This window comes from Amblyomma mixtum, chromosome 3 (assembly GCF_055824585.1).
Source record: "Amblyomma mixtum isolate Tamu chromosome 3, ASM5582458v1, whole genome shotgun sequence".
Classification (NCBI taxonomy): Eukaryota; Metazoa; Arthropoda; class Arachnida; order Ixodida; family Ixodidae; genus Amblyomma; species Amblyomma mixtum.
The window spans coordinates 156,265,593-156,337,681 of NC_143014.1; the positions used below are offsets into that span (position 1 = coordinate 156,265,593).

General features: G+C 44.5%; 1 protein-coding gene and 1 long non-coding RNA gene across 4 annotated transcripts; both read left to right on the plus strand.

The window, feature by feature from the left end:
* The first annotated feature begins 254 nt into the window (after nt 1-254).
* LOC149352458 (NCK-interacting protein with SH3 domain) lies at nt 255-35,665 on the plus strand. Of its 3 annotated transcripts, none has more exons than XM_089581621.1 (12): nt 255-462; nt 746-882; nt 1,346-1,389; nt 12,316-12,551; nt 17,122-17,256; nt 17,522-17,683; nt 17,956-18,042; nt 21,607-21,745; nt 24,724-24,804; nt 30,719-30,931; nt 32,858-33,033; nt 35,334-35,665. In XM_089581621.1, the coding sequence occupies exons 1-12, from the start codon at nt 274-276 to the stop codon at nt 35,517-35,519; spliced, it is 1,785 nt and encodes a 594-aa protein (XP_089437747.1). In that variant the 5' UTR covers nt 255-273; the 3' UTR covers nt 35,520-35,665. The 3 variants fall into 3 exon arrangements, with proteins under 3 accessions (XP_089437747.1, XP_089437748.1, XP_089437749.1); XM_089581622.1 differs by having other exon boundaries at nt 746-864; XM_089581623.1 differs by having other exon boundaries at nt 255-405.
* LOC149352459 (uncharacterized) lies at nt 5,038-10,921 on the plus strand. Its single transcript, XR_016290796.1, has 2 exons — nt 5,038-6,568; nt 8,309-10,921. It is a non-coding gene; the product is annotated as an uncharacterized LOC149352459 (long non-coding RNA).
* Nucleotides 35,666-72,089: the final 36,424 nt, after the last annotated feature.

Consider the following 72,089-nt stretch of genomic DNA (forward strand, 5'->3'; position numbering starts at 1 on the left):
TTTGTAAAGTGCGGTATGTAAAGTTCACTTTCGCTGCTTTAGCTTCACTTGGTAGATTCGCGCGCGTCTGAACCAAATCCGAAACTGAAGTAATGTAGTAAAAAAAAAAACATTTCTGCAATTTTTTATCACAATTGTTAAAAACTGAATAGACAAACATAAAAAGATTTATTTTTGTTTTAATAACTTCACTACATCGAAGTCCCACAATCCTTGGTCTAAAGTGGGCGGGCCATCACCGGCGCGGTGCTCAACACTGTCACAACAAATGCAATGGCGTCTGCCTATCAAGCAAAATCTTTGTACGATTTTGACAGCAAAGACAAGAGGCTGTTGAGCTTCAAACAGGATGAAAAATTTATAGTTATTGAGCAGCTATGCAAGGATCCAAACTGGTATTACGCTGTAAGCGAGAAAGGAATTGCCGGATTCGTCCCGGTCACCTACATCCTCCGGGAAGAGGCGAGCCTTACTTTTTTTTAGTTTTTTTTTTTTCGTTTGGCGGCTTCTTTTTGCGAACTGACACAGTGTTTGTCACTGCAGGTCTTCATTTGAAGCACACTGAATTGTTTTTCGCTTTGGTCTTGCATCATGTGAATGTTATTTAGAGCTCTAGGAGTAGTCCCAGTTAAATTCAGAAGTCGCCCCATAGGAAAAGAGAGTTCATTATGTCTGTTCGTTGCTTGTGGTTATCGGTTTGATGATCACCCATGTTTCTGCAACTTTTGCCCCGTTCGCTGTGCAGAGCGAACGAGAGGAGTTTCTGGAGCTTGTGGAAAAGGCACTGGAAGCGCTTCAAAACAGCACTTCCAGCCTAGATGAAGGAAACACCAGTTTCATGAGCTTGCAGAGGAAAGCCCTTAGGTACAGTAACGCTCTTTTGTAAGTCCCCTCTTCACTCATCTTCCTCATATCTTGTCTCTTTTGTTTCTTTGTTGATTCTGCCCTTTGATCTTAAGCGTGTAAACTTTTCGCGTCAGGAGTTTTATGCATTATAGCTGTATGTGGCGTTGAGGTGAACGCTTGTTTTACTGATAAACAGTGAAACCGCTGCCTGCCTGTTGGGGCGCCAAGCTCATAATTGTAACCTTGCTGGCTGACAAAAGCAACGGGAAATTTCTGTAGGGAATATATTTCATTGATGAGTAAAGAATATTCATACATCGAAGGTTGTGTCAGTTGGTGTTGGAAACAGGCGGCATTACAACTTCCGAGGCCAAAACAAATAACGCCGATTGCTTGCTGCATTGTGAGCAGCCTGCGCAGCTTGCAGTGCAGCAGCTTGTGGTTAGTGAAAATCAAAAGGGTGCTTTTGCTTACTTTAAAAATTGTTGCTCTTTTCCAGACGACTCCATCATCTCAAAGAGAGCTTACGAAGCACATGTGAAGGTTAGTTTTTTGCTTTGGCTTGAACCTCACAGGAAAGTTCAAGGTGTGTCGTTGTGACTTATGTTGTGATGTGAAAGCACCATGCCTTGCACCCACAGACAGACAGGCATTGTAATGTAGGCCATATGCATGACACCGTTATAATGAAAAGGCAGTTGAGCTTTCCAGCTTGGGTTCTTTGTGCAGTTGAGATTTAATGCAGATTATGACGAATGACATGTCATTCAGAAGCTTTAAAGGGACACTGAGGAGAAATTGAAGTTGGCTTGTATCGACAGAATACCAGCTCCTGATTACAAAAACGGCACTCATACTGACAACAAAGGTCTTGTAACGTAGAAAAGAGCAAGAACCAAAATACAGGTATCGCCGCCACAGGCCAAACTCGCAAGTACAAGTGTGATGACGTCATAGGACAAAACAGTGTTGCTAGAACCAATGGTTCTAGTAACACTGGGACACGAGAAGCCACGAATCACTGAGGCGCAGCCAATGCATGCGCAAATTTTCTTGACGTCGCCAGATGGCACCACGTACCTGGCAGCTATGCGCGCGCGCCTGCAGCATCGGGACCAATCAGCGCCTGCTCACCGGCGGTAGGTGGGCTCCCGGTATTCCGCTTACGGTAACAATGTACATGGTATGCTAAAGGTGTCTATTTGCGAGAACTTCTTTGACGACTTCAAGAACGGGATCCATCGTAACGCTGGCAAAACGCCGGTGCAAATGTAAGCGAAGTGACGGTAGCGACGGCCACAATAGCCGGTAGATGCCTTCAACGTGCGGCCGGCGGTAGCTTTCGTTTCGGCTGCTGCTAGGCCGCTCTGCTGGCCGTCAGAAATCATGGAGTCTGCGTCACGTCATGTGCACGTCATGTTTCACGTCACTTAGTCCTGTGTCGTCATAAGAGAGTCCCAAGTTTGAATCAGAGTGGCGGGAAAACTTTTTCAACTTCGAATCCAAATTTCTTAGAAATAAATGCATCTTTCGCTGCCGGCCAAGTGACAACAAAGCCATAAAATGCTGAACTATAGGATTTTTCTATAAAAAAAAATATTAATAGAGCTCTCCTCACTGTCCCTTTAAGAGCTCACCTTTTGTGCTTTGTAACAGTTGTGTACTGAAACTTTTTATTCCCTTCACATGCTGTTTACACCCATGCTTCTACTTGACAACCCACCATAAGTAAGCGCAGCTGGTTAGAGAAAAGAAGCACCTCAAATTATAGCTTCCTGGTTGAGTATTTATGTTCGTTACTGGCTGAGTACCTGTAACCACTTACTTACTCCAGCCTCAAGATAACTCATCAGTCAGGAGGTGCACTTTGCAGGATACATTGCAGTCTTGGCACGGTTTTTACATTTGTTGTACCATGAGGCACAGATTTGTGTCATAGGGTCCCCTGTATGATTCTTTCTTGTAGAGGCTGCATAGCTGATATCTTGAGAAAGAACCTATGTGGAGAAAACTTGCAAGAACTGGCAAGAATAAAAATATATTTTTAAAATTCTATCTTAAACTGATGGCAGCTGAAGCTGTGAGGCTGCTTTTATCACTGCCATGTAGGTTACACATATGTGAGCATATTTTGTGTTTAATCTTGTCCTAGTTATGAATGCTCTGTTTTTAAGAAATAGACCTTCAACAACTTGCTCAGTGGGATCATCTTGTAGGCTTGAAAGTGTGGTGTACTTTGGTGATGCTAGTGGTAATGGAAATGTCATAGACTGTGCCAGTATTTGGCTGGAAAAATAGCAATTGCACTTGAAGGTTAGAAAGACATGAAGTTAACGCTTTTTGAATGCTTTTAAACTGAAGGGGATATATGGATTGCTGATCCACCTGTACATGTAGTTTTTTTTGCTTTTTTTTTTCACCTGTATTCACACTAATGGCATTACAGTTGCCACTGAAACCTGCATGACAATTTCCTTTTACTTTAAACGGCAAAGATGTTACCTTTGAGCTTTGATAAGTGTTGCTTTTACTCTCCTTTTGGAAAAGACATAGTTTTTATGTTTACTTTTACAACAGTGTTTTGTGGGACGATCAAGTTAATTTTGTCGCTCAAAAAAATTAGGCGCACTGTAGGCCTGTGAGCAGGAATAGATACACTTTTCCTGTGTTAGTAAAGCTTTTAATTTATAATGCATTATTTGCCTCTCACGTACAGTATTGCCATTTGTTATGGGGCTCAACAATGGAATCCAATATTCACAAACCTCTATTGTTGCAAAACAAGTCTTGCTAATTATTGAAAGCCTACCCTATATAGAGCACACTAAACCTCTCTTTGAAAAATGTAATCTTTTTTAAATTCAAAAAATATATAACCAAGGGCTATTACAACAATTTTATTTCAGTTCGCGAAACAGTGCATGACGTCCACTGAAATAGCAAACTTGGAACAGTCAGCACCAGTACGACTAACTCATCATACAGATATGTGGAAAGGTCCCAGGTCCCAAATTAATTATGGTAATCAAATGCTTCGGTGTCGCCTACCCAAATTTCTGAATAGTTTTCTCAATAGAGTCAGAGAAATTCTCAACCTAACTCCATCAGAATTCAAATTGCTCATGAAATGTTACTCCTAATCCATATGTTCCGCCTATTGTTATACATTTTAAGCTGCGTTATTATTATTTTTCTTCTTTTTTTTTTTAAGCAGTCACGTCGTTTTGATCTTTACATTATATACATTTTTGCTTTAATTGTATTGTAGCCATTATGATGTGTCATCCTGTGAAAGTGCTCCAGAAAATGTGTGCATGCTTTCCACGTCTGTGTCTTGTACGGGGGTCAAGGGCTGCTGAAGCTGCTTGAACGGGTACTTACTTGCACGAAGAAGACGGGACACAACAAAGGAACACACACGACAGGTACATGTCGTGTGTGTTTCTTTGTTGTGTCCCGTCTTCTTCGCGTTAGTAAGTACCTGTTCAGAGATGAACCAACTCGCCCAAACAAGAGTTATTACTTGATCAAACTAATTGCATGCAGCTTTTACCTCGTCTTCCTCCATCCATGATAATGGGTGATAAAGAATGAAGGAATGAATCAATGAAAGACTGGATTTGGTGTGCGACCTGAGCCTTCCAATATTGTTGTCAGATTTACCATGCACAGCTGCATCTGAAAACTTCCTTGCAATTTCCCTCCAGGCTCTAGGGTCCCCAACATTGAACTTTCAGTAAATGTGCAGTATTCCCTGCTGCAACTTGTAAATAAGACATTCACTGCCTTTCACCATATGTATGTATTCATGTGGACTTGAGGAGGCAAGTAAAACACAGTACTGCTTGCATCAAGAACAATTTTTGAGAATGTTAACGATATATAGACCTTTGCATGATTACACAAAAAAATGAAAACACGTGTTCTTTGGACTGTTGCTAACGCAAGCAAAGCATTCGCACTACCACTTGTTCTGTGCCTGCAGCCACATACAACAGTGCACCAAGAAATATGGCAGCATGCAGAGTGTGCATTTTGCAGATGTGTGATGTTAAGTGCTCCTTGCTGTTTTGTATCTTCAATGACACATCACTGCTGCAGTTTTAGTTTCTTGGGCTAATTTAAATATCAAAGTAAGACTGACTCTAATGGCCTTGCCATATCTATTCTACACAAAACAGTGAGCAATATGCATATGCCAGTGATGGGAATGCTGCGCCAATTGCGCCAATCTGCGCCATTTCGATAAAGCTGCTACATGCTGCTCCAAAAAGGGGCCTTTTTGCAAAATTGCGCCAAAGCTGCGCCAAAACGAGCCGTCGCCAACGTCAGGTACTGCCCTGTGAGGGAACTATGCTTGCGACTGTTGTCCGCCATTGAAGTCTGAGAGTAGCCGGTAAAATCCAATACGATCCAGTTCTCAGTCTTCGTCTAGAGTGCTCCGCATGGTGCTCCGTCTACTTCGTCTCTGATGGGAGAGTGTGACTGAGTGAGGGTGTCGTGAACGCGTCACGCTTTCCACCGCGTCCGAGCTCCGAGCGTTTCCGGTGGGCCGGCACCGGAGGCGAGTAGTTGGTGGAGTGGGCCGTGGCAGGGTTGCCAGGTTTGGCTACTTTGCGCCAAATTGGCTACTTTTGAGAGGTCTTGGCGACAAAAATTTGAGCTTGGCTACTTGGCTACTTTTTGGCTACTTTTGAAGTGCTATTTATGAACAACATTATCCTGTTGTACCTGCCTTGTTGTCGATAAATGGGGAACAATTTAGCGGGGTTAGGACAAATGCGAATTAGTTGTGCAGGCACTTCGGTTTTCACTTCGGTTTCGGTTCGAGGCTCGGTTTTACACGTCAAGCAGGCTTCAGACAAAGATCGGTGTCTTAATCAGACTTGAGCTCCGTCTTAAGGGCATGACGAGATATCATTAATGGGCTAATGTCCAGATATGTGGAATTGGTCATTCTCTACATTTACTGATCGCTGAGAGTCCTACCACTCCTGGCGCCGTGGTGCAGTGGTTAAGCAATACGCTACTGCCCTGCGATGGCAGGTGCTGCCATTGGTGGGGCTTGTGCCCAGGTTGCTCTTCCCAAGCAACCAGTCTCAACCAACCAGTAATTTAACTTCCACAAGCCATGGTGGGGAGAGTACTCATAATCTGGTAGGCAGTGCTTCACTCCTAGAGTTCCACGTACGCCTTCACGTAGGACTCACAAGGGCTTCACGTAGGGCTTCACTTTGTTTACCCATCACGAAATCGCGACATGTCCCCTCTAATGCTCATGCATAAATAACTATGACTGCGTCAAAAGAACACAAAGTATTTGCTCTGCCGAAGAGAAAATGATTTATTCTGGTCACTTTTCAAGTCACGTCATAAATACCTCTCATGCTTCCAAGTTATTTACAAGCATTGTTGCCCCATAGGTTGCCCACTGTCTTTAAACTGTAAATTTCCTGCCTCTGGTGACGTTTTCTTGGTGTCTTGGCGCCAATTCTGGCTACTTTTTAGACCGTGGCCGTAGATTGGCTACTTTTTGGCTACTTTTATCATTTTCTTGGCTATTTTTTGAGATTAAGACCTGGCAACCCTGGGCCGTGGCTAGGCCTTGGCGCGTCGGTGCGCGCTCTTGCACTTTCCCGCCGCTCGTTCGCCTCGACTGCGTGGTTTCAGCGGTTTCAGCGGCGTCGTGGCGGCGTCACGATGGCGCTCTCGAAACTGAAAGGTAAGCTTTTTCTCGTTTTTTGCGCCTTTTAGTTTATTCAAATGAGTCTTTCTGGACATAAGAGCTGATGAGTCAGTGTGGCGGGGTTCAAATTTAGAAACTGAACATGACTTAACAGTAGCAAATTGAGCGAATGGCGGTGGATGCACGTTGCAGAACCGCGGTAGTTTGAGCCTGCAAGAGAGGGTGCTGTTAATTCCCGGTTTGTTTACTTTTTATGAAAGAGTACTTGTAGTTTTGTGGCGTTCGTCTTACGCTAGTATCAGCTTCGAAAGCCCTGGAGCACGTGGCGTGCTGGGCAGCCGTGTAACGTCGCTCAGTAATTTCATATTGCCATCCGCAGTTCTACGAATTCCGTGGTTGAAATAAAGCTACAGTGACGTCCGGGCTGCCCATAACAATCTTGCGGCACGAAATGCATAAAACTCGCCGGCGACCGGGCCATTCACGCGCTCCTTTATTCACTCGGCATGCGAGGTCGCTTGGTAGTTTCGGATTGTCCGGCTGCGGAGCCTACGGAATGCGTTTTCCTGACATCACTTGGCTGATTTTAAAGCGGTGCCTTTGCAGCTTGAGCTGAAAGTGTTATATGGATATGAGCACTGAACTCATGCTAAGGAGTTTTATGTAGCGGCTTCTGAAATAAAGTGTATACCGCGGACGTATATGACGCCGTACATTTCTCACGGAGTTGGTGGGCCTTCTGGCCTTCGTGCTCGTGTTGCTGCCGTAATTAAAAAAACTTCCGAGGCGAAAATGAAAGAAAGTTCCACGGAACGCGGTATTTTGCAGCCTTCCGGCTATACGATGAAGCAACAAGCGTCTTCTGGCGCGCCCGCTACGTTCGTACGATTTTGGCGCTGCGCTGACGGCCCTGTCTGTTGTCGAAGCTTGGCAGGCTTCGCGAATTTACGGCGGAAGCTTTCAAAAAGTAAGGGGAAACAAGGTCGTTTTTCAGGGCAGCAATTAACGGGCGGGTAAGGGATACGTGGGAGAAAGCCTCCACCCTTCCTCGGCGGTCGAGGACTGCATGATAGCGCGATCGCGCGCTCAAAGCAGGTGCGCTCTTTGTCGGCGAAAGTGGTACTGCTTTTATAATTACACGTGTCCGGTTTTTAGAATGAAGCTTGCTCTGCCAAACATCTAGACAGAAGCCTTCAATACTTTGCAATTAGTGAGCTGCAAATTTTTGGCACTTTGCTTATTCTGGATTTATAACAAACTGCTCTTTTGTTTTTACGTGTTCAAATTAACGTTTATCCAAATTAACGTTTATTCATCAAATTAGTGCAGGAAAGATTGCCGGTATGTGCAGCTCAGGTGCTCTGAAAGCCCTGAAAAAGCTACTTTTGCAGCTATTAGTGCAACAGCTACAACCTAAGGACGCTGCAGTGAAGGGCTCTGGAAATTTCGACCACCTAGGTATCTTTAACGTGCACTGACATCGCACGGCCCTCTGGAATTTTGCCTCCATTGAAATTTTGTTAAAGTTAATTTTTAATATTCAGTTCTGTATCGAGGAACGTGTTTCTATAACTTGTACTGCCACGTTTGAATGAAGTGTATAATTGTTAACCATGACTGTTGTGGGAAAAGAACCGTAGTGTTTCCTGGGTCTTTATTTTTTTTTTTTAGAATATGTTTAAGCACTCTACAATTATTCTCTAATTTACAGGATCATATTGCTTGCATAACAGCTTTTTATTTCATCAAACTAACATTATTATTTATCGTTTGCAGGACGCAACAGCAAATTTAACTCTGGCATATTGAAAGATGTCGACTGCAATGGAGATTGCTTCGAGGTGTGGTGCAGACCAGGAAAAAGGGAAGAAAATGCTTATTGCATTATTTGTAACCAGACAATCAACTGCTCACAGCATGGTGTCACAGCAGTGAAACGGCATTCACAGAGTAAAAAGCACTTGGAGCTGACCAGCAAGCTTCGGGGCCCTGACGGGAGGCTGAAGAGGCCAGCTGCTGTTCAAGCATCGTTGGATTTTTCATCGACAGGCACGATGACCCATGCAGACCGTGTCACAGCTAGCGAAGCACTTTTTGTTTTGGCATTGACGATAAAAGGTCTCCCATACTCATGGGCGGATACGGCTACACCCCTTCATCGCTTGATGTTTCCCGACTCAAAGGTGGCTAAAGACTTCTCCTGTAGTAGGAAAAAAGTGTCTTACGTTGTGTCAGATGGGCTTGGGCCTTATTTCAAGGGACTTGTGCATGAGGAACTGAATCGTCCTGGTGTGTTTTACAGTATCAGTGTAGATGAAACACCACTGCCAGAACAGCGGTGCCAGCAGTTTGATGTTCTCGTGCGCTACTTTTCTGGTGCTGAAAAAGGAGTAGTGGTCGAGCACCTGCAGTCGTTTCGTTTGGGGAGGGCAACGGCTGATATCCTTTTGAAATGTGTAAATGAAGCCACTGAAAATATTCCTCGAGCAGGGTTTTTTTCATTTTTCAGTGATGGTCCAAATGTAATGAAGTGTTTAAAGAAAAAATTGACCCAGGAAAACGGCCCCTTAATGGAAATCGGAGAGTGCTCGCTGCACAAGGTGCACAACGCGTTTTCATGTGCTCTTGATTCATTTGGTAGTGAAGTTGAAACTGTAGTCAGTGACGTGTATTACTTTTTCAAGACATCTTCGGTGCAAAGTGCCCAGCTCCAAGAAAAACAAGAGGCTCTTGGATTGCCTGAAACTGTGTTTTTGCGTCATGTCAACTGTCGCTGGTTGTCTCTTGTACCAGCCGTGGAAAGACTAGTCGAGCAGTTTTCTGCCCTAAAGAGCATCCTAGACTCCCAGAAACCAGTGCGTGCTGCAGGTAGCATGAGGGCGAGACTAAACAGAAACCTGAATGACAAAAGTTTCTACGCAAAGGCTCTGTTTGTGAAGAATGCAGGTGACCTAGTTGTGGGATTTCTGACGCTGTTTCAAAAGAGTGAACCTTTGCTGCATGTTCTTTATGATGAAATGGTGATGATGTTGAAGAAAATTTTGGGCAGATTTCTGAGGCCTCAGGTGTTCATGTTGAAACAGGGACATGAGCTCGCTTCCATTGATGTCGAAAGTTCGCAGAATTGGAAGGAAAGCATAGTAGTTGGGGCAGATACTGAGGAAGCTATGAAATCTTGGTCTGCTTCAGAGAAAGCTGAATTTCGACTAGGAGCTAGGTCATTTTACATAGCGTGCTCAAAGTACCTTCTGACAAGGCTTCCTCTTCAGAATTTGACACTTCAGCACCTCAGGTGCTTGCACCCAAACACCCACTCCCAGGAGTCTTCAGCAGAATCGTTCAGATATCTTGCAAAATGTGCGCCTCAAGTGATACAACCTAGCCAAGTTTCATCTCTCCTTGATGAGGTGACACTCTTAAGCTCTGAAGCGCTGAATGTGGGCACTGATGGGCCACTTGACAAATACTGGCATAATATATTTATCATCAAGGGCGCTCAAGGTGAGAGAAAATATCCGCTTTTGACTAAGCTTGTCAAGGCCCTTCTTTCGCTTCCGCATGGGAACGCTGATGTTGAGCGAGGCTTCAGCCAGAATACAAGGGTTTTGAATGAGAGGTCGAACCTTTGTCTGGCAAGCGTGAATGGTATTCGCCAGATTATGTCATTTGCCAGAAGGTACAACAGTGACCCATGCCAGCTTTCAATTTGTCCAAATGTCATTAGGGCCGTTCGAGGCGCATCGAAACGGTATGCAGAGCGCATTGCCTGCGAACAAGAGAAGTCGAAAAGGCCACGTGCAGGTGCGGATCCAGTGCTAGCAAGTGCCAGCTTGTCTAAAGCACAAGCGAAACAGAAGGTAGATGAAGCGCAGCACATGTTCAGAAATGCTGAATTGCTGATTGAGCGGGGCATGAAGCTGAAGAACTTCAGTGACATTGCGAGTGGCCAGGCAATATTGAGCCAAGCTAGGGAAAAAATGAATGATAGTGTCTCTCATCTGGCTGCCTTTAATAAGGGCTCAAAGAAAGGAACATAGGCCTGTCCATCTGATATCAGTATTTTTAAAGCACATGCCTAATTCCCTTTCATTTCTCTTGATTCTTGTGCGAAGGGTTGTCATACATGCTTACTGCAATCCAAGATGGTCAGTTCCTTTTTTTCTCGAAAGCAGGTTTAGTTCAGTGGCTGCTCCTGTTTACACTCATAATTTATTTTAATATTTTGAGTACTTCGGTCTCAGTTCTTTGTTGCTGGTGAAGACAATGTTTCTTTGTCTTGCGGTACAATTACCATGGTAATGATTACCAGTGCTAGTCAATATACACTTTGTGTGTTTCTGTATTGCATTGCATTGATGTATGCTGTTACAAATAAACTATAAATTTGTCTTCTAAGCTTTTTTTTTCGGAAATGCCGGCTCTTGCTACAAAACAAGTGACGCTTGCTACAAAGCGAATATTTTCCTGCTACAAGGCCTGCTACAAAATGGTTTTGGCCATTCCCATCACTGATATGCTCAGTTGGTGTTACAGGATCTCTAGTATGTCAAGTGGAGTTGGATTGGAATGTGATGGTGAATGTAGAAATTTTTTTGGAATTCAAGTACCCACCTGGCTGGATGTGTGGAGAAAACAAAGGAGTTATTTAAAAGGTTCTAAATTTAGCTAGGTGTGGATCTGAGCAAATAAATGCCGTGATACCTGTAGGACTGAGCATGAAAGTTTAAGGACTAAGCACATTGTACCGTTATTCATGAGAGCTTACTTGCGTGTTGTGTATTTATTTATTTTATTCATTTATTCATTTGTTTGTTTGTTTATCTTTATTTATATATTTATTTATTTTTCGTACCCTCTGATGCCATGACATTTTGAAGGGGAGCTGGGAAAAAACAAAAAACAAATAAAACTGCAAAACTACTTAGCTAAAGGCCAGGTGGTTAGAAAAAAAAAATGTAAACACGTGTGAGAAAATAAAATAATGCAAAAGATAGTGCATTGGAGTGTACTGATATATTTCTGAACCTTTGGCTTCAGTTTTGTCTGAAAACGATGTGCACTAAAGTTGTGAACCCAGTGTAAAAAAAAAAAAATTTGGACTTAGTGGCACATTCTGGGTTTGTGAAGGGAATTTAGAAAATATACCAAGCCAGCACTTTCAAATATTTGGCAGCATTTCTAAAATAAATGAAAATTGCAATTATCAGGGCTAGGGCATATGTCACCCAAGTCTGTGTCTTCTTTTGTGCACAGTCCTGCAGGTATCCCTGACATGCATCATGTATTTTTCACATCTTAAGGTTGGATAATGAGGCGTTTTGTAGCACTTGGCCTCCGGTGGGGGGATGGTAGAAATGTGCCTATCTTAGGATCATTGAGCAGCTTTAGTGCATAAAAAATAAGTGCTCACAAATACTTGTACTACTGGCACAAATACTATAAAAGTTATGATTCTTGTTAATATAGTGGAACCTTAAAAAGCTAAAAATATATATTTTTATATTTGCAAAATGTCATAATTTGCCTCCATCTTGAATTTTAGGCTTAAATCTCCCTTTTCTTTTTTTACGTAAAAGAAATAGGAAGGCACTAGAAATGAGAAAGCTACAGCGCAGCCGTTCACGGTGCTGCAGGGAATCAAAGTTGGGGGTGTGTTTATTATGCGAGTGCGTTCATTACGCGAGTGAATACAGTACTAGGTCTTTCCGCATTTGGAAGCCATAACTCATAGGATGTCTAAATGACATTTTTTGAAGTAGTGCCGGCCTTTCTCTTGTCCATAGGTCCTCTGCGGGACACACCTCGAGAGACCGCCTTGGGCCACCAGTCGCCCAGTGACTTTCTACAGGAAGAATACTCACGCATCAACTCTGACTGGATCTCGGAGAATCTCGCTGGTGCTGACCTTTGCTCCTTGGAGCCAAGCTCACCTGCCCAGGCTAGCAAGCGGTCTGCTTCCTTGACTGCTGCTGTAGATGATGCCCACCTGCCGACACTTGCTGCAGAACTAATTGAACAGGTTATTATGTCTGCTTTTATTTATATTTGGGGGTGTTCCAATCTGGCCCCTGTGATGTTGCATTCGTTACTGATGCCAATCAGAGAATCTTATGTTGCCTTAGCTAGATGCAGCTAGCAGAATAATGAAGTGCATGTAATAGAAATTTAATGCTAGTCTGTGCCGTTTATTTCTGAACTACAGTTTAGAGCTGATATTGCAAACAACTAATACCCCTGTCACACTAGCAAATTTAATGTCATTCGAATCGAATGACATTAGCACCTAATGTCATTAATCGACTGCTACACGGGAACATGTAATGTCATTAGGTTCGAATGACATTCGCCATCGAATGAGTTAGGGGAACTCATTCGCATTCGATCTCGAACCGAATGCGTACTCTGGACACCAGATGCGCAACAGGAACAAGCGACGCGAAAAAAATAATGTGCACACTGCCAAACTTAGAAAGTGCATTTATTTAGTTCTGCTAAAAAAAAGTTATTGTTTGTGTGAATCTGTTCACACTAGAGGCTGTCGTGGATAGCTGTTACTCTCGGTCTCAGCTGTCTACCGCAGCGGCCGAGCGTGAAGCAGCGCCTTTCCCGCGACCGTCGGTCATTTTGGGATGCGTGATTCTTGTTGGTTGGCGTGCCATGTTCGTTAAGCTCAAAGGTACTTAAAAGACGTAACTGAGCAGTTCACCTTTTGGAAGTCGTTTCCAAGCTCCGCGCGTGTCCGTGCACCGCCATGTCAGCCATTTTGTTTGTTTACATTTATCGGATTTGTGGTTGACTTTGTACTTGGCTTGGCTTTTGATGGCTAAAGTGGTGCAGAATGGCCGCAAATAATATTTTAAGCTTATAATACGCCACACAAATGTTCTCAGCCGCTTTTGAAACACTGCACAACAATTTCAAACATATTTTATGCGCGCTGATGTCGTTCAGTTGGACTATTTTTTTTTCACTGATCGCCGATGCCATCATTTTCGAATGACATTATTTTTTTGCGTGTAGCACCGACAGAGACCGAATGACATTCGATGCATCGAATGCCATTAGGTTCGAATGACATTAAATTTGCTAGTGTGACAGGGGTATAAGAAGGGTCCTAGCCTTAGGCTGTCAACCTTTGAGCAACTTGCGTGTTTAAATTAAATTTGGACAGATAGCTTTTGTCAGTAGAACAGAAGCCCTTGTGGTGAATATTGCTGTAGATTAATGTTTAGAGCAGTTACAGTTCCTGAATCATCAGGTAAGTGTGCTCACTTAGGAAAACTATAGTTTGGAAATGAGAGTGGGAAATTTATATACATATGCATTCTCTTTTAATGGTTTGGCTATGTAAATGCAAAGCCTTTGTCATGTATTTTAACTCTTACAATTTTTTTTTAGAAAAAATTTTGGAAGCAACACTACCACATTCCTGCTTGCATTTTCCGTAATATTTCAGTTTTTGGGTAAAGAATGCTAGAATTGTAAAAAATCTGAGTCCACAGTCACTTTACCCGTAAAATACTTCTTCAGAAAACTTCATGAAATCTTGTCTTTTGTATAAAGTGGAAATTATTACCTTGGGCTGTACTGTTACAATGTGAAGTGGGGAGGTTGTTTCAGAAGGGCCCCTTTAATTTCTGGTACGTGTGCATTGCTGAAAAGCCACAGGGAAAATTTGTTACGCCACCTTAGATTTTTTGCTGTTTTCGGACAACAGCTTGGAGCTTCGATTTTTTTGCCACTTCGGAGCTGTCAGGTGTGCATGCTTATTCTTGTGGCACATTTCTTCGGGGCTCAGATGGCGCTGGCTTGTTAATAAATGCATATTCTTAATATTTGTTCAACTAGATACTTTGTACATTTTCCTTACACATTTCTGAATAGCCAAGGAATCCAAAACTTCGGTATATTAAAACAGAGTTTTGGCAGAAAGCTTCAATTTTTTGTACAGCGTCTCTCCTGAGCATCTGCTTAGCCTGTGATTTGGAATAAAAAATTGCTTTAATTATTCAGATGAGGAAGAATTCTTTGTGTTTTTCCTTACCCAGGCCCTTTTTAGTTGCTTAGTGATCTTGAACACATTTATTAAGATAAATGAAGAGAGTAGAGTTCCTGCAATTATTTGCTTGAACCTAGCATTAATAAGGGGTGAAACTGTAATTAGACGTTGTTTCTTAACCTGCGAACTTTTGCGATCTTCTGAAATGTGCCACGCCCTGAACAGGTATTTAGTTTGTGCACGTCGTTCTTTTTTATGTTTCCCAAAAATTAGAGGGCATCATTTGAAGTCAAAACCCTCCAGGACTGTAAAACTGTCTTGAGGACCTCATGAACCACTAGTTTAACTTATTTCATGTGCTTATCAACTGTCCAACTGTGCTGTAAAAGTGCAGTGGGAAATGTTCCTATTAAGTAGCTGCTATACAGGCTCCCACTGTTGTAGCATGTAGGGATTATACAAAATGCAAGTTAACCTGCAATTTGCCTTATTCACAAGATGTGGCACTTTTTGGGGAGTGGGCAGAAACTGGTTGAAAACAAATGCATGTGGTACACACAGGTGCGATCCGATTCCACAAGGATTGTACTGCGCCTGCAAGGTGACAAGTGTGTGCTTGAAGGACTATAGACACCAATTTTTTGCTTGCTTGTTTTCTTCTTTCAAACGATGCGTTAGACATTGGTATACATTGAGCACATTGTGGTATTCATCTGCGACCGCTAAATACTTCATAATTGAATTTTTTCTTGACGCTGTTTCGGTTTCAACTCTCAAACGATGGCTGTGATGTGTAGTTGACGTTTAGGTCACGTGAGGAATGAAAAATCAGCTGTATAATTGCTGATAGGTCGTTTTTTGTCATTCCAAGTCTTGAAAGAGGCTGTCCTAAGTGTTGCAGTGAATTAAAACTACGTATCCGCGATTATATTAGCGTTTTTCTAGTGCATCACGTGACCTAAACATCAACTACACATCACAGCCATCATTCAGTTGCTGAAACCGAAGCCGAAATAGCACTTGAGAAGAAATTATCTTTTAAATTAATTAATGATCATAAATGAATACCGTGCGGTAATCCATGTATGCTAATGCCTAAGGCATCATTTGAAAAAAGAAAACACACAATAAAATTAGGTGTCTATATAGTCCTTTAACAGCTACCGCCATCTGTCACTTGCACCTGTCGCTAACCTGAGCTGCGCATGTACAGTAGGAGCTGGTGGTTTGGTTCAACCAATGGAACTGGAGGAGGAGTGATGTGCATGCGCAGAGCGGCGGTGTGAGTGAGACGGGATTCTGCATTGGTCATTGCTAGGTTGTCTAGTCTCGGATATGTCACAAGCTGCAGTGTGGAAGGTAATTGCTATAACCACATACTTTGTATGTCTTGTACTTATCTGAAACACAACTTTTTTTCTATTTCCATTGGCGCTTGCCCTGAAACTACCCACTTTTTATTTTTCTGCATTCACGTGACTTTTTCCGAGTTCTGCCTGATGTGGTACATATGATGTTGTGAGTTTTTAGAACTGGTTCAAGCCAGTTGTTAGTGTTCACGGTGTGTTATTAGGCCCAGGGTTTCTTTCAGCTACAGTTTTATTACATTTCTGTATATGTGTTAGTCCTTTTCCAATATTGAGGTCTTTTGCATGCCCTTTAATGTAATATACTGTAGAAACCTTTGTATTGTACAATTCAGAGTATAATTGAGGAGGTTATTTGTCGATATTAAAGAAAGAAAAGGTTTCGTCTGTGGCTAAAGGAACCATAAACACCTACTTCACAATATCGTTTATATCAGCTACACTTTGTACTTACTAACGGTTGTCAGTTTGGCTGTCCTCAAGAAAAAAAAAAAATTCTTGGCTGCCTGTGCCAAAAGTAGACACCTTCCTACCAGCCACTGCACTGCAAATTCTGCTCTCAAATCGCTGAGAAATGCACATTTATAACACAAAGCCCAAGTTTCAGATTCTCATGCCAAACTGAAAAATTCCCCTCTTGGTATTATTATGGTTTATGTGTATTGAACTGTACTGAAAGTATTTAATACTCTCAGGTCACATTTCTGAGGCAGTTTTATTGCTTGCATGTTAGTGCATTCGGAAGAACCATCTGTTGTCGTCTGTTTTATTGCATAGGTATTATTCTAATAAATATTTTTTTTGTACTGGCTTAACAGAATTTATGGAATTTCACGATTGATTCCTTTAAATGCACATTTCACGATTGATTCCTTTAAATGCACAATCCTCTGCTTACACTTCCAATATAGGCATTTTCAATGTATTTTGACAATGGAAACTAGGTCAACCTATTCCGTCTTTTTTGTCTGACTGTATGTATTAATAGATATAGCAGAAAACTGACTTAAAATTACACATCATCCTGTTTACTTCTGTTTTTGGCTGTAACCATAAGGTCTTGTAACTCGTAAGCACTTGCTTAAGAGATGAAAGGTTATGAAGGGTAATGAAACTTTCCTATTTAATGCTATTGTGTCTGTACCACTTTGTAGCACTTAATCATGTACATTCGTTTCTAATGGTAGGATGACCTGTATGCCTTTGTGTTGGTCGGCTTGCAGGTTCGGAGCCAGACACAGCTGAGCCACAGCCTGTCAAGAGTTGCCGTATTAGCTGTGCTCCGTTGCCTTTCTACGTCCTTGCCAAACTCTGCCTGCCCTTGGGAGGGCCTTTTGGACAGCGTGCTCAAAGCTGAGGTCTCTGCACTTGCTCCTGCAGCTGCTCATGCAACTGCTGAAGTCAATAAGCCTGTAGTACTAAAAATATGAAAAGAAAATCTTGACCTGTTTTCTCGCATCCTTTCTTTGCATGTGGTTGAGTATGACAGTTAAGGGACATGTACCCTGGCTTTTTGCAGGGACTCTAGGCATAGGTGTGTTTTGACTCTTATCAAAGCCCTTTTTTTTTGTTCTTTTCTCTCGGAGCATGCGTGAAACTAATCCTGTTGTAATGGTCTTGCAGGAGTGCGAGAAGCCTCTGGTGGCCAGTCAGGATGGCGACCGACTACAGTTGATTTTCCGGAGGCTATGGAACTGCAAAAATGATGACCAGCAACGTAGCTGGCCAATTCATGAGGATGAAGGGCTCATCTTGGGTCTTCTGGAAGAACTCTACACCATCCTGGTAGGTTTGGCAAAATAACAGCAAATGATTTTCCTCAAGCTTCATTTTTCTATCTTTTATAATACATTGGAAAGTACTTTGGGGCAGGCACATATTCAGGGTCGCTCTTGTTGGGCATGTACCGCCCCGTTCTCCCCCTCCCCCCTCCCGCCCATCTGCTCGATATGTGAAGGCACCTTGGACCCCTCCCAAAAATGATTCCTGGCTATGTGCCTGCTTAGAGGCAGTGGCAAGGTGTTGTTTTGGTGTTTATGCTTTTTCTTTAAACGCAGGTTGATGCTGATCCTCGAGTGTCCCGTTCAGTTGTACAAGCTGATGAATATGACTGTGTCTCAACTTTAGCCCTCTACTATCAAATGGTAAGTGTGTTTTAATCTAAATTTCTAGCCTTGAAAAGAGTATGTGGAAGTTTAGTTACTACACTAAAAGCTCGTTAATTTGAAAATCTGAATAATTTGAACTGCCAGCATGGTCGCGGCCTACGCCTTTGTAAGCCTATGGCGTCAAACACTCGCTAATTCGGATGCTAGGAGTCTTGCACTGATTAATTCGTGCAGGTTTCTGAAGGGAGGCCGCGTCCAGGAATGGCCAGCATGGCAAGCAGTCATCAAAATAGCCCTACTCAAAGCTTAATAGCATGCTGTAGAGTCACCCACACACCTCTGATGTGCACGCAACTGCAGGTGTGATGAAAAACGTACGGCCCCGTCTCTATGAATGAAACCCCCTAGCTTCAGTTTTGCTTTTCTGAGCTTTGCACCAGCCATGATAACAGCGGCTATCCGCCACTCATCAGTCAGCCAACCAAGCTCAACTGCATGCAGTTTCAAATGCTGATTGGTGCCGCTGTGCATTTCCATCTCTTCCATCTATGTGGTTTTTCTATTGTGCCCAAACTACACGCTCGTCACATGCCATTCGTTCTTTGTGTGGGGAAGCCTCCTATCATGCGACGCAGATGCTTGTGAGAAAGTGCCACCACGCCCGTGTTGTACCCTAAAGGATGCCAGGGAGGCTGTTACCATTTTGCAGCAGTTCTGCTTCAATGTTTCCGCCAGTGTGCACGCAGTAAGGCATTTGTGGATATGTGAAAGATAGTCATTGTCACACAGTTCTCCCCGTGAAAGCCGGCAACCATTGCCTAGTGTTTTACCAAATAAATTTACTGTGATATATACGGTTCTTTTCAGTTTATTTGGGGTAATTCAATAATTTCAACATTTTTTCCAGTTCCTTGCAAATAGAATTAACGAGCTTTTATTGTAGCATATACTTCTAAGTCCCACTGGACCATGATAGTTGCGTTTAAAAGTCAACTGGCATACATTTCCAATTGGTATATGATTTATAATATAGTGGCGAGATGATAATACAAAATATCCTAAAAATGTGATAGAAACTTCTAAATTTAGGAGCTAGCTTGGTTTTGGATCATTTGGCATGCACCATTGAGGCAACAGGCAGCTGTGCAACAGGCAGGTCTTGGCGTTAGCAATTTTTACAGCAGATTAGCTTTTAAGAATACTCCACACACACACGCACCGCACACGCACCACACGCCGCGCCGTGCCATGCCGTGCCATACTGTGTTGTACCATACTAAACCATACGATGCCATGCCATACTGTACCACACCACACCACACCACACCACACCACACCACACCAGAGCATACCATACGCATTATAAAAAAAATTTATTGGTTAGTATTTGCAATAGGCAGCAGCATATCCAGTTGCATTCTTGCCTTTTACTTTCGTCTAACAGTGAGATACAAAGTAGGGTAATAGTTTAAGGAAAAGTTACTAGTATATATCTTCTATGAGGTTTTTTAAAATGGTTATTTAATGCATGCTTTGAAAAGATGGGGACATCATGCTTGAATGCATTATGTTTATTGTTGCTGGGCAGAATGTGACAATTAGTAGTTACTATGCAGTAAATTGTACTGGATTATTTTGTAGTCTTTGCACTGCATTTGTACAGTTTTCAAACTGACAAAACTAATTTCACCTTCTCAGTTTCACCTGCCTTTTTTCTTGCCAATCAGTGCACTCTGATTCCCTCTGATTCACTCTAACGAGGGATGACCTTCGTAGTTCCAAAATGGCGCACAACACTGCACACCCACCATGTCAGCTTCCACTGAAGCAGCTCTGCCAACGTAAACGTTGCACTAACAAGCCGTTGCTTGTTAAAAGCACTCTCTTAAATAACAATTAGTTGGCTTAAATAAAAGTTTTTCATGTTGACAAATCAAATTGGCTGTCTGATCGGGAGCTACTGCTAAAACATTTAGACTCTTGAAAAAAAAAAAGCCCTCTGTATGGCTCTAAGAAATTCATTTGAATGCTTAGAAACGAAAAGGGGTATTCAGTGCCCTGCCAAGGACAAAAACGGCATGTAAGTGATCTTAAGTAAGAAATGACAGTGCAGTGGACTAAATGAGAAGTATACAACACACAGCACTTCTCGTCCTGTGAGTTACATGTGTATTTCTTATTTTAAGCTGTAACAACTTGTCCAGGCCTCTGTCTTAACTCATGGAAGGGAACTACTATTCACTTGGTTTTGGTGAATCTGATTGTTTATAAATAAAGAAAATAACTTGGGTGAAAATTTAGCTGCCTAATTAGGAATTTTAAAATCTGTTTAGGTTCTCTGTTTCATTTTAGCTAGCCCAACGGTACAGTCTATGTTTCATGAACCTAGTTGGCTTTTAGTTTGATTTTTGCATGTAAATGTAATTGGTACTATTGAAAATCCAGACCTTCTTTCCGTGATCTGTGATCAAAATTTAACAGACTTCTCGTTAATGCTCAGTGCTTATTACCAGCCCTATCTTGCCCATAGTGGCATTTACATGAACTTTATACAGTAGGGTTGAGATTGCCTTAGGTGGGAAATGAGTTATTGGGTAGTGAACACTAATGGGTAGGGTAGGGCAGGCAGTTGGGTGGGTGGGTTGAGAGAACTCGCCTGCGAGAGGTATGTTGACATGCTAGGCCCTGTCTGCAAATTACACTCAATTCTGTTGCATCTCTGAAGCAGGTGATTGGCACATAAGAGCAGCAGGATCAGGAGCTTGTTTACTGCGCACACTTCCGTACCCCTGAGGGCACGTCACAACTGGCTTGACTCGCTGGTATTGACTTTGCAGTGATTGTGGATGACCTTGCTTAGCTGAACATGAAAAGCTTATACATATGAAACATATGAAAAGCTTATAATTGAACTAAGCTACTGATAGTCATTTCTTTCCTTGTCAAAGTGACCCACTCTGTTGTTGGGCCACTTATTGGCAGCAGTTTTTTCCTCTGAATGCCTGCAGTAGAAGATTCCTTAGCCTCATTTTTTTTTTTGCTTCTGAAAGGACCCTAGTATTATCATAGTACCACCTTTTCAGGCCTTTCTTCAGTTCTGACTAAAGCTTTATCATAAGCCTCTTGTAAAAAGTGTACTGTGTCTTTCTTTCCTGCCTTTATTCATTCATAATTCGATATCAACTTGCTGTTCAAGTTCAACACCCATTCTTCTCACTGCAGGAACCCTACAACCATGCAACAAAGGTTTTTCTTTGCCATGTCATGCTACCTAGTGGAGTTAAAGATGAATGGATTTAGCAACATAGGCAAGCTGTGAAGTGTTCTGTCACTCACAACCATGCAACAAAGGTTTTTCTTTGCCATGTCATGCTACCTAGTGGAGTTAAAGATGAATGGATTTAGCAACATAGGCAAGCTGTGAAGTGTTCTGTCACTCACACGTAGCGTAAAAAATTGCACATTTTTTTTTTTTAGGGGAGAAGTGGGTATTAGATATCAAATCAGTCTGAAGCCTTGTGGGCTAAGGCTGCATTTGCTTGGGCAGCAGGGCGTAAGCGCTGCATCCAAATGGGGCCACTCACAGGTGGGCTCTTGCAGGAGCCCCGAGCCTCGTTGCGCGTGTGGATGCTGCGGGTGTTCTTGACGCTTTGCGAGCTGGACCTGCGGGTGGTGTCACTGCTGCTGCACTCGGTGCTGCCCATGGAGCTGGCACGGGACCTCCAGTCAAACACCGATGGTCAGAGGACATGAGATGTTTTTTGCCCACTATTCTCCACCGATGTTTGACAGTATTGTGCATGCCTTAAGAGCAGTGTGAAGCTCTGGGGAATGGCATGGTGCCTCCTCCGTTTGTGATACCCGAGCCATACTTTGCTTAGTTTAAAGCACCATTATCGTCAGTTTGTTTGGCACTAGGCTGTCAAAATCCCACCTGAGGCTGACAGGCCAGGGTTCTTTGATGTCCTCACTGTCGATAAATCTTCCGTATAATGGAATGAAAAATCTTTGTCTGCCGCTTGAAGTGACGTTGTTGCAACAGTAATGTCCATGAGGCATTTTGAAGGACAATATTATCTGCTGTTATTTGGGAAATTGCTGTTATGAAAGTGTGTACCAGTATGTTTATTGCATGATGTTTGGCCTTGTTCATAAACAAATGCTTCGAAAGCATAGTGCAAGAAGGACACGGACAACACAGAGCTGGACAGGACAGGCGCCTCTCCCGTCCAGTTCTGTGTTGTCCGTGTCCTTCTTGCACTATGTTTTCTAATACTAACTGTTACCAACTAGCCCAATCCAAGCTACTGTTAAACAAATGCTTGTTATTGCACAAAACGTTTGTTAGTTCCCAGTCAGAAAGATAAGAGATTGAAGTTTCAAACATGTAATTGGTTCTCTATAGGTTCCAGTTACCGCATTTACCCAATTCCAACGCGCCCCCGATTCCAACGCGCACCCAATTTACGGCACCAAAAAAAAAATTCAAGCCCGATTCTAACGCACGCCCGATATTGGTAATGAAAAAAAAAAAACTACAAGCCCCGCTTCTAACATGCATGTGACTTCCACGAATGAAAATAATTTGCAACCGTTTTTATATTTTAAGGAGAGATGCGGGTGGAAAAAACCGCGATTTTTTTTGATAAAGTCCATTTTGTATTTTCTTGCGTTTTGTATTGCCCCAAACCAAATCTTTTATGTATAAAAAAATCAAAGCCGATAATCAATAGGAAGTTAGTAAAAAATGCAATTAAAGCACTCGCGGTGGCTCGCGAAAGTGCGAATTTGACCGAATTTCGGGAACGCGGCATTTCGCTCCACGGCGTCGACCGCTCTTGAATTTTCGCGGGGAAGTAGGCCTACCCATCTGCTACCAGAAGCCACTTCGGCAGCGGCGCATTCTTGATAAAAATACGAAAAAAAAAAGATTGTTTCCCGCCCGAGTCGAGCGTCGCGACTGGCCCTTCAAATCACATGGTACGATCGGAGCCCTTCCATTGGCTACGAACATTCCACCGCACGGTCGGACGCAGACGATCTTTCTTCGTTCTGCCGCCACTGAGACGTGAACCAACGCTTCTGCCCGGGTTTTTCTCCTTTCTCCGCTATGGATGGGACTGAGAAACGAGATTTTCGTTCACGCAAGTTTCTGACAAAGCGCAAGCGGAGAGCTCCGGTGACGGGAGGTTCGTCTGCTGCTAGGCGTAACTGCGGCAACGGCGATGCACCATTTGGATCCTTCAAGCTTCTTGCGGAGCATCCATGACTTCGTCAGTGCATCTGAGCGAAAGATAAATATGTTCGACGGCCAAAACAGGCGTAAAAACGAGCGCGGAAGCGCTGTTATCTGTAAAATCAGCATGATGCACGACCTCGCTAGCGGCGCGGCGTGCCCCGCCTGGCGGACGATGTAATCACAGTCAGAAATCGGCCGCAAAACAGAAAGGACTCTCATCGTTTTTGGAACTTTACCGCTGAAATGACGCGTTTCCGACAACCGTTGTTTCATCAACATATTCTTCGAGCCGCGTATCTCGATCGTGCAAAGGCAGTGATGAGGCGTCCGCCCGCGGCAGTGTACGGGCTATGGTACGGGATAACGTCGCCGTGAACGTGGTCCGTGGTCGCTGAGCACGCGACCAATGACAAGCGCCACACCGGTTGAAAACGGCTCCTGCGACGCAGAAAATGACCAGAAAACGTGTTCCCATGTTTGCCAGCAGTTAGTGAGCTCCCACATTGTATAATGGCGATGACGATGGGCAGCTATGGGGCAGTTTCGGTTTGCACTCGAATCCAACGCGCATGCGATTTTGAGACGTATTTTCCCCGAAAAAAGGTGCGCGTTGGAATTGGGTAAATACGGTATGCTTTGGGAGCTTCTGTTTGGAGGTTCCAAAATGCAGAGAGACTTGCACTTGTGAGCTGTGCAGGCAGACTGTGTGGAAAGGCTACGATGCTTCCATAATGGTTTTCATTAACATAGGTTTTCACATTCTGTTGACTACACCATGCGTAAATGTTTTTAATATCAGAATTAAAATTAATCGGCACAAAATTTGGCCCATTATTTTAATTTATTTTTATGTATTATTTTTTATTTTCATTGATTGTTTATTTTTCATGAACTCGCAAAATGCACACTAGTTTTAATGTCGTGAACCATATTTAGGTGTGAAAAGGTAACAGAATATTTTGGTTTCTTTTTTAGAACTTATCTGTCAAATAATAAAAAATAAAAAACATTATGAAATGATTTTTGTGCTCGTGCCATTTGAAAAATGGGCCAATCCAGAAATTGTACTTTAGTACCACAATTTACACTTGTTGGACTTGTCTGTTTTGAGTATGTTTTAATATGCTTATTTCAGTCAAAGTAGCATTCTGTGAGTGTAAGAATGATTTCATCCAGCATGGCCATTGCTTTCAATCTATTGCAGAGTGACATGTGATGCATTAAAAATTGGGCAGTGAGAGTTATATTTTTGTTGTTAGTCACTGCATCAGTAAATGTTTGTCTAAATAGCAAGGTTGTGCTTGAGACAATAATTTCACTCATTGTAAGGTGATTATACTCATTTGTGTTTAAAAATTGTGCACATTGATTAGATACTCATTGTTTTGGTCTCGTTTTTTTTTTTCTGATCACCTGTGCAGTGAAATAAGTTAGGTTTGTAGAAAATATATGGTTTATTTTGACTTGATGTGTTGCAGACATTGAGCGGATGAAGTACACAGCTCTTCTACTGACAGTAATCTTCTCTACTGGGGAAAAGCCACCAAATAATGTCTATGGTATGTTCTGCTTATATCTGGTAATTTTTCATTTTACTGCGGTACATAATGCCACATTTGTCAGCAGCATGCTTTCATTGTATTGTTGACGAATGTGGCATTGCTCTAACTACATGAAATTTTTGTGGCACTGCAGCGCTGACCTAGTTAGAGCATCTACCTCACATGTGCAGTGATGACCTAGTAGTTGCACCTCACATGTTGGAGGTACGGGGTTTGATCCCCAGTGCTGCCGGGTACCCACCGATGATACAGTGGAAACAAGCTTTCCCCTGGCATGGTGCTTTGCTTATCTGGGGTGAAATGCTTGAGAAATGTGTCTTTGACAGGCATGTGCGAATAGTAGTTTTTTGGTTCGAAGCAGATTCGAATCGAATAGTAATTTTCTTCAAGTAATTTCTAAGCGAATATTTCGAATAGTTCTAGCTCACAAAAAAAAGGTTTAACGGCACAATAGACATTTTAAAAATCATGTATTTTTCGAGCACGCAAGGCCATTACATAAAAAACAGAGAGATCCATTCAACTTTATCATGCTCATCGAAGCTGTGTCAATGTCCTGCAGAAGTCACCATTAGAAATTGGGGAGTTGGCTTACATGCAGAGCCAACATATTGGTGGGGTGTGAGACCTATCTTTGAGACCCGTGAGTGCTGGTCTTAATTGCATTTGTGTCGCTGCGCAGCTGTTGCTTTTAATTGGCAACTTCAATTCAGCATATGCACTGCGCACCCAACGCCACCCCGAGTCAGGCTTGGAAAGAGGCACCCGTCACAGGGTGCCTCATGCTAACTTCCTCTCATGCCTGCGCCGTCGTGCTTGATTCGCTAATTTCATGCGAAGAAGAGTGGCTGCAGCACCTGCAGTCTGCTCAAACTTTTTCCGCGGAAATCAAGAGAACCACACTACCTCCAATTAGAGAAATTGAGCATAGCATGATCTACGGCTGCTGTGGTGATGTGATTGTGTGGGGAGCCACCGCGCATGCACAGATGGCCCTGAGTATGCCACAAGGCGCTAGACGCCGGACAGCTGTTCTCACGCTTGCCCTATCGGGACCACTCAGCGCATGTGCACTAGCGGCGTGCGAAAGTGGATTGCGCTATGCTAAATCTCTCTAGTACTGACGCACGGCACTGTGCCAGTTATGGTGCATGCACACCGCGGGTAGCGCGGCTGTAGACACCTGGCAGGTACAGATCTGGGTGCTGTGCTTCCACCTGCTCATGTGTGTTGCCACTAGCATGTATAAGCTGGCTTCAGCGTACGCGCGGGAGCGCAGTCACACGGCGCGAAGTCGGAGCTCTTGTTGTGTGCATGCCGCGTTGCGATCCCAAAGTACAAAGCAAGAGTTATAGAAATGTTTTTCACTCGGAACGAATATTTTGAGATTTCGAATACCAAACATTCGGTTCGAATAGAATATCGAATACTTCACTGTTCGACCGAATACTCGAAATTATCGGATATTCGCACAGTCTTAGTCTTTGCCCCCCATCATATAGATGAAAATACCTTGTGCCATGGCGCTATTTGGCCAAGGCTGCCCTTGCGTCATAAAAATTAATCATAATCATTATCATCAAACTTTTGGGAAACCATAAAAACTCACCGACGGTTGCTATGCCTGTGTACTGCAACATTCAGCCACAGCTAGCTGCAGTGATTAAAGCACAATTTGCCGTACAACACAGTTACACACTGTTTGCTCAGAAACACGTACAGCACAAGCACTAATTCCCACCACTGTGCAGATAGAATGCCACGAATCCATAGTATGGTGAATGCCACCACTCCTCTTTGCTCCTTGTTTCTCTTCCATGTTACACCAATGATGCCACAGAATCAGGAAACGTGCCCTTGACAGCTGTCGCTGTCGAATGTAATGTTATGCTAATGGAGGCAAGAGACATAAGCATAAAAAAAAAATTAAAGATCACCTTGTACAAAAACATACCAGTGAGATGGAATTGAAACAGTCAATCACAAGTTGTCCTGCCTCTGTATGATGAAACTCACTGATGATTAAACTTTGCGTGTTTATCATAAAGCTTTCCTGAGTGTAAACGAAAAAATAAGCTGTTTAAACAGAGTTCATAGCTTAAACTTTTTGAGCTACAGCACACATTGGGCACTCGTGGAAGGAAGTTCTTGTGTGGCCAAGGCTTGGCACTAAACTCTATAGACATTACCAAAAAAAAAAAAAGAGGAAAAAGATTGGGGCAGGGAAGTAATGTGAAATGAGACTTCATTCGAAACTGAATTAAACATAATGAATATGTGGTTATTCCACTGCACTATGCTTTTGGGTTTAAATGTTGTTATGAGTTTTTATAATGAAGTAAATTGACTGGTGAACATCATTTAACACTGCATCCTTAATAAGGACAAGAAGAAATAATGTGATAAAGTTATGCATATAGCTTTGCGCATAGCATCACAGTGAAACACACTATTGCAGGGAATTTATAGGATTCCGTCAGTTGCTCTTCTGAGGTCAGCAAGCTGTTAGCAGCTGCATGAAGGATTTTAATGTCAGTTCCTGGACACCCCCTCATCAGTGAGATCAATATCGGGTGAAGTTAGGTAGCCACATGAATACTTCTGCTGACACAAATGTGGATTGCCGTGTTCGGGACATTCAAGGCATTGTGAAGCTTGCTACATTTACACAGTAAATGTCATATGGGGGCAACAATGCAAACACTGCGAAATATTTGTGTCAACACTTAGCCACTTTTACAACGCTGTAAACATGTCATGTGATCTTTGCTTCAAACAAGAGTATAAGACGCATTGAATCTTCAGATAAGGAGCAGTTTTTGGCGGAGCAGTCAGTCTTCATATTGTCAATCAATCTTTATAATAGATAACCTCCTCCTCTTTCTTCTCTTTTCGTATGCTACAAGCAGTGTCAAATGCTATTGCTGATAACCCATATGTGTGCAAGGTGGCTTTATCTGCATTATGTTTGGGACCAGGCCCCGCTCTTGTTGTTTTGGTATGTTGCATAATGGTATGCAGTGTAGTCGAACCCAGATATATCGAATCCTGATATTTCGAATTATTGGCTGTATCGAGCACACAGTTAATCCCTTTGAAAATCCTTTGTGAAAGTATAGGAAAGACTTGCTATATATCGAACTACAATATTGCCGGCCACTCAATATATTGAACTGCTTGCTAAGCCCCTGCAAGTGGTTCTTCTCCTAACGGCATTCTTCGGTCACTTTCCAAGATGGCTCGGCTACATGGCCTTGGGCACCAGCTGATAGCACTAGCGCTGTAAAACTGCTTGACGAGGTGAACGTGGGTGGGTGGGGGGCAGCCTTTTTTCTTTATTCTTTATTCAAGAGTTACCCCGCATCGCCCGAAGGCGTTATATCAAGGGGGTTACAGATTGGCAAAAAATACATCTCCACTTGCAAAGCAGACTTGCATTTTGCAAAGCCTATTCCACTGTGGGACTCTTTTAACAAAAAAATGAATTTTCAAACAAGTCCATCATGGTACGATACTCTCTAATTTTACGAATATGGTCATGTTGTTTAGAAACGTAAAAGGGCTGTTTAAAATAACTTTCAAAATCAATCCCCATTTTTCCGTGAATTATTAAAATAGTACAGCAATTCTCTCGTACTCATTTTTCACGCTACATCGCTGTCATGCGAACGTAACTAAAGCCTTGCGGCAGCTCTCTCATGGCGTCCATCACTGCTGAAGGTGTTGCAGAAGCCAACTGTACTTTAATATTACTAAGCGATTATTCTGTTTATAGTCTACTGGTAACAGGATTAGACATCTTATGCTAGATAGCGGGTAGTTCCTAACCAGCATCCGCAGTGGCTTCAATATGAAGCAGCTTAGGACCTAGCAATGCATTGCAGGCAGTGCGCTTTTCAGGACGCCGGTGAACTTTTCTACGGAAATGCGGCTTTAAAAATCATGAAATTCACGACTTCCAATATTCCTTTTGAAAGCGATAAAATTGGACTGTATCTGAGCCACAGTCATGCTTTCCTCATGTCCACACAACTGCACAACGCGGCCGCAGGTCGTGCTGCGAACGAATTCACGTGCCACACAAAGCAAGAATAGTCAGTTCCCATGGGTGACAACACTTGCAAAGGCCGAGAGGTAACCTGCGGGAAGACACGAGTGAAGTGAGCACATCCAAATGCACCCCCCCCCCCCCCCCCCCCCTGAATTTTTTAAAATAGCAGTTTTAAAACAACAATTTCCATTTTAGCAACCACAGCTGCACATAACAGCAGTTGCATGGCATTCAATATCATCTAAATAAATTTAAAAAAAAAAGTTTGACTGTGGGCATCCAATAAGCAGCAGGCTTTCCTATATGGCTTCTCATGTTTTAAAATGACAATGTTCTTTTTAGCAACCACAAGTGCACATAGCAGCAGTTGCATGGCATTTATATATCATCTAAATAAAATTAAAACAAAAAAGTTTGGCTGTGGGCATCCAGTAAGCAACAGGTTTTCCTATATATGGCTTCTGAGTTGGCTGTTCTTATATTAACTTCAGCTAACGTACTGTGCACACTTCAGTTGTCCTTACAGGGCTTGACCGGGAATATTTTTAAATTTTTGGCTTTGTATTTCACACATTCTCACACTTTTGAGGTCACCTATTTTTCACCCATTCTTCACATATTTTCTCACCACCATTGCTCCTGCCAGGTTCCTAAATCTGGTATCATCCTGTTTTGCACTTCACTAATTATATGCCTTGTTTACGTGAACAAGCATGAGTTTTTTTTTTCGTTTTTTTTTTTTTTCAGATAAGCTGTGTTGGAATGCATTATATTTGGAACCAAGGTGTGAATATAAAGAGATATTTTTTCCTTGCTGCTGAAGATAGCTACAGTGACCTTCACTGCAAGACTTGCGAGCTGTTAGGAGAAGTAAACTTTTCAGCAACCTTGAAGCCGCATGGCAGCACGGGGGAAAGGAGAGGGTGGCTATGAACACGGAATTCAGGCAGTGTGGGCCATTGAGAAATAGAAGGTACAGGCGTGGACAAAAGTAAACGGAGCACGCAACTGTCTTCGAATATTTTTCACGAGTCACCTAATTGAAATTTCCAGCAGCGGTATGTGCATGCTGGTAGCGGGGGTTGGTGGGCTTTTCTGTAGACAAACAACGCTTCTTCATTTCCAATGGAGAAGGCGTGATTGCACTTCGAACGGAATAGTGTGCTCTGTTTACTTATGTCCGCGCCTGTACTGAAGGAGTTGAATGGAGTTGGGAAAGAATGAAGGGTGAACGGGCACACGACTGTCCAGCACGAAGCAACGGTGCGGTGACGGCAGCCGCTGCTACTTGGGAGACTGGTGTTGCGTGCATTTCTGAAGGGTTGCCTCTTAAATCCTTATCCGTTGCTTCCGTATTTTTGCATGTTGTCTCCTTTTCCTCCTTGCCCTCTGTTGTAGCTGGTTTGGAACGGGCTGATGTTGTGTTATAATTGTAATATATAGTATTTGTTTTATTTTCATGAGGTGGCGATCTTTTCTGCGTAATTTTATATACATGTAAATACAATAAGCATCTGTGCCCTAACGCCGCATGCAATATAGAGCAGATACTACTGAATATAATTGCCACCACAAAAATCTGAGTGCACTGTGGGCTTCTGTGCAGCACCTTGGATGTGGAGGTGTTGGGCACTGGGCACACATAGATTAAGATAGCAGCTATCCAGGACATAGGTTGCATGATGGCTGTGACTGCAGAAAGTAAGCACTCTGGGAATGGTCTAGCATGCTTTGTGTAGCTTAGATGAATGGACAGGTTTGCTACTTAAGTCTAGGTAAAGTTAATGAAATACTTGTTCCAGAGTTTTATGGTGAATGTTTCATTTGTTTAATGTGCAGTCTTCCTGGCTATTTATGCAGAACATGTTGGTGAGCGGTTTGTGACCTTCCTGCTCGACACAATCGAATCTGCTGATGTAGAAGAAGAAGTGGCTGAACTTTCCTTGGGCACGCTTCTCTCACTCAACCTGCACCTTCAGTCTGAAGTGGACAATTTTGTTCTTCGCACACTGGCCACCCGTAAAGATGCCCGGGCCCTTACAGAGCGGCTCATGCTACTCGTCAACAGAGAAGGTGTGTCTACTGTTCACTGCAACTCCAAGATCACACTCTTCACTTTGGAGTGTGAGAATAGTGCGGTTTCATCTCAAACAAAATTCAGAATAAATAGCTGCAAGAACACTCTGAAGTTGAATTGTGCCACTGCGGTGGTTGCATTTCGATGCAGGCAAAATGCTAGAAGCTCGTGTACTGTGTAGTGTAAGAGCATGTTAAAGAACCCCAAGTGGTCGTAATTGTCCGGAGCCCTCTACTACAGCATCCCTCATAGCCTGAGACGCTTTGGGACGTTAAACCCGATGAAACCATAAAACCAGTCTAAAGTTGAATTAAGTTTTAAGTGCTGGAAGTTGCATTTGTAATGCTGAGAAAAGAAAAGTGAACAAAAGAAATCAGCTTACACTCGCAGAGATGCACGCACTTTTCATCAGTCTCAGCAGCATATTGGTTACACCAGTAAGTGTGGTTCTAGAAAGCTGAAATTGCTGGACACATGATTCAGTGTATTGGATTTTGATGTTAGTTGCAACTTGAAGAGACCGAAAAAAATGTTCGAATTATCCGAAAGCTTGACTTATCAAATGACCATGAAAAAAACTTAACAGGCACCACTTGCATCACAGTAAATTTATTTGGTGATAGACTGGGAAGTGAGTGCCTGCTTTTGAGATGAGAACTCCACTGTAGTTATATCCATCAATGCTTTACTGCATGCGAACTGTGGGGAGCATCGAACAAAATCTGCTACAAAATAGTAAAGGACTCCCGCATCCTTAACAGTGTGATGCGGTGGGACTTCGCTGCTACCTTGTCACACCCATCATAAGCGGCACCGTCGCATGTGAGGAGGCTTCACTGTACAAACTGTGAACAACTTGTTATGAGAGCACAGTTTCGGCGCATTGGAAGAACAAAACCATGTGGGCGGAAGTGAAGGAAATAGCACCGAAGAGACGAAGAAAGAAAAAGGGATTGAGAGGAGAAAACATCGGCGATGCACCAAGTCAAAGTGTGAAACTCTGCTCAGCTGGGTTAGGTTGTCTGGCTGATGCGCGGACTGGAACGAAGTTCAGTTGAGTGTAACTGAAACTAAGCGGTTTAACTATTCTCAGAGACAGGACCGTCCGTTTTTCATCATGCCTGCCCGCCACTGCACATATGTCAGAGGTGCACAAGTGACTTTGCGAGCATGGAACCTTGGTTTTGAGTTCGGCTATTTCGGTGATATCTTGCCGTGCCAGTCATATCTGGATGTAGCATTCCTTCAGGAGCGCGTTTGAATTAACTGATCCGAGACCTGAAGCATCCGAATTTGCGAGCTTCCGACGCCATACACTTACATAGGCATTGGCAGGGGCGAGTCGGCAGTTCGAATATCTGGATTTCAAAATTAACAGGGGTCAAATTAACGAGCTTTTACTGTATTTGTTGCCCATACCTTTACCACATGTGGCTTATGCAGGTGAAAGATAGTGTTTGTGCCTGTGTGCTACAAAGAGTAAGCAAATATAAAGCTTTTTCAACAGCAAACTTAATGTTGTATACAAGAGAGCAAGACATTAATGTCAATCTTCTTGCCTGGTGTGGCATGCTTCTTGTGTTATGGCATTTTATGCCCAGCATTATGGTAAACGCCTTATAAGTGGCAGTTGCGGGAGCCTCCAGATCATTTTTCTTCTTTCTACAGAAAGTGGGAAGAGCTGATTGAATAATTTTGGTACTCATTATTTTTTGGTGCCAAGTATGGGTCACCTTCTGAGTAGGAGTTACTATTTCTGCTAATTGCCTGAACTTATTGCTCGGATCATCGCTCCATATTTTTGTACATATGAATTCTGGAGCTGTTTGTCTTTCATTACTAGTGTCACCGAACTATTCACATTTGTGAGTTTCGAGATTTCTTGTGTGTGAAGAGAATGACACAGATTTCTGTGCTTGCAGATGATCCTGCTCGGGTGTTAACACATGAGGTGGCCGGAGTTCCCAATTCTGTGCTCAAGATGCTTGCCGAGCTCTTTTCTGACAGCACAACGGCTGAACTTTTCTACTTGAACGATATTGCTGTCCTGATTGACATAGTAGCCAGGCAGCTAAGTGACCTACCACCTGGTGACAAGGTAGGCTCCATATGGATGTACCTCGCCTTTTTATTACCATATTTACTCTAATCTAGACTGGTACTTTTTTCTTTTTAATTGTTTACCAAAGTCGGGGGTTGGCTTAGATTCGAGGATGCGGTTTGCCCGCATCCGCTAGACACGTAACGCCACCTCGCGGCCACAGACTTGCAGCAGGCTCCATTTTGGTTGTTCGAACGTTGTCAGTCTCGTCATTCCGTGCTTGCTTGTGTTTGTCGCCGCGTGACCACGAGAAGCGCCCATGTTCATGGCGCAATGGCACCCATCAAGTGATGCCATTAACCACGGCTTTTAAGTGGAAAGTAGTTTAGGAGGCGGAGAGAATTTCAAGCCTGCAAAGCTCAGCGCGACTTCGGCATCGACGAGAAGATTGTGCGAATGGCGGAAGCAGCGGAACAAGCTTTCAAACTGCGTTGCAAAGCTAATGGCCTTCGCTGGGCCCAAGGGCGGGCGATACCACGAGGTGGAGAATGATGTCGCTGACCTTATCAGGAAGCAGAGGAAAGTGCAATGCCCACGACGACAGAGATAATACAGGCGAAGGCGAGGGAGGTTGAAACGTTGGAGGCATCGCACAGACCCTGTTTAAGGCCAGCAGGGGCTGGGTCACTCGTTTCATGAAGCGCATCTGGTTATGGGGTCACTCCGCGTCCAGCCGGCCGGGAAGGCGAGCTTCCGTGCCAGCTACATGCAGGCGTATACTCGTAAGCGGCACGTTTCCAGAGTCGCAGCCACGGCAGGTTCGGACGAAGTAGGCAACGGCAGAGCACGCTAGGAAATAGTTTATTGTCCTAACGCAAGGTAAAGCACACTGCAGAAGAATGTTCTATCCAATAAAATAAGGTTCAGTAGCTCACCAAGTTGTCGTCGACAGGCGCTGGGTCGTCCGGAAGTCACGGGCAGGCAGGGATCCGTCGGGGCAACTCGCAGGAGGTCAGTCGCAAGAGAGAGAGTTCCCGCCACGAGCTCCTCTTTTTAACCCCTCCGGCACTGCTCGCTAGGGGCAACCGGTTGCGCCCAAGCTAGGCATTCACCCCTTCCCTAAGATGCCGATGGGTTGCCGTGACATCGCGTCATTGTTGGGAACGGTGGGAGTAGCCGGGGAGCGCCTTCTCTCCACATTCCCGGCGGCATGCGCACTCGTCGCGCGAGTCTGGCGCGGGGGCGATGAAGGATACCAGTGTATCCCACAGGGTTCAGCCTGTTTCGGCAGAGTTCCTTGTGCCAAAACCTACCCCTGACTTTGAGGGGAAGCTGGTCGCATTCCAATGCTTCGTTATCAAGAAGCAGCTGAAGAAGAAGTACAGAGTGGGCCAAATCGGCAACGCCATTCAGACCCCAGTGTATTTCAACATGCCGGTGGCATACACAGTCAATGAGAAGGGTGCAAAGCAGGTGAAAGTAAGAACTGTTGGGTACGAGAAGCAACATATTACCGGGATGTTATTTGCACTACCGATGAGTGAATACTGCCGCCCTACATCATTTTTACGCGGAAGATGGCCAGACGGCCAGAGATGGCCAGGCAGGGCACTGTCTAAATGATAGGCTCAGAGAACATGCCAACTCCCTGGGCTCAAATGGCGGCTCGAACCTGTCATTGCATTGCCTTAAATGCAAACACTACATTGACAGGAATAAGAAGAAAAAGCAGTGCCGTCCTGTCCTCTGTTCTGCGGTTGTTATCGGGAGAGCTTCCGATAGGCTGGCCCGGGAAATTGCGGAGGCCCTCGAGATTTGTACTACGGAAGGCTGCGTGAGTAAGGCATCGCTAGCCCTTTTCAAAAAAGAACTTGATTTTCTTCGCGGTAGATAACCCGCTTTTGTTGTTCCTGGTTTCTGGGCATTTCCGCTGAGTCCCGGCATGACTTTGCTTGTGCCTATCATTGATACAATGTCTGCTTTACCCATGTGCTGGCTGCTTTTTCCCACACGTGTTGCACTGGATATTGTACGCTTGTGCCCTTTCTGCTTCTTGAGGTGGTGTATCGTTTCTGAGAGTACAGTTGCAAGTTTGCGCTCGTGTGTGTTTCTCCCTCCTGTCTTCTGTTAATCTGCGCAAAGCTTTCCTGAATATGTCACTTTATCAATCAGGTGATAGAGAAATGGGCAGAGTGTAGCCAACCCCCATATGTAGCATTCATTGATTACGAGAAAGCATTTGACTCAGTGGAAACCTCAGCAGTCATGCTGTGTCACCTTTAATTGTGTCCTTGGACTTTTTTCTTTCGCACCATAAAATGCTCTTCTGCTCATGGACATGCCCTTGTAAAACGCAGAGGCGGCTTCTCTACCTCTCCCTGGTGGAGCACCTGCTTGGTTCCACACAGTATGAGGGCCACCGCCAGGCAGAGCTGCGTCGGTGTTTTGAGGGCGCACTCACACACGAGGAGTCATCGGCCGAGGAAAAGGAGCTTGTGCACCGTATTCAGCTGACCTGGCCTCAGTGGTTTCGCATGGACTGAGCCACCCACCATTGTGTGCAGCATCTACAGGACTGATGGCAAGGCTGTTTGCATGGCTGTAACTTGGCCACCTCTCCCTCCTTCCCCTTCCTCCCTTTTTGTTATTTTTATTAAGTGATGCAATTACAAGCTTTATTTGCTGTGTCTCTAAGTCATTGAGATTGTTCATCAATTGCTCTTCAAGATGTGTACCCTCAGTTACTTTATTTCTGTGTTATGAAACTCTACTTGAAATGTCACTACGGAACATTTTTATTTATAATTATTTTTTCCTGGGACCAAGCTTTGTCAGTTTTGTTTCTTTCTTGCATTATTTTTTTTTAATCTGCAAAGAGGTCTTTCAGTAAGTCAGCTGTGCTAGAAACCTAAGAAGCTAGCTTCACTACACTATACAACTGCAACTTCAACTGCTCTGCCTGTTGTTGTTGTTGATCCTTTCTTCAGCTTGTTTTTACTTTGCTAAATCATACCAAGCAGCGAAGACAAGAAGCAAGCATTTTACATAATGTGAGTGCTACATTTTACTGTACACATCTTCGTAACCTCGTAAAGGCTAATAAATGCTATAAGCATTGGCCACATCATGGTAGGTCAACAAAACAGTTTCAATTGCTGCGTCTTTAAGGTGTGATGGAGGCTAAAAATTAGTATAAACCATTTTTTTACCACGATGTAACAAATTTAATGTCCTTCATATTTTTTTTGCTTGTTTTTCTTTCTCAGTTGCGGGATGTTCATTCAGAAATTTTTTACTGTTTACATATATACTACTTACATTGGCTAAGACTTGAATCCAAACAGTGAATCGTGCTGAATTACTTTGTCTCCAGTCATTAAGCTATGCAACCAAATGCCAGTGGCTTACATTTTGCTTTCGAGTTTTTGACCACTGTAGCTGCAAAATAATGGGCAAAACAGAAATTGCGTACAGTGGCTGACCTCTACAGTTTAGCATTTTACTTTGAGCTACTAACTTGTTTTAAATTGCAGAATTTGTTAGTTTGTGGTTTTTATGTTTCAACACCAAAAATTTCTGTGGTCCTAGTGCGCGCCTGTTAACTGACATTGCACAAACAAGCGTTTGTATATTTCAAATTTCAATATCACCTCTTGCCATGTTTATTATTCTGCATATGTATGGGAGCAGTTGCTGAAAATGGACGGCTGTTTCATTCAGTCCAGTGAAATGAAACTTCAGACTGCTGTGATGTCTGCACGTGGTACATGGGGCATGTCAACCATGGAAGTCAATCAGACAAACATAGCCATACTCAATGAAGCTCATTCCTGCTTCTGCCTGGCATGTTCCTGCAAGCGCAAAAGGAGTGCAGCTATACTGGGATCCTCTGCAAGGTGCTGGACCAGCAGGTTATAGGCAGCGCATATTTCACTTGCTGTATTTCCTTGGCCAGCTATTTTTTGTTTGCAAATGTGCTTGAGGAAAGGGTGACATATGTTTTTGGTCGTTCCACTCCTCACTTCCTTTCTTCCACCACTTTACACGATGCCTTCTGACATTTATGTGATGCATGAAAGGTTCGGCAAGTCATAATGGAGCTAAATCTGAGAAAGCAGGCGTATGGTTTTCAGTGGAAGGAAAAAATACATCAAAAGAACTCATGTTGCAAATTTAGTCAAACAGATTGATTTTATCAGGCTCAACTCCACTGTGGTCATTGGGCAGGGGCATTTTAGATGTTAGTAGGTGTTAGTGCTTTTTGTTAGCATGTGTGGAGAGAAGTCGGCTGTGCTGCTGTAGTTTGTGTCTTATTTTTGAGTCACGGGCACAGTCGTAAGAACTACATTCTACCTTGCTATGCCACTGACGTGGCGGTCAGTAGTCCAAAAACAGGATTTATTGTTTGGTGCCATCATGTGCACATTGCCCTCCACATGCTGAATATATTTACTTGATATGAAGGGCATGAGGTTCAAGATGACAAAGATGACAGTAGCACCTAAGGCAATACTTTTTCAGTAGTCTGGCAGAGGTCTGATCACTGTTTTGTTGGTGTGGTGCCATCTTAGGTACTAGCCTATTAAAGACAGAATTTAAACAGAGAACATTTGCTGCCTTACCTTAGAGGGGGGCCATTGGCATTTGAAGCCCTGATTTTTAGTGCGCTAGCACTACAGGCCACAATCGCGGATTTTGGCGGGGCCTGTCCAAAGCTGCAATGACCTTGAAGCGGGAGAGAGAGTTGTTTGCATCGTCTGCTTCTGTGACACATTTATTGTATCTGTTCAGTAGGGGTGTGCGAGCAGTGTTTTGGTTTGAAGCGAACAGTAATTTTCTTTGAATAATTTCAAAGCGTATATTTTGAATACTTCTGACGCGGAAAAAATTTTGAACAGTACAGTAAGCATTTTCAGTTATCACGCTTTTATGCCACAGGTCACATGCTGGTTTAAGCTAGTGCTCATGTAATTATTTTAACACATGGGGCCAAGTTGTGTCATTGGTGTTTTGCTGTAGGTAGCACTCTGCCAACTTGATGCACTGGGAGCTTGATTACGTAACTTTGAAGGGCTTTCGGGAGCTGCACAGAAGTATTGTATGCTCTGAAAATGCAGTACTTGTACTTGTGTTGTTCTCCATCATTGCATCATTCAGATATACAGATTTTTCAGAAAGCCACTTTGCTAGTCAGTTAGCAATCTACTGGGCATCAAATAAACTAGAGTTACGCTAAGCTTGTAGCACGTGTAGGCTAAGCAAGAAAAGCATCTGCATGCTTGTTCTCTGTTAGTAGACTCCTGTGTAAAAAGGTTGAATGCAAAAATGCCAAAAACTGTTCAGGGTATGTGTCATATATGCCACAATGAAATATGGCCTCTGACTTGTTTGCAACTTTTTAATTAACTTCCATACCTAGAAACTTCTTTCTCAGTCCTTGCTGCCAACTGTTAGTGCACTACTGAAAGATACCCAGCCTGTAGGGCTAGGATTATAGGCATGGAAACCTGTCTTCCCATCTACCCCCTCCATTTGACATTCAGTAAGTTTTGCTGCACTTCGTAAATAACAGTAGCAGTGACCCTGACATGCAACGATGTCTCCTTTAAGGGGGGACACTGGTCTTGAAAAGAAAATTTTATTCATTTAGTCATAGTTATGAAATTTTCAGGGCACATGTATTTTTGTGCGCTGATTCTAGATATGTCATTTAATTTCATGTAAAACAATTCCATGAGCACTTATGCAATTTTTATGCAAGTATTTTGCGGAGAGTTTTCAAGAAAATTTGCTGCAGGAAACTTGCTGAAATGTATGCCATTGGGTTCTCTTGACACCAAGGAATGCAATAAGGGTAAAATTATCATCCTGGCTCTCATAGAATTTGAGTAATAAGGTACTGAAGCTGCCACTTCACACACAGGAATACACACTTTTCTTCTCATTTCTGAAGCGACAACTTCAAAACTCTATAACCGAAGTTCTTTGATAGGCAGGAAGACAATTTCACCCTTATTGCATTCCTTGGTGTCAAGAGAACCCAATGGCATACATTTCAGCGAGTTTCCCGCAGCAAATTTTCTTCAAAACTCTCCGCAAAATACTAGCATAAAAATTGCATAAGTGCTCAAGGAATTGCTTTACATGAAATTAAATGATATATGCGGAATCAGCACACAAAAATACATATGCCCTGAAGATTTCGTAACTGTGACTTCATTAATAAAATTTTTTTTTCAAGACCAGTGTCCCCCCTTAAGATCTCTTAAAGGAGGTAGCCATAAAGGGACAGTTTACTGACTTTTATTGGCCCTATTTTTTTTGCAGCAGTTGAAAGTTCTTTTCCCAAATACATAAGCGCACACCCTGCCATGGGCTGAGGTTCGGCTGCACAACAATTTAAAACGTATTTTTTTTATATGGGAATGTCTCTTGTTGCAGTCGGCATGTGCAAACCCTAACATTACAGGTACAACTGCTCTGCCGCATAGGTGGCAGGCAGTGACTATCCATGGTTGTAGTTAAGTGTTTTTTAAACTGCAGTTTAAAGCATTAAGGTAGTTTTGTAAACACTTTCAGTAAGGTAAGACTGATTATATCAATCACATATACCTGCAACCAATTTTTGCCATGGGCAGGTCCACTGTCCACATAATGGCTGTCTATCATTTGATGAAAAATCGGGGTTAAACTTTGTAAAAAATGGTAGCAGCTGGAAAAGAAACAAACACGTTTTCTGGAATATGTCGTAGCAATTATAATCCTGCTTATGGCACTCTGTTATGTTAATGGAGTGTAGTATATCCACTTCATGCAACTACATGGAGAGCTGTGACTGAATTTCGATGGAGGCGAAATTCTAGAGGCCCTTGTAATGTGCGATGTCAGTGCACGTTAAAGAACCCCAGTTGGTCGAAATTTCCGGAGCCCTTCACTGCGGCATCCCTCATAGCCTGAGTCGCTTTGGGACATTAAACCCCAATAAACCAAATGAACCAGCTGTGAAGTTTAAACTCAGCAGGACGCTACCATTGGCTGTAACCTGACTTTCTTTTCTAGTTTAAAATTTAAATACCTGCCAAAACCACAGGTTCTGTTATTGTCATCTCATGGAAAAATCTACAAGAATATGGCAATATTTTTATACTTGACTCCAACGGTAGACTGTCCCTCTAAGATATCTCTGTTGCCATGCATGCCATGAAGTTTCTTGTGGCATCAGACTTGTCAAGCACATGTGTTTTTGTTGGTGCAGCTGCAGGTTTTGTTCATGCAAAGTGCACATATCATATTGCACCAGCTTTTAACTTCATAATCATTTTGTGCATTAATTATAATTACCCAGAAGGAATAAAAAATTCTTCCTTGTATCGACATTTTGCTCTAGGAGTATCCATAGTTATTTGCTGAAATTTTTCTGCACAGATTTGTTGAATAATTTATTCTAAAATGCAAGATGTCACATTAGCCCATAAGTCTAGGAAATATAATTGGGATTTGAACAGGCCAATTTAGTGTCTGTATAGTTTTGACTGGATGAATTTTCAGTTTCGTTTTCATTGGCAACACATAACATGGCTGAAAAATCGTAACTGGTGACTTCAACCCGTGTTGGTTAAGTAGAGCCTAGGGCAACCACTTGCAAGCTTGCTGAAATATTCATTTGCTGAAGGTAGCACTTGGTGTACTGAGTAGCATTTTCAAGTTCTGGAAATTAATTTCATTTAGCATATTTGTCAACATTTTTTGATACCATTGTTTTTCGTCATTTCTGTGTGCACCATTTTCTTGTAAATTATTTGTGCAGCTTTATTTATTATCGTTTTCTAAATGTTCTGACTTCAAGTAAATGTTTTTCTAAAGAAGCAAGAGCTTACTGACATTGGTAAATGATTTTGATCTCAGTATGAGGGCGAGAAATCATGTTCTTGCAGCCATTAGCACGAGCACAGCTGTAGACCAGATGATAAGTTTCAACTGCTTAAACCTAAGTCATCAACTAAGTGCAGTAACAGTGACAGCAAACATGAAAAGTTGTGCTCATTCCCTGTACCCCAGTTTTTAAAGCATAAACCTGTGTGGGCAGCAAGCTGGGACCAGAGAAGTTTGTCATATCAGCTAGATGTCACAGCCTGTAGATGTCACAACCGTCGTGCACTTTTATTGGCTGGCCAAGGAAATTGTACAGCACGTTTCTTGTGCTGCAGCACTGGAACAGTTCGGAAACAGTAAATGCATGCATCCTTCCTTCGATAAAATGCAGTGGTCGAACCTTAGCTGGATGAGCCTTAGCCACCCACCTAATTACAATCATTGCGTGACTTAGGCAAACTGAAGTGGTATCCCTTCTGCATTGGTGAGACTGCTGTTGCCCAAACTGTGCCTGGACCTAATGTTATCTAGAGTGCTGAAGAGGAAAGCTCTGTAGAAGCACATGTGTTGATGTCTAAGATCTGTACTAGATTGAGTAATGAAATAGTAGTTCATCCATGAGCAGAAAGGGAAATGTCAGCACTGTCCTATTTGTGCCCTGCATAGTCCTTTGCCTGTATCTGAGGGCTGACTGCCCTGTCTACTATCCATGTAAGAGCTAGTTACAAAATATCTGCTTTATAGTTAAACTGTACCTACCATTCCTTCACTTGCCTGTGCAACTTGCTACTCAGTTGCCATCTCATGCTCTTCGAATCACTTCTCATGCAATGCAGCTGGAGCCTAATTCATAGGGCTGCCTGTGCCCAGTGCAAAGGGAGTGCAAGCTTCATGCAGCAGCATGTAGCAGCACCAGCCCAATAGCGCATTGCCTCTGGACTACTTGGATCCAGAGCAGTGCCCACAAGTGGAAATAAGAAATGCATGCGGGTGAAAAAGCAGCAGCAGCGATTCATCATTGGTTTGATTTATGTAGTGTAATGTCTAGTCATTTTTTGCTTCTATGCAGTCGTAATATCATTTTTGAGATATGTAGTTTGAAATGCAAACAGGTGGACATGCTGACGCTCAGCGGGTGCTGTCACAGTTTATGACTGGCACATTTCAGTAGCTAAAACAGGAACAGTTCTTCAAGTTCTTGTTGTTCATCTGCCTCCTCATTTTTCTACCCTTCACACGTGTGTTTGGTCTTATAATTGTCATAGCGAATACATGTGAGGCAGACATAATGGAAATTAAAGTTGTGCACATTTTCAAAGACAGCAGGAGTCTGCGTGCAGTAGGCAGTTAGGGCATTGATAATAGATCAGCGATGGCTTTTAAAATACATGTAATCATGTGGACTGACTGGAGAAAATTTTATTTTTTTCTGCATCTGATTGACCTATCTTCTCAATAAATTGATACTATATGTTGTCTATTATTTTGCCTGTTATACATGGCATGAGCTCCATAGCTGTGCAGCAGTGGGTTTTCCTGTGCACAGAAAAGCACACACTGCTGCATTATTTTACTTGTGTCATGTGGGCAGGGTATATATTTGAAATATTGAAGACTCCTTCAACTATGTCATGAGGTACTTGAACCTGAAATTTTGGCCTCCCGAGTTATTTGCCCTTGGAGCTTACGTGAAGATAACTGTGCAGTGTGCCTCAGATTCAACTCATTCATATGTTGTCGTGAGCACTGTCAGTGCATTTCCTCACTTATTTAATTTGATATATTTGATACATTTCAGTAATCTTCAATGCACTGTCGGGATCTAAGTAATGCAGTTGAACTTGTATTTATTTCTATTCTCTAGATTTTGCACATTTCCTGTTCATGTATTCATGCTAGCTGTTTTTAAAGGCTGCATCACGGAATCTTGCAATCCATAATCTTAGGAGCATGCATTTCTCATTCTTTCCTTTGTGGGTTAACCGACAGCAAAATGGGCTTCATGTGACCATTACTATAATAATAAAGAAAGTACTCATACTTTTTGAGCTGTCATCTGTTTGGAAGTGCGAAAAAGGTGCCCCCTTTTTACGATTTTGAGGTCGCAAAACGTAACTTTCTTGCTGGCGGGAGTCATAGGCATTGTAAGTTCTTTCTTGTGTGGCTTTTTCAGTGTATGATAGGCAGTGGACAAGCTGTGTGTCTGGTGCAGTTTTTTTTCATGTGAGCAAACATATGTTTGCAAAAATCCTTCCAAACAACCTATTCATGTATTAGTCTTAGTTGTTTCCTACTCTTTAGGTGTGCACAGAGTGTGACGGACTCACTTATGTGCGCTGTATCCTCAGGAGTCATCGCTCTAGGGTTTGTAGTGTAGTTTTTTTTAGAGAATACTTGTTGCTCTTTCATTGCAACCTTTAGATGTGGAGAGAAACATTTTCCCTTTAGTGTCAGCCTACTAAATGTTCACTGAATGTTAGTTTTGTTGAGGAGCTAAAGGCATACAGCTTTTGCTAGCCATACTTGTGTACCATGACTACACACTTCATCTATACTCTGCTGACAAGTGCAGTGAAGGTTTGCTGGGTCAGATTTTTGAAACCCGGTCTGACATAGGCCCTATTCCATTTATCAATCAATTTCCTGTCATGAACATATTTTACCCAGCTCGACTTCACATTTTTCCGACCAGTGTGACGGAGACCTTTGTTGGCCCAATATGTGCCCAGTGATTGCGAGCCATGAGGCTACAAGCTCAGCACCAGTCACGATAACAGAATGGCCTGGCCAAACTGATGTTCACAGATGGACTAGTGTGTGTGGTGTATGTGAAGTATGTGCACAGAATCAAACATGGAAGAGACTTTCCTTACTGCACAAACTTGTTGCCTTGCAGACTGTTTGGGACCCCATGTATTGCGATACGTACTGACCACAACACTGTGTCTCCTTGTACAATCACACGCTGTCTCGTTGTCTGACACGCAAGGAAGCTCATTTTGCAAAGATCAGACGTTTCTAAACCTGCAGTCTTAGAAGCCGTTTTTTTCTTTTCAGCAGTTCTACCGTATGGGCAAAACGAAGCACCATATTTAGGTGCAGCTTGGTACCATTTGGAGGCACTAAAGCATTGTGTGCACCGAGTTTGCCCTTTTGTCCATAAGACTTGGAAAGTGCTATGAAAAAAATTCCTTCACCAATGTATGGTTTTCACCAATATATGTCCGGGGATAAGGTATAGTTGATCAAGTTAGAGTTGACGTGTAATAGTAAGTTAGTAGTTGCATTGCTGATTTGTGGTTAATTGATGTCAGCTACTGCAAATAAGGAAACAAAATGTCATTCGTAATTGAGTCATGTGCAACAATTAGCTGTTTGTTTCTATCGCAGCTTTTCTTATGCGAGCTGCAAGCCTTCAGTAACTCTCTTAGTACATATTTACAAAACCATTGCAGTAATTTTTTTCTTTTTGTTCTGGATATTTAGCTAACAGCAGGTTTATGGCAGTTACCATGCTTGCCTGTACAGGCTAGGAAGAACTAGGCATGACACAGGCCGTCTTGGATCGGTGAAACCCTATACCAACTCAGGTTACAGGCAGTCTTACCATTCATGCAAGGGTTTGATGCCGAAACCCTTCCTTGTCTGACTTTGCTTTCCTGTAGAGACTGAATGAGTGGGCATTGCAAAAGCATTTATTATAGTACTTTTGCTTGTTTTCTATTGTCACCTTTGGTTGGTTATGAATGAAATTGAGTATAGATGCCAGATATCTGGATCAGGTCTTTTGCTGGAGTATCAGAGCCTGTCTAGGGTCAAAGTTTGGTTGGATGTTACAACTAGAAATGTATATGCAAACACATCACCTTATTGCAGCTAATAAATGTCACTGCAGCTAATTGAGAAAAAGCATGGTAGCTAATAGGGTTCATGGTCTTGCTGCTGCAGCTAACGTCTAATATGTACTAGCCTGATTACCACTTATATTTGTTCCTTAGTTTTCCACCAGCAGTGTCTGTTGTTGCAAACAGGACGTGACTGAGTGGATTCGGTGTAAGCATATAACATCCTCGCATTGAGCTTTCTCAAATACAGACACATCTCATGGTGATTTTAGGGTTGCATGAATGACACTGAGATGACTTGCACTGGCATGGTGCTGTTAACAGTAGGTCTTAGGGTGCTGTCGTGAGTGTGTGTGAAGTGTGCTTAAATGTGCACATCGCCTTTGTAAAACGTCATATAAAAGTGTTCTTGTCAGCAAGTGTGATGTTCGCCACTTTCGAGTAATCTGACAAGAATGTCTGCCATCTATACCACTTCTTTTTTCGCAGCATCAGAATCTCTCTCAGCATTGATGAGACTAAATAGTACTTGTTTGCTTCTTGATATTTTGTACTTATGGATGGTTAGGGAGCAGTGATTGACTCTCAAGAATGTCCAAGGAGAAGTGATAATTCCTTTGCTTGATATTGAAAGCCTGCTGACTCAACTGAGTGGCTTAGCTTTGTTTTTAAGTTCTGTATGTGTAGAACTGTTTTATTGTGTTGGCATTGTGAATGTTGTGCCCTGCATGTGTTTCACGCAGGCTTAAGGCTAATTTTTTTTGTTTGACCATATACTCAAAGTAGCAAGTATTGATTGTTAGATGATTTTCTGCAGAAGTCAGATGTCAGGTTTGTTTCCATCACCAATTGATGCTAGCTAATAACACTTAAGCTTCTTTTTAAGATCAATGTCACAGAATATACTCGTACTTTTAACTTCCATTAATTTGGCATTGCTTAATTCGCCTGTTCCTTTTGTGTCTGAAGTTCTAGTGGGTGCCCATTCATCTCTGTGGATAAAAAGCATGCTAAGTCTTTTGAGCTTGAAATGCAAATGTCTAGTAATTTGAACCACAAAGCATCATCAGCAGGTAGATTATAAATGGTCTGGTTGCACTTAAGGGATTAGCAGAGAAATTTTATGTTCAGGATGCGAGGCCTGCACTGATACATTTCTTTGCACTAAGTGCACACCAAGCACGACATCTGCCATGCCAACAGACAGCCACAAAGAAAAATGACATCAGTGCACTGCACAAGGAGTCTGGAAATAAGGAAAGGGGCTCGAGATGGGGGTAGAAATGAGCACTCATACCCAGATTTACATCATGAAAGCTCCCAGTGACCAAACTCTCAAAAGTGTTTGCATATAAGAGTGGTTTGTGGCTGGCCAGTGCTTTGTCCATCATGTTGGCTGTCACGGTTGGCCAGTGCACAGGACCTGTTCACTGGTTATACATGGTGGCTTTTGCATGTAAATGGCTTAGCGAACTGCGACCATGGCTACTAATGCTCTCTCTAGTTTCCACATTGCTGTACATTTTGAGTGAGCTTTAGAAAGCTGTGTTGAAAACGACATCAAAGCTGACCTAGAACCACAACCTATTTTGATTGAAATGGAAGTTGCACTGTGGTTCGCATAATGGTTGTTCACACTCCCAAGACAGTGTTGACCAGTCCTTAGTGTATCTTTATGTACCAGTGGTGCAGTGCTGCCGGCTTTTTAAGGTGTGGCGCAGGTCATCATCACGAGAGTTTTCAGGGATACAGGTTTAATTCATTGGAACTTTGAAGCATATTCTTAGATTTTATTTTCAGATAATTTGAAATGATTTTGCTTGCCCCAAATGGGTAAAATCAATAAAACTTGAGTGTCTTGAGCAGTACAGATAACTTGGACTCAGTCTCTAGAGCAAACCAGAAAAATAAGGATGCAAGATGGCTCCTTTGTTCATACATAATTGTAAGTAAAAAGCTGTTGTCATGAACAAGGCAGATGCAGTCAGTATCTTACTGGAGCCAAAATGACGTGTTTAGTCTTCAAATTGCCTTTCTTGAGTCACCATATTTAGATAACCATAGTTATCTTCATCAGGGCTATTACTTACATTTCTTACTTGTGTACGCAACACTGTTCACGCTTATGGGGTTATATGTAAACTTTTTTTCTCAAGTTCCAAATTGTACACTAGGAGCATGAAATAAGCTCTTGACTGCACAGCTAAGATTTATGTAAATGGTCATTTCTCCAGTGTTATTTCGAATGACGTATGTTCTCACAGATAGTAGCATTAGTGCAAGTTAGCACATTTAAAATGCACTTCGGATGAAAACATATTTTGATGCTGAGGCTATGTTGCCAGCAAAAAAGACAAGTTATTTAAAAATAGCATTCCTTAGTTAAGTTCTCAGTTATGAATAATTTTTTAAATACTTGCTTGTGATGCTGATATGCAGTGTCAGCCAGTGTTACTTGCTGCACTGAAAATTTTTTGCTTCGTGCACACATTTAGCTTCTACTCTCTCTGCATCAATGAAAATTGGCATTTCACAAATCGCTGAACATCATTGGTGACTTGTACTACACAACCTTATCCATTCTTTTCTTCTAGCTACACAGCATTAATGATGCATTTTCTTTAGGGCACATCAGTACGTCAGCGGCAAAAATTTTATAACTTTGCAATATATATATATATATATATGCACACATGCACATTTTTAACGTAATAATTTGGCCATCGAATACACCTACTCTATCAGTGCTTCCTACAGTCATAGCATCACCACAAAGAAGGTTGTTTTACTAGTCTTTTATTATTATAGCTATTTAATTTTACCTAAAGGCTTTTTGAAAGCTCTGCATTTCCTTGATAATCAGTAAACGAGAAAATAACTTTTTTGTTTGTATGGTCGTGATAATAAGTATATATTTAATTATCAGTCTGCATTGCTTACATGTATGAATTAGTTTTCTTACTGCTTCCTTAGCACATCCAGAGACACATTATAATTTTTTTGTTAGCTGTGTTTAACATATTTTATGTTCCCCAAAGAGCCACTGATATAGCATCAAAAACCTGAGAACAAGCACGCATCAAACTGAGAACAAGTGTCACATCAAACTGCGTCTACAATTTTGCAGGTTACCCTTTTTTCTGAGCTGTGGAGGAAGTACAGAACAGTGGAAGAGAAAGTTTAGCAAGAGTACGCAGTTTGAATTCTCACTATTCATCTCTCATAGTGGTAGCTTTTGTCAAATTGCACCAGTCACTGTTGGTGTGAACCACCTGCAACACCACATTTATATTATACCACATTTATAGAGCTCTGAGATCTTTTCAAAAGCTGCATTGCTATGAGGAAGCATTGCAGCTCTACAAAATTTTTTCTGTGATCACCTGTTATGAAATATCAAGTTTACTTGGAGTGGTTAATTCAGAAGTACAGAAAAAATGTGTAACTTCTTTGAATTTGTATATAGAAGAGTGGCATGTCCTGAAATGCAGTTACGTGACGACGTGGCTGTGTTGTGTCTAGTCTATTAAATGTGACATTCATTTAAAAAAAAGAACGATGGTCACTGTTCTTCCTGTGCACCTTGTAGTTTCTTTTCAGAATGTTTTAAAATGTAAAAACATGCATGTACTTTGAGTTTGGTGCAAGCTAATGGTTGAAATTTTTGTGAAAGTCATGGTCGCAGTGCGTCTGACTTTACACACATTATTCTTTCATTCATACGTTTGTCATCATAAATATTTTTATTATCTTCAGTAGCACTTGTCCTTCATGTCTTGTCTCTTGTCCCTTCTTCATTTGAGCACTGTTTTTCTTTCTTGAATGTGAATCACCAATTTGCCCAAAATTCTTCCCTGAAGTCCAAACTGGAGCTTAAGTCTGCTACAAGACATACGCTTGTATGGTCTTTATTTATTTATTTTATTTATTTATTTAGGGCATACTGCAGGCCCAGTGAAGGGCCCTGGCAGGAGGGGCACAATAAACAATACAAAAAGCACAAACAAAAGTACAAGGCAAGTAAAAAAAAAATCAATGAACGGCCTGTTCAATGGCATCAATGTCAACTGTTGATGATGGTGGTAACTGATTCCACTCGGTAATGGTGCGGGGAAAAAAAGAAAATTTGAATATGTTAGTTCTGGCAAAGTAAGGTTTTAACGATTCGGTGTGCCTGTTTCTTGTTGACCTGGACGTTCGGTTGGAGATACAAATCGGGAGCCATTGACAGTTTGTTATTTTTCAATAGAAAGAGAATCTTAACCTTAGTATTCTACACCGAGTTTCAAGGGACTGTATATTATGTTGAAGCAACAGAGCAGATGGTGAGTCAGTGGTGCGATATTTAGAAAATATAAACCGAACTGCTTTGCGCTGAATTCTTTCAAGGGCATTAATGTTAGTCTTTGTGTGAGGATCCCAAACAGTGCATGCATACTCGAGTTTTGGTCTAATCATGGTGTAATATGCCAATTGCTTAACGTTAGGGGGAGCTTGTTTCAACTTGTGCCTAAGAAAACAGAGATTGCGAAACGAAGAAGAGCATACGGTTTCAATATGTTTATTCCAACTAAGATTATTCGTTAGTGTTACTCCTAGGTACTTGTATTCTTTGACTTCTGAAAGGTGCCGAGTGGGAAGATTATATGAAAAGGAATGACTGTTTCTTTTATTAGTGATCCGCATAAATACTTTCTTGTCAGCGTTTAGTTCCATCCCCCATTTAACGCACCATTCACTAACATTCTGTAGGCTATGATTAAGTAAAATCTGGTCGCCTTGAGCTTTAACTTCATTAAACAAAACACAATCGTCGGCAAACAACCTAATTTGAACAGGATGAGAGATGATGTCGGTAATGTCATTAATATAGATAAGAAACAGTAATGGCCCAAGGACACTGCCCTGCGGGACACCAGAAGTGACTGGAAGTTTGTTAGAACAATGACCATCGATACTAACGTATTGAAATCGGTTAGATAAATAAGCCACAACCCAATTAACAATAAAAGAAGGAAGACCTATAGTTTCAAGTTTATGGATAAGTTTATTGTGTGGAACTAAATCAAAAGCTTTCTTAAAATCTACAAATATGACATTTATTTGGCCGTAATTGTCCAGAACTTGAGCGAAATTGTCAATTACGGATGTAAGTTGGGTGACCGTAGAAAAGCCTTTGCGAAAACCATGCTGGAAAGCCGATAATTTGTTGTTGTCATCAAGAAATGTTTTAATGTAATTGGCTATGATATGTGCAAGAAGTTTATCAGGCCTCCTTTGCATTTTTCTCTTGCCACAGATGCAGTGCCTAGGATGCTCAACTGGCCTGTTCTCTGATTTCAATTGTATCTTTTTTATCCCATTAAGTGTAAGGTATGTTCAGTAAAAATACGGCACTGATGCAGGGCTTTACATATGCGCTTGAGAAAGTACCTTTTTGGTGCAATTTCAGGTACATATGAAGTTCCTTCCAATAAGCAATTTAGTTAAGCTGTGTAGTATATTAGCAGAAAAGAGACGCAAACAGGATAGTTGTAACGCAAACACAAGGATACAAAATATTAGCTGCTGGAGAAGAAATGCAGGCAGAGTGCATTAAAACTTCCACGAAGCAGTCTTCATACCATCAAAATGAAAATCAAGTACTCTAGTATTCCCTCTCCCTCGTCTAAAATCATTTGTTTTGTTCACGTTTGTTATCTTGTTTGCATTTCATTTGTTGGTGATAGTACATTTTCTGTATATATGCTCTTGTGTTTTATGGGTAATATGTTAATATGTCTAGACAGTTTTTCAGCATTTTGTTTTTTTAGATTACTCACGCACAGTCACATTTTAATTCGGCATCTGGCTGCATTTTCAATCTGTACTTCAGTACAGTAAATGTTTTGCAAACAATTATTGTTTGTTCCTTGGGCTGTAGTAATTGCAAAATTTTTCACTATTTGTGTGTAATAGTGTTCATGGAAAATGTTACGCCAATTCATTTGAAGTTATGTTTGTGTCTGCCAGTGATTAAAACTGAATTTTCAATGTGCGTATATTTTTTTCTGAAAAGCAGTGAAGAATCTCTATTTCAATACTAAATCTTTGTTATACTTGGACGTACAGAATCATCCGAAGATACTTTCATCTGCAAGGCAGCGAGTCTTAGGACATGTATTCCTTTAATATGAAATTTCACCTACATCTTGGCATAGCCTTGATTGTGATGGGAAATGCACATTGCAGTGCCTCAGCTGTTGTGGGAGCACTGTGAGTGCAACAGTTCACTTAGCATGGTATCTACCAAGCATGCAGCTAAAGATTGCAGACCTCCTGCGGCTATTGTACTAGGTGAATGTGCACAATCTGCCTGTCCTTAGCCTAAGGTCATGCGATACTAAAAAAAACCATAGAGTATGTTCAAACTTTGCAAAAATTAAAATGAAGTATTCTGCAGACAGCTGTTGTCAAATCTGCTTGCACTGGAGTATTGCTGCCTAATATGGTTGCATAATTTGGTGTTGTGCGCTCACACTAAGGCTTTAAATGAAGAATGAGTGGTTTTAGCCATACGTTTTTGTAGAGGTCTTAAACCTTGAGTCAGCACTCTGACTGCATGTGTGAAAGGGGGTGGATTAGCTTGCGAGGGTCCGGAACCTGGTTTTTGTACTTTCACAAATGGTGAACTGCTTTGCACTCAATGTCAGTGCAGTTCCACTGTGCTGTGTTTGTTCTGCAGTCTGTGTTGTGTGCATACTGTGTGTAGTACCTGTAACACTCATTCCGGACCTCCATTGCAGTGTTTGAAGCAAAGCAAAGAATCTTAGTTCTTTTGGTTCTTATGTGTAGAATTTAACTGTGGGACCACCAGAATGGTTGGGTTCTGCATTGTCAACTCAGATGGAGTAGTCTTCTGAATAAACATAGGAGCACGCTGATATGTACTTTCTGGCATTCTTTCAACAACTTCCTTTCTGACGTATTTACGCAGGAGTCAAAACACCTGCCTTGCAGGCTGTTGTGAACAGGTGCAGAAAGCTCCTGTTAACAGCCTCCATGCTTGTGCTAGGTGCACACTGGTACATCTGCCGTTGCTCGGCTGTTTTGACTTCTGCTGAAAACGCCTGGAAGCCATAGCCGCTTGTGGCGCAACAAAAACGATGCAGCATTTTGCCAACACCATTTTGACATGTTAATTCGGCATGACAGGAGACGCACGTCTGATTTATAGGTGGTATGCACCTGCACTTTTATCTCCCATGCTCGGCAAATTAAGGACAACATCGTCCGGAAACTGCAGGAGAGCTGACGCTGACATGAGAGCAAACATAACCGAAGTAATCGGAAACTTTACCACCGAATGGGTTCCAGCAGAAAAAACCAAGCCCTGGGTGGGGTTTGGCGCAAACAGCAGCTTCATATCCTGATGCCCTAGACCAGTTGGCTGTCGCTGCAGCCAGCCTTTCGTGCTGCGTGTTCAACAGATAGTCTCTCATGCTGTGCGTTAAGGTATTGTAGGCTTCATCACATTTCAGCTGTTCGCTCCGCGCTGCGAATATTCGCAAAGTCCGCTGAAGAGCTGCGAGCTCTGAAGCGCTTCAAACGTCAAAAAAAGGTCACGTGAACTTGTGATGTCATCGCAACCTGCCCACCGGATTGTGAGCAAACCCCATTGTTGCAGGAGGAGAACAATCTGGGCCTGGCAAGATGACAGCACCTGCCATGGCAGGGCAGTGGCACACGCACCACTGCGACCGATTCTGCATATGTAGATCCTATATATAGAGCTTAAAGGGGCTCGGAGACACCTTCTGAGGGGTGCTACATAAACTCGCTCATTAACTATAGTTTGTTTTGTCATGAACACGTGAGCCAAATAACACACTTCTACGCAGAGCAGAGAACCCACAATCGTGCGCGAAATTTGGCGAGTCCTTTCCGGCAGATATTTCATGTTTGCGCACTCGTTGCTGCGTAAGGGCCGTTTCACATGCTGCGACTAGAACGAAAATAGTCGGCCTAGTCGGTGACGCCGCAGTGCGATTTTCGCACAGTGCTTTCACATGCAACCATGGAGGAAAAAAAACTAAGGAGGGAGCATGACGTCACGCGGCCAGCGTTCGCAAGCCGAGTGTTTTGAATTCGTTTTCTCCCTCAGTTTTTCGCTCTCCGAGCCGGTCCTTTATGTTTTGATTTCGGTATGTTTTAGTGCGTGCGTATGCGCGACCCGCGGCGCGGGCGTCTACAGCAAGGAAGTTGATCTACAGTTAGTCTGCCGCGCTAACCAGCGCATGCGCGCGCGCAGCGGGGCTAGACTTTACCACACGCTATCACGTGGTGCGATCACGGGGGGACACACTCTCTTTTTTTTTGCTATATCTTTACTTGTTAAAGGCCCATTCACACTTGCGAGTCGCAAAGGGCACGCGACCAGCAGTCGCTTGCGACCAAGCAGCAGCTCGACAACACCGTTGTTCACACTTGCAAGCGCGACCAGCGGGTCGCTTTCTCGTTAGATTCTCGTTTGAGGCGAAAACTCTCGGGAATGACGTTGTTCGCGTGCTTTCGAGAGTTTCGTTGTTTTGGCCGCGCCTCCTGTACTCGCGCTCGGTCGTCTAAACTGCTATTCGCAATGTACAACTACCCGAGCGAAGATTAGGTTGTCGTGACGGTTTTGGTGTGCACCGCGGTCGTACAAGCGTCATGATGACAGAGGCGCGCTTCTCTGCAGGGCCGGCCTACCAGCCTGCAGTATGCCGGCCGCCGCGGCGTCACAAAAATGCGCAAATATTGCTTGTTCGGGTTCATACCAAGCCCTTGGGTACAGGAATGTAAAAAATTAATCATTTTTGAAGATCGCTGGCCAGTACCGAGTTGCTGGTAGAAGGGATAACAGCGACAAAAGCAAATTTCTTCCCAGAGCCGCTTTGCTGCTGCTGCTCCATGCGGCTCGACTGTTGTCTGCTAGCCCCGCTGCTGAAGGCGTCGCGGAAGTCGAGCATGTCTTGATATTATTATGATACACGGTCCACAATAAAGCGGTGACGAAAGCAGCATCTTAATTACTAGCGCTGGCCAGGATCCGAAGCGCCCTCAGTTGCGACATCGGTATGAAACCGGCTAGGCTTAGCGACGACTACGACAGCCCGCTGGGAGCAGCGCAGGTCGTCGCCCGGTGCGCCCGCGAGCGGTGTCGTTGCCAGAAGCTTGGCTCGCTCGCTGATTGGTTCAGCGGTTTGCGACTCGCAGTCGCGAGGCTGAAAAATCGAGCAGCGAGCGACTGGCCCGCGACTGTCGCTTTTCGACCAGGGCGACCGTTTGCGACTGTCGCTTTTCGACCAAAACAGTCGCGCGACCTCTGCGACTCGCAAGTGTGAACGGGCCTTAAGACGAGGCTTCAAGGTTGTCGCCGGACGCTCCCTCCTCAGTTTTTTTTCCTCCATGCATGCAACGCGTACCCAGCGAATTCGGTCGGAGGGACACGCAAGGTTGCTCGATGTTCGCATAGGCAACCCACGATTAAACCCGACAGAAACACTGCACGGAATGTGTTGATGATGTAATGACCAGCTTGTTTTTAGATGCAAGGCAATATTTCGTATGTTTTGATTAGAATAAAGTTTTGCTTACGCCGCGGGAACAGCTCCCACGTGACCCCACGCCGAGACGGCGCGTGACGTCACGTCACGTGCGAGTTGTTGCCGCGGCAGGTCTCGACGCACGTGCGCTCTCGCTCGCGCGCCTGGAGACCGGTCGTGGCCGCGGCAGCTGCTCCCGCGTGACGTCACGTCACGTGCCGACTCGGCGCTGCCCATTGGCCAGTCGCAGAGCGACCACACCGACGCTGCGACTGGATTCCAACCGGACGGAACTTGGTCGCAGGCCGTCTGCGGCTAGACCGACGGCCCTCCCCAGTCGCAGACCGACCGAATTCGCAGCGTCGCAGGCGAGAATCGCATGCATGTGAAACGGCCCTAATTCTGTTAAGAGATGGCTGTTGGTTCGATTCAGGCGTGTTGCCGCCACCATGGTTGCGGCTAGTCAGAAGCGTCGCTCCGGCGGGTGAGGTAAAGCCCCTCAATAGGGTCAGGACGCTCCCCCCGCCCCCCACCGGGAATTTTCGCGGTGGGGCCAGCATAGGAGCGCCTGGAGCGCCAATCTTCGAGCGTGCTAAAAGTGACGAGAGGAGAGAATTTTTAGTACAGATAACTCTGCTTCCACAAAACGCATTAAAAATTTCTTGCTGAAGGATATTCGTGAAAAGGCGTCCCTTAACATCCTAGAATATCAGACCTTTATTGCCTTTATTTAGAGCCCCTTTCAGAGTCCCTTTGAGTCCGATTTCGCTGCTCTTGGCGACAGCAGCGGGGATGAGTTTTTGTGTTGGGTTCACTTGGCCGTGTATTTGGTGCGCTTTACATCAAACATGGTTTTCCAACCAGCTAGCCCAGACCCATAACTTAACGAGATATCTATTGCCTTGCCCGACGACTGTCGATCGATTGAGGCGGCAAGCCAGCGTCTCTTGGCAGTTTAGCCTGGCTCTAGCCTGGCTGGGACAACGGGATAGTGGCTACCAAGGACTGATCTTGTGAGGTTTTTTATGCGAAGCGTATTACTAGAGCTACACTACAGCTCGTCGAGCGCGGCGGTGGAGCTACCATTGACCTTTAGCGTGACCACGTGACAACATGACGTCACAGCAGAGGAGAGATGGGCTGCCGGCTCGCGCGGTCGGCCGCGGCGGTGGAGGCTCCACATCAGAGGCGCGGCGGCTGACCACGTGACGCTACAGCAGCGGTATAAAGCTGAGCTTGCCTCGCTCTCCGGGCATTTACGAGGCGGCCAGGTGTTGGGATGCCGCCTAGAAGCAGGGCTGATTTGAACGAGAAGAGAAAGCTTCAGCGTGCCACAGAGACCGATGAAGAGCGGGATGAACGTCTGGCTAAGCGGCGTGCTCAATATGCGGCTCGGCGACAACGTTCTACAACTGAAGAACAAAGCGAGGAACTTTACCAAGCCTAGCCATCAATATGCTTCGCATCTGACTAGGCTTAACCTTAGCTAAGCCTCAGCCATTTTTTGTGAAGCAGTCGCTTTTAATGGTTTTTTCTTCGTGTTTTGGAAATAAAAAAAATATACGTTTCAGTTAAAATTGTCCTCCAGTAAGGCTACTTAGCAACTACGAAACAGAACCACGTCGCCGCATCGCATCATCGCGATGTAGTCGACGCGATCGAGAGCAACCGTCTGCATGGTTTTGTCGCGAAGCAGTTCTACTAAGGGAAGTAGCTGAGAAAATACGACCATTTGGTTTCAGACACGTCCTCGGCTTTCCACCCCAGAACAGTGTGGCGACGGACCATTTGGAAGAGAAATTTGCGATTACTGCGTGGAATTCTCTACATATATGGTGCAGTAATTAGACGAAGGGATCCCACAGAATGTTTTAAAAAGGGCTGTTGATTATGCAAAAACAGGTATTTAGTAGGTCATCCTCCGCGCTGCTGGCATATATTCAGCACAACTGTGCGGAAATCGGTGACCCTGGTATTCTAAATTATAGCTACGAAGGAAGACTAAATAACCGCTGTCTTTTTTCAGTGCAGCCAGTGACTGGGGAACACAGCAGCCCGCCATGACCTTCTATTGTCGTGCAGTCGATGCGACTGCATCATGCATAAAACACGCCCTAAACTGCCAGCGAATCGTGCCTATTTCCAGTTCAGTCACGTTATTGCAGTGCCATGCAACCACACAGAAACCACGCACAGCGCGCAGTACGCGAACGGCGCGTGGAACCCAGCATGCCGTCACGAAGGGGGTGGGGGTTGGTACAAAGGGTGTCCCCACCCTTAAATATGAGGCAAGCGGGCATGCAACACCCTATCCGGGACAATGCGGCTTGGTGTGTTTGTGGCGACTGGTAATGAATGTCGTGTTCGCCTTGATTACTACTGTTCCTGCATATGCTGAGGAACACTAGATTGCTCGTCCCTCTGTGGCCGTTCGCCGCGAAACTAGCGCGCTCGTGACAGGGCTGTTTCTCCCAGGTTTCGCCTCCTTTAGAACGCGGCTGCCGTACCACGGGCGTTTTGAGATCTTTTTTTTTAGCGCGAAAGCGCTACATCACTAGCAAAGCTAAAAAGCCCGAGGTGTGTGTGAAGCCTCAGCCTTTGACAGAGCGCCAACGGCGGAGGCCTTGCGCAGCTGCTGCGTCAAAGCGCGGAACCGCCCCCCTGAAAACTTTTTACATAAACTATCCCGGAGTGGTAACCAGCGTCACTCCTAACCATGGTGGCGAACATGAAAATTAAATCGAACCGCAATTAAAAAGCTAATATGAAAGTACTGAATACTTTGTTAACGAATAATATATGAATTGGAGGAAAGCAGTAGGAATGACGATCCCCAAATGGCGTTTCTTTCGTTCAGTTAACGCACGGTAGGTAACGTGCCTACCCAAGTGCACTGACACGCGCCTTGCACGGGCCCAGAAGAAGAAGAGCGATCGAACAGGAAGGCCGAACAGAATGGAAGCTCTTCGTCCTCGTTCGAAAATTCAGCTTGTCCGTGGCTACAGCGATGCACATCTACCGGGCACCAGGCGGACGCCTCCAGAAGTCTACATTGGTGCTGCCCATGACTGTGCCTTCGCAAAAAGCGTTCGTGCAGAGCACCGACCAGCGGGTGGTCCGGGCGGTGCAACAGCCGCCCTTCGACACAGCCGCCGCTGCAGCGTGCACCACCGTTGCCGACACCATCGCACCATCCGGCACTGCCAAAGGCCACGGGGGTGTGAGGCCAGCGGCAACGTGCACCACCGTTGCCGACACCATTTGGCACCGCCAAAGGTCACGGGGGGAGGGAGGGTGTATGGCCAGTGGCAACGTGCACCACCGCTGCCGACACCATCGCACCATCCGGCACCGCCAAAGGCCACGGGGGTGTGTGGCCAGCGGCAACGTGCACCACCGTTGCCGACACCATCGCACCATCCGGCACCGCCAAAGACCACGGGGGTGTATGGCCAGCGGCAACGTGCACCACCGTTGCCGACACCATCGCACCATCCGGCATCGCCAAAGTCCACGGGGGTGTGTGGCCAGCGGCAACCTGCACCACCGTTGCCGACACCATCCGGCATCGCCAAAGGCCACGGGGGAGTGTACGGCCAGCGGCAACATGCACCACCGTTGCCGACACCATCCGGCACCGCCAAAGTCCATGGGGGTTTATGGCCAGCGGCAACGTGCACCACCGTTGCCGACACCATCGCACCATCCGGCACCGCCAAAGGCCACGGGGGTGTGTGGCCAGCGGCAACGTGCACCACCGTTGCCGACACCATCGCACCATCCGGCACCGCCGAAGACCACGGGGGTGTATGGCCAGCGGCAACGTGCACCACCGTTGCCGACACCATCGCGCCATCCGGCACCGCCGAAGGCCACGGAGGTGTACGGTCAGCGGCAATGTGCACCACCGTTGCCGACACCATCCGGCACCGCCAAAGTCCACGGGGGTGTATGGCCAGCGGCAACGTGAATCACCGTTGCCGACACCATCCGGCACCGCCAAAGTCCACGGGGGTGTATGGCCAGCGGCAATGTGCACCACCGTTGCCGACACCATCAGGCACCGCCAAAGTCCACAGGGGTGTATGGCCAGCGGCAATGTGCACCACCGTTGCCGACACCATCCGGCACCGCCAAAGTCCATGGGGGTGTACGGCCAGCGGCAATGTGCACCACCGTTGCCGACACCATCCGGAACCGCCAAAGTCCACGGGGGTGTATGGCCAGCGGCAACGTGCACCACCCTTGCCGACACCATCGCACCATCCGGCACCGCCAAAGGCCACGGAGGTGTACGGTCAGCGGCAATGTGCACCACCGTTGCCGACACCATCGCACCATCCGGCACCGCCAAAGTCCACGGGGGTGTGTGGCCAGCTGCAACGTGCACCACCGTTGCCGACACCATCCGGCACCGCCAAAGGCCAAGGGGGAGTGTACGGCCAGCGGCAACATGCACCACCGTTGCCGACACCATCCGGCACCGCCAAAGTCCACGGGGGTGTATGGCCAGCGGCAACGTGCACCACCGTTGCCGACACCATCGCACCATCCGGCACCGCCAAAGGCCACGGGGGTGTGTGGCCAGCGGCAACGTGCACCACCGTGGCCGACACCATCGCACCATCCGGCACCGCCAAAGACCACGGGGGTGTATGGCCAGTGGCAACGTGCACCACCGTTGCCGACACCATCGCACCATCCGGCACCGCCAAAATCCACGGAGGTGTATGGCCAGCGGCAACGTGCACCACCGTTGCCGACACCATCCGGCACCGCCAAAGTCCACGGGGGTGTATGGCCAGCGGCAATGTGCACCACCGTTGCCGACACCATCCGGCACCGCCAAAGTCCACGGGGGTGTATGGCCAGCGGCAATGTGCACCACCGTTGCCGACACCATCCGGCACCGCCATAGTCCACGGGGGTGTATGGCCAGCGGCAATGTGCACCACCGTTGCCTACACCATCCGGCACCGCCAAAGTCCACGGAGGCGTATGGCCAGCGGCAACGTGCACCACCGTTGCCGACACCATCGCACCATCCGGCACCGCCAAAGGCCACGGAGGTGTGTGGCCAGCGGCAACGTGCACCACCGTTGCCGACACCATCCGGCACCGCCAAAGGCCACGGGGGAGTGTACGGCCAGTGGCAACGTGCACCACCGTTGCCGACACCATCCGGCACCGCCAAAGGCCACGGAGGAGTGTACAGCCAGAAGCAATGTGCACAACGGTTGCCGACACCATCCGGCACCGCCAAGGTCACGGGGGTGTACGGCCAGCGTTAACGGGACCCACACCGTGGTTTGAGCTAAGGGCATGTCGACGACGGTACCCCCGCCCTACGGTCACCGGTGTCCCAGCCAACACAATCGGCATGGCTACGAGCAAGACACAGGGAGGGCCAGCTCGAGAGGGAAGGGATCGAGCGGACGTACTGTTATTTGCTATAGGACCCGCAGACTGTAGGCTGGGCTGGCCTATCCAGCCCGCAGAAAACCACTTTGGAGCAGAGATCCAGCCGGTAACAAGCACTAAGAAGACACATTACACATTCGAAGGCCTGCGTACTCGGGAAGTGACTGGACGTCTGTATCAACGGCCTTCAAGCTAGACGACTACCCAGGTAGCACACGACGGCGGGCCAATATTGGAAATCCACTGGCAAAGCGTGGCCCTAACTAGGCCCAGAGTTGCCAGTGAGCATCCGATATTGGTTGTGCCACTCCTTAGCACATCCAACAATGGCCCTGGTTGTCCGTCGCTTTACCAGTATTGGCTGAGCCCTCATTAGATCCTGGCTATCATGGGCCAGGTTAGCCAGGATTGCCCCACTGTTTGCCATTGCTGGCTGTGCCATCATCGAATCATGGCTATCATGGGCCATGTTAGCCAGTGTTGTTCCACTCTTTGCCAGAATTGGCTATGCCATTTCCGGGAGCTGGCTATATTGGCCTAGGATTACCACCGCTTATCCAGTGTTCAAAGTATACTGGCAAACGTTGGTAAACATTGTGTCATCCATTAAAATGGGTTCAAAATTAATTTTATTGTCGAGTACCATATCGTCAGTTCATAATTTTCGAACGCGCTAAAACATGCGAGTTCAAAGATTTGGTTTTATTTATTATTATATTTTAAGCGAACACTTTTGCAGTTTGTGAGCAAAGCTACCCATGATTCCGTTGGAAAAACTGCACTCTGGTTGCGCAGTGAGCAGCAATAATACGTTTAGAATTGCGATCGAAGTCCTGTTGATCAGAATTAACGTTCTGATTACACCCGAGACGCCTTCAACAAAAATTGTGAACAGGTGCCTTCAACAAAAATCAAATAAGTTTCATTTTATTAAATTCTTGGAATAAAAAATCACTTTTTTTTATTCGCTCTAGGAATTCACTGCCGCAGTGCGCAGCTGGTGTCTGCTTCAGGGAGATCGCGATACAAACGTAATAGATTAGCGCAAGTGCATTCGCTAAACCGAAATTGTGCTCAGTTTTGGCAACGTCCAGAAACGAAGCAGTCGCCTCGTAATTTTGAATTATGCGTTGCGCTCGTGAAATATTAGGCGGGTGCTTCATAAACGCACGCGGACACGTGCTAAGCGATTCCTACGCTTCCCTACGTCGTGCCCTGTGATTGCGCCTTTCCCGTGTTTTCTGATTTGCTATTTCCTTCCTTTTCTGCAAATCGTTGTGTTGGAAATTGTTGTTTTTGACCATTTTATTCTTCTGTTGCGTAATTTGCATTGGGGGCAATATAGCTCTTGCTCACGTCCTTGCATATTTACTCGCAAGTTTTTTTTTTCTTTCGAACATGACCTTTATTGATGAAAACCGTCGAAAGTAGTTGCGAACCACAATTCAACATGCCTTTGTTTGTTTTTGCTTTTTTGCGCGAAACTTCCACACCAACAAACAATTTGAGGATTCTTCGACGACCACTGAATAAATGGACTGACAACTGGCGTTAGACGCATGTTAACCTAGCTTGTTTGGCGCATGTACGGTACATGAAACTATGAAAGAGCGCGCATTCTGCTTGGATATTTTTTTTGCTTTATATTTTTGTTATTATGTGGTAACATTTTAAGCTATCTTGAACTAACAAAAGCCACATCATACGGCCCCACAAAATACGCGAGTGTCTCAAGTCGTTTTGGCGAAATGCATCTTGAAGCTCCAAGTTTTTCACTTCAAAATTTTCAGGCTTTTGCTGCAGCTTTGTAGCAATACTTTGACGCTTCCGTGTTTCCCATCCACTTCTCTCTTGTAGATATTCCTTTCTGTACTGCCTGTGGCCATGTGACTCATTCTCCAAAAATTCCAAACCCTTTTCACGTGTTTTGGCCTCTTTCCCTTTCTCTTTCAAGTCTTCAAGTCCAATATCTCCCCACCTGTTCTCCCGGCCGTGCCCTTTTCCAGGTAGCGGGCTAACACCACACCCCGCGAAGCGCTATTTTTTCTTTCTGGTTGTCACTTTCTCAAACCTGTTTTCCCTCGCGCGCAGCTACGCGCTTCGCTGTTCCTCCACCTCCCTGTCTCCACCTTTCAGCTCGAGGACTTTTCTCGGAACCGCAAAACCTGTGTAAAGGAAAATTCCTCTCTCCCCTCCAGCCAACCCCCCACCCCCCCCACACCATCGTCTCCACTGCTCGTCTTGGAACCGCGCGACTCATCACAATAAGACATTCTTGACTGCACGGCGGAGCTCAACCACGTGCAAACCAACGCGACGAAAATGCATGCACACTCGAGCTAGCACCGTTCATAGTCTGCGCACGCGAAAAGCCACACTCATATATTAGGAGAGCTCCGACGCTGTTCGTACCGCCTGCAAGATCTTTTGTAAGTACTAAAACTCTTTTATCTTGATATACGTCTGGAAGTTAAAGTGGTTTTTGTAGTAAATGTTGCTTTGACTACATGCGCCTTTATTTTCTCGGCAGGAGAAGAGAGCGAGCCAAAAAGCACGAGGACGACTTCTGTGTACCCACTCTCATTGCGAAATGGCTTGCTTGACGTCGTGCGCAGTGGAATTGTGGCCGAATGGTGAGAATTTAATTTTTCGTCTTTGGTGAGATGAACTCACTAAAGATTCACTACTTTGGCTAACAGCGGGTTTGAACTCATATGAATTGAGATAGGATGCATTCGGGAATATGTCCTTTACCGCTTATGCACGACGGAAATCAGAACCGCTTAATTAATTTTCCACTGCAGACTAGTTGGTAAGGATATGTGTAATACTTCCGTAGTGTTTCTTTTTGCCTTCTACTCTTGCAGACTCAATAGAAAATCCGCAATTACTGGTTAAAGCTTTTGCCCAAGTTCTCGCAATGAAAAAGGGCATTACTCTGGACTATCAGACTAGTATTTTTGTGTGGTTTTCAAGTTGCAGTTTCGAATCCAACTATAGCATGCATGCGAAGCAACTAAGGTAAAACAAAGGTGCCCTGAGTTCCTTGCGTTCAGCGTATTTCGTCAAAAGTCGCAAGCCGCATTTTTGACCCCATTAAATAAAACTAATCAAAAATGTTGTTTTGACGTCCATGTGGAAGAGACGCTACAACCTGTGCATATTTACTGGAATAAAAAATTACCTCGCAATTTAGAGACACAAGTTATGATATTAAAACAAAATAATACATTAATCTGTTTTCAATATCACATTAATTTCCTTATCTCGCATTGAATATATTTACTGGGAGTGCGACATGACGCATTAAACTAAATTAAACCATTTGGTGTAAGGGAAGTTTAGTAAATTAAATTCCACTTTGTGCAACTAATGTGGGGCTGGTTCTTAAGAATAAATTAAAAATTATCCTGTAAAATATGTTGCTAGTGTCTTCACGATTACTGTGTTTCACAAAATTCGGTGTTATCTTTGTTATGTTTGTTTTTGTTCTGTGATGGCCATAATTCAACTTACCATGACATCATGCATCTCTTTGCAGGCTTGGCACTTCGTGAGGCCATCGTGCAAGAACTGGACGAGGAATTTGTTTGAATGCAGTCCAGCAGCCCCCTTGCAAGTGGAGTGTAACGATTACTTCGGATATGACTGATCAGTTCACTGGAGGACAGCTCCGTTGAGCGCTTTTTGGATGCCTTAGCCGTGCCGCAGCAGCTTGCCGAGATGCTTTGTCCAACCTGATCGGCACTCACCAAACTTGAAAATAAATTGTTTTCCCACAGCCTCTGCCACCATGCTCTTGGGCCCCTTTTCTTTACTCCCCAGGGTGGCTGGTGGTAGCGCAAACCATCCTGTGTGCGCTAGAAGCGTGATTCTTGTAACTCAAAGCAATAAACGGGTCTTTTTTCTGGAATTCTTTCGCACCCTCATTTATGAATATTTGCTAGGTAGAATGTTATGTATGTACATCTATCCACAGTGCCGGTCATTGGCGAGTGGGTTAATTGCATGTGCCAGCGTTCGAAAGCTGGATGCCATTATTCGAAAGCTGGAAACCATTATTCGAAAGCTGGATGCCAATATTCGAAAGCTGGAAACCATTATTCGAAAGCTGGCTACCAATGTTTGAAACTTGGCTACCAATGTTTGAAAGTTGGATGCCAGTATGAGACCTTTGCTGGTCCATGCTGCAGAACGAACATCGGGACTGCGTTGGCCGCTTGATCGGCCGAGCGTTGGCCCAAAACTGGCATGAAAGTAAGGCCAATGTGTGAAGTGGTAGCGCTCGGCCCAAATGCCAGTGTAGGACCGATGTTCGTGCCAAGTTTTGCCAACACTTGCGCGACGTTCGGCCAATGTTGTTGTGCTGCCTGGGTATATAACAATGAAAGTAGAGGCGAGAGGACAGTAAATGTTTTGAAAATATTTGCGGAGTGCTCACTGTGAAGGCTCGCCGGAAGTCAAGAAACCGCCGCTTGGACGTGGCGAAAGAGTTAATTAATTTAAATAAACCGCACTCATCGCCTTTGTGTGTGTTTTTCACGAGCACCGCGTACGCGGGCTTAGGCCCTCACCGGTGTCATGTGGAGTTTTGCCTTTTTTTTGGTAATCTCGCGGAAAATCAAAATGAAGCGGTTTTATCATAGACGAAACAGACAAAGCAACAAAAGTTGCAACAAGAGAAAAACAAGAAAAATAGCAAAAAGCTGTTTGTTTCCTTGTCTGTTACTTCCTTTTTGCATTCTTTTTCCAAGGTCACCTACTCAGCATGGGTAGCTTTGCCGTCTACCCATGCATGCAGTGTACGCTTATAAACACATGGTTGTTCTTCCATTACCAAAGTGAGCTGAACCTGAACCTGTGTTGTTACCCTTATCGGCTGGGCTCCCACAGAAGCTCATATGCATTCTTTCGAGGCTGTCTTCTTCGTCTAGATCTTCTTATCTCCTACATCCGAGTGTCCCACCTGGATAAAATGGAGACCTTTGCTCCTGTCTTCATGGCCATGTATTTCGCGTAGGTTGTAATTGCCGATGTACAGTGTGCGCTCTATAGGCATGGGTTTTTTTATTGCCATCAGTTGATGCTGGGCCTGCACCCAGGTGAACTTTATTGTTATCGAAGGGATGCATCCGTTAGCTTTATTGTCATCTAGGTTATGTTGGGCCTGCATCTAGGCGAGCTCGGTTGTTATCCAGGTGACACTGGACCGACATCCAAGTGAGCTTTATTGTTATCAAAGTGATGCTGGGCCAGCATATAGGCATGTGATGCTGGACCTGCACCTTGGTGAGCTCTACTGTTACCTATAGGCGATGCTGGACCTGCATCCAGGTGAACTTTATTGTCATCCAAGTGATGCTAGACCTGCATTGAAGTGAGCTTTATTTTCGTCCATTTGATGTTCGACCTTCATCTAGGTGAGCTTTATTGTTATCCAAGTGAGCTGACCGTGGCGTCAAGTGATAACAAAGATATGCGGATACGTGTAATGGAGACACGGGAAAAACGGACACGGGAAAGTAAAAATGTTGGTGTTTAATGTATTGCATGCATTAAAACCCTGCGATGCGGGCCCGAATGAAAACATGCAAACGCCGTCGTTTAAAGGCTTGCTTTTATTAAAGGGCTACGACTACGCAAAAATATGGGCATTTTTCAATATTTCAAGACGTAGCCACGGATGCGGTTTCTTTGAACACATACGTTGGAACAAGATATGAAGGGACACTGAGGAAAAACTGAAAGTAATTCGTTCGCGAAGCGACGCCGCCGCGAGGGTTCCCCGGCTACCTACGGCTCGCATTGTCATCCGCACTGACGCCTTTCACGTCACACGCCTACCAAGGTCAATTGAAATAGGTCGCGAAGCCGGGGCTTGAATGCGGTCCAGAACCAAGTGCTAGCGACATCAAATTAGTGGTGGAACTAAAGCGCCAAACTGAAATGAGTGGACAAACACGACTGGAAGAGGAAAATAATTAGGACATATTTTGTGTTTCAAAAGCATTCAAAAACAATTGCAGTGATTCCGTTTTAAAATGTTTTAGTTGTGTGCATTTTGCTAGAAAGTATAGCGCTTGCTTTGTAAAAATTTTATGACAGCGTTCGCTCAGAGCAGCGGCAATGGCAGCGGGACGATGCCAAGGTTGACGGTGCTCTGATGTAATACCCTGGTCATATCTTTTGACCATTCTGCTTGCTTTTGTTTGAAACTCGATTCTGCTAGCCCTACTTTTTCCTCGTTGCTTGTTGCTCGAGTTCTTGGTGTGCATCGTTCGTGTACAGTTTCCGCTTTTCCCTTTTGCCAGCGCTTCTGTGTAGTTTCGTTCGGTTGGGTGCGGTTCTGTCGCTTTTGCCCCAAAAGGGCATCGTCTGTGGCCATGGGGCCCCCGTACGCAAAAAAGAGGTGTGCGGTTGCACGATGTGCGAGCGATAACCTGTCTGGCGGCGTCACATTTCATCGCTTCAGCGCTACACCTGCGACATTCAACGCGACACCTGAGGCGAGGACGAAGGAAAAAGGCACAACGAGAACTGACTACCTAAAAATAGCGTTGGTGGTCGGCACTCGTCGTGTCTTCTTTCTTCGTTCTCGTGTCGGGTGTCGCGCTGAAGCGTCGCGGCGTTCAGCAGTTTATTTTTCCCGCCAAGCAGCACGTGACGCTGACGTCACGAATATGACGTCACTAAAACACGTTACTTCGACGTCGCGTTTTTGTTTTAATTATGACGTCACTTTTTAGTTGTCCACGCATTTCGAAGACGGCGCTGGCTGCGCACCATGAGCCGCCATGTTTTGAACGTATGGGCTTCTATGCAGCCTACGCTACCATAGTACATCTACCTTGCGCCTACTACGACGCGTCAGCCGCACCCCAGGCATTTGCCAGGACATCCATCGTCTCGCGGCACGCATCCCGTAGCCAATCCGAATTGAGTGGGTCCCACGAGACCTGCTGAACTCTCAAAGCCGTGCAGATTCTGCGACCCGCCTTGTGGCCCCAACCTTTTCTCCGCAGTCTCCGCCTCGTGTCCACACTCTGGACGACACCACCCTCCTTTTAACAAAGAAGGAACACCTCCGGCGGCGTACACGTGCTCTGATCCCTCCGTGTGCGGTAACCCTCCCCCGTGGTCTTACCCGTGCAGAGGAGGTTGCGCTTCCGAGGATCCGGGTCGGCGTTGCCCTAACTCCGGCCGTGACACGAAAGTGGCCGCATTTCAAAGGTTTATATCCCCGCCTCGGGTGTCTGGTTTGCAAGAACCGAAATCTTGAGGCTGACATTCACCACCTGCCCGGTTTGCCCGGCGTTGAAGCCGACAAGAATTCGGCACCTGGCGGCAGCGGGTCTTTCGCCGAACAATAGTGCATCATACAACGCTTAAGGACCTCATCATCGTTCACTGCTCGATTTCATTAGATCAGCGAACCTTTTCTCATTTATTTAGGCATCCTCATCTATCATCACGTACAGTTTTATGCCCTGAGGCAATCAACATCGCATTAAAAAAAACAAACTGAAAGTGCTAGCGTCTTCTGCCGACAAAGAGGTTGCTTTCATAGAAACGAGATTTGATGCGAAAAAAAGACCACGCATTCAAGAACAGGTATATGCCTCCACAGTCTGTTTTCCCAAATAAACTGCGACGACTTCAGGATCTCCGAGGCATTATACGCACTGCCAAGCTCTATGCTGCCATCCATCCACTCTAGCGGGTGGTCACGTAGTTCTTAATGCACTCGACCTCGTCATCATCAACGTCATATTTTTCAGTTGAGGGGTGGAAAAAATCGTAGCATTTATGATTTTAAAATTTCTCAGCAATAGATACGTCTCTCGCTGCGAAAAAAAAAACGTGAACAGAGTTACCAAAAGCCAAACAATTACAATTTTCAAAGAATAAAAATTTCATGGGGTTGCATGTCCCCCAAGATATATATAGCCACTGTCACTATTGGGCGAACTGAGGGGATATTATGTCAGCACTGGGAATCTGCCACGCCACCATAAGCATCAACGAAAATTCTGCTTCATACGCTCAGGTTTGCTTTTGAAAGTAAACTTCTCCGCTTCACTGTGTGATCAGGTATTCCGTTGGTAGTACTAATGAATTCGTGACCGTTTCTACTAGTCTTGTACTCGTTACAGAAAATAAGTAACCGATTACATTTGCAATTACTCCACGTGAAATGTCCCCAGAAAAGTAACAATTACCGAAAAGTAATCGACCACTATTGCGTTGTTTTCTTTCCAGATTTTATTGCCATAACACAAATTTACTCAGACTAAATGAACTGCTGCGGCCTGCTTGATATTTTGCTACACGTTGTTAATGTTCAAGAGGAGTTGTTTTTCGAAGCTGTGGTCGCAAATTTTCCAACATTTCCTGGTGAAGAGGTCATACGCCACACTGAACACTCTCTCAACGTACGCTCTGGAGGGAAGAGCAGTATTATAACATAGGAACACCTAGCTCGCCAGCTTGTTGTTGCACAATGCTTGGATGCTAGTGCCTAAGTCCTCTATGAAGCACCGCGCTTCGTTATTGCTCCGTTATTTGTAGGAAAGTCTCTGATTTGGATGTAATGGGAGGTAAGTCGCGGGCGGTGCTTATCCGCAACTGGCACCATGCAGAGTTTGCCGTCATTTTGAGGTTTTCAAAGCTGTACCGCTGGCTATAATTTGTTTTTGAAAAAAAAAAAAACGCAACTGGTGACCCGAAAGACGCGAGTTCGATCCCGGCCGCGGCGGTTGAATTTCTTTGGAGGAAAAATTCTAGAGGCCCGTGTACTGTGCGATGTCAGTGCACGTTAAAGAACCCCACGTGGTCGAAATTTCCGGAGCCCTTCACTAGGGCTCATAGCCTTAGTTGCTTTGGGACGTTAAACCCCATAAAACCAAACCAAACTTTCTTTGCCTTCATACTTTTTTTTTGTTAAACGACAGTTCCCACAACGCTAGTGCCACCATAGTAAAATATATATTTACTTGCCATCAAAAGGCGCTTCATAATTCGTTTCAAAGTAAGACTGTCGGCTACCACTTTCAGAAGAGGTAACTTAAAGACTGTCCTCTGGTTGGTTCTGAGCAGAAGCGAATTGCCTGGGTTTTCTCCTTTCTTGTTGTGTTTTGTGTGCGCGTGAGAAAGACAAGAGAGAGAGAGCCAAGTGTGAAATGGGGTGATTTTTTTGTTGTTGTCACAGCAGCAAAGAGGAAACACTACAGAGAAGCAGTGAGCAGTGAAGGCGAGTGAGCGAATGTCACGTGGGGTGCTTTACAGACAAACTGAACGGTGTGTTGGTCCTATCTTCTACTTGCACAAGGTTTTGCATTCATGTAAACTCAGAGAATTTTTACGAAAATTTTGCTCTTGAGCGTGTTTAACCAGTGTTGCTCTTGACTACGGTGGCGTACATGAAAGGCTTTAACGAATCGGGCGTGCACTAGAGGCGTGCACTAATACGAATTTTAGGGACTGGTTTTTTTCGTTAGTTCAATAAACACCATGACGGCCTTGGCTCCATTTAATGGGAATCGCGTGCCGCATGCACAGGCTTCTGTGCCAAATGGTGCAGTATTGTTAAGTAGAACGTGTTGTCGGGCTAGTTGGCGCAATACTTCAGACATGGCAGTTGCGCGAAACACACGCACAAAAGACAGGTTACGGGACGAGCGCAAACTTACAACTGATTTTATTAAAAAAACACTGCACATATTTAAAGGAAGAAAAAAGAGTGCACTTTGAGCATGCGCAGCGAAATTATACATCATGTGGCAATCAGAAGCATACCAAGGCCTGAACTTACATCGTCTTATCGAGAAAGGCTACCTCACTATTGTACAGTACGACCGAAGAATCACTGATACATGCATCTCCTCTTTTCTTTATGAAATACGCTTCCATAGCTTCACGTGCGATTGAATCTCGACTCTTGCCCAGAACTCTAATCTCATTAAGCCGTGGCCGACAGTGACTGCAGGACAGGCAATGCTTTGCCAAATTAGATCCCTCCCCCGTTGTTAGCGATAACCCATGTTCCCATGTGCACGATCGTTCATGCAGCGTCCTGTCTGGCCTACGTACGTTTTTCCACAAGTCAGTGGTGTTTCGTAGACAACTCCGACGGCGCATTCCGCAAAGGGCCTAGCGTGGTTCTTGTCTCAACCACTTTTCTTTGTTCCTTGATTGGTGATGCGGGGGGATAGCTTTGCCAGGAAGAAGTGGGCTTGGGCACGGCATGTAATGCGAAGGCAAGATAACAGCTGGTCCTTAAGGTTTGGTTTGGTTTATGGGGTTTAACGTCCCAAAGCGACTAAGGCTATGAGAGACGCCGTAGTGGAGGGCTCCGGAAATTTCGACCACCTGGGGTTCTTTAACGTGCGCTGACATCGCACAGTACACGGGCCTCGAATTTCTCCTCCAAAGAAATTCAGCCGCCGCGGCCGGGATCGAACCCGCGTCTTTCGGGCCAGCAGCCGAGCACCATAGCCACTGAGCCACCGCGGCGGCGGTCCTTAAAGGGCCACTGCCCAGGGTCCGGACATTTTTGAAAAACAAGCCCACTACATAGATGAGGCATCGAAGATAACCTCTGCAAAATACTAGAGCCATGCGCGCCCCGAAAAGCTGCGAAAATTCAAATCAAAGCCCGCTCGTTCTTTCCTTCAACAAAAACGGGCCCGGCCCACTACTCTGAACCCCGTTGACGTCATGGGGGGTTACTTTCGCTAAAGGCACTCCATTGGTGCATCGTTCTGACTGACGGGAGAAGGTTGGGCGTAGCCTTGGCGTCGCGTCGTCTGCACAACGCTTTCCGCAGCGCCTTCTGTTCTGGCTAATGCCTACAAACCCACATGAAGGAACAAAAAAAAAAAACTGCGGAGGGAGCGTGCGGCGACAGCCTTGAACCCTAGCCATAAAAAGTAAAAAAATAGTAAAACTGAGGGAGTTGGTAAGATAATGGTCCCTTCTTTCGATATGCAGTAAAATATTTTTTTGTAGTGCTTCCATCGCTCGCATCGAACAGTAAATAACTAATGGGGAACCCTTTGGACGATAGCAAAAACGTTAATAGAAAAAAAAATGCAATCCTCTCGACGGGAGATCTGTGGATGTATTGATTCCAATAGTGAGGTCTTGCAGCATTTGAAAAAACTGCGTTCATAAACTCTTTCCCGTTCAAAGATGATTTTATCTAGACTTGTTTGGTATGGCTACTAACGCAGATTTGCCGCATCACATCGTATTATCGCCTGTGCATTTTTAAGGCGAAAGCCTTTAATGCCTCATCGTTGTAAGCAGGAGCTGTCGACAGAAATGTCACGCTTTTCAGTTGGTCGAAACAGTCGTGACGTCACAGTGCGCGAATTTCAAACGGGGCCAATTGTACTTTGGCTATTAACCATGCAACCAATTAAAGGGATCGTATAGTGATGCTCCAAGTTAGACTGACTTTAGTTAATTGCTTACTTAACCAATTAGTCCAATTAACCTTTCTAGTAAGACCAGATAAATAAATAAAACCGAGTAAGAAATTGCCGAGCTTGGGAATTGAACCCCGGTCTCCGGAGTGCGAGTCGAGCACGCTACCACTCCGCCATGCCAGCTCTTCCTGAATGAACGTGCGTCTAGTGAATACGGTGTCTTCGTTCACTCCCATCTTCCTCCCTTCCCGTTACGGCGAAGGGAGGAAGGTGCGTCTAGTGAATACGGTGTCTTCGTTCACTCCCATCTTCCTCCCTTCCCGTTACGGCGAGGTTTAGGTGTCCACCGAGATATGAGAGACAGATACATTTCCTTTCCTCAAAAACCAATTTACCGACGAGCAAGACGTATTTGTCCGCGTTTCAGATTAGTCCAAGTTGTCGTGACGTCACCACGCACAAATTTTAACGGGTGTCCACCGAAATATGTGAGACAGTCACTGCACAACTTCCTTACAATTTTCGACTAGTGTCTACTGAGATATGTGAGACAGATAATGCGTAATTTCCTTTCTTCAAATACAATTTTAATTTTCTTCACTACGGCCCCTCTTTCTTCTTTCACTCACACTTCCTCCCTTCCTGTACCGTGCGGCTGAGGTGTCCACCGAGACGGCAGAGACAGCCCCATTTCCTTTCCTTAAAAAGCGTCGCGTTCAAAGGGCAACGCATCGCGCCGAACGGGTGGTGGCATTCCGTGGACTCCCTGGCAGCGCTACAACACGCTGCCGCGTTCCACTCCTAAAGGCGAAGCTTAAGCGTCATTAATTCGCAGTTAATTAATGCACCAACAAAATGTGCAGTGAACAATCGCGTAGCAGAATGCAGCACTCAGGCTTTCGCCTTTCACCACTTTAGCCGCTAAAGTTCCTCGTAAGTTTTTATTGGTTCATCTGCAGAGAAATCAGATATGATATGCAGAC

What these genes read in the sequence shown, in the direction of transcription:
- LOC149352458 (XM_089581621.1), top strand. Translation starts at nt 274, where the DNA reads ATGGCGTCTGCCTATCAAGCAAAATCTTTGTACGATTTTGACAGCAAA. An exon ending in CCTACATCCTCCGGGAAGAG is followed by an intron (nt 463 to 745) that starts GCGAGCCTTACT and finishes TTCGCTGTGCAG; the next exon opens with AGCGAACGAGAGGAGTTTCT. An exon ending in GCCACCAAATAATGTCTATG is followed by an intron (nt 24,805 to 30,718) that starts GTATGTTCTGCT and finishes CTATTTATGCAG; the next exon opens with AACATGTTGGTGAGCGGTTT.